The sequence below is a fragment of the Benincasa hispida genome, chromosome 9 (assembly GCF_027475165.1).
Source record: "Benincasa hispida cultivar pf3 chromosome 9, pf3_genome.v1.1, whole genome shotgun sequence".
In the NCBI taxonomy this organism is placed as follows: Eukaryota; Viridiplantae; Streptophyta; class Magnoliopsida; order Cucurbitales; family Cucurbitaceae; genus Benincasa; species Benincasa hispida.
The window spans coordinates 38,118,422-38,179,369 of NC_143486.1; the positions used below are offsets into that span (position 1 = coordinate 38,118,422).

Here is a 60,948-nt window from a genome sequence, read left to right on the forward strand (position 1 = left end):
TCTGATTCGAAAGAACAATGGAAGGATGCTGCTATGGAAGCAGAGTAATTCTCGTTGCAGAAGAATCAAACATGGTCATTGGTTCCAAAGCTTCCTAATCAGAAACTCATTCAATCAAAGTAGATTTATAAAATCAAGCCAAGTACAGGAGGTGACAGCAAGCCTAGGTATAAGGCTAGACTAGTAGCCAAGGGTTACACTCAAAAGGAGGCCAAGGGTTACACTCAAAAGGAGAGAGTTGACTTTCATGAGATTTTCTCTCCGGTGATGAGGCATTCGTCCATTCGATTAATTTTATCTATTGTTGTTCACTTTGATATGTTTGTTGAACAGATGAACGTCACTACAGCTTTCCTTTATGATGAAATGGAGGAATTGATCTACATGGCTCAACCTAAGGGCTATGAGGTGAAAAGAAAGAAAGACATGGTTTGTCGTCTTCACAAGTCCATCTATGGACTGAAGCAATCACCAAGATAGTGGTATATCAGGTTTGACACCTTTATTATGAAGTAGGGGTTTCACAGGAGCTCATATAATGCCTGCGTGTACTGGAAACTATCTCAGAAAGGTACATATACTTATCTACTTCTGTATGTAGATGATATGATTATGGTGTCTAAGGATTATTCTGAAATCTGTGATCTCAAGAAACGATTGAGTAGTGAATTTGAGATGAAAGATTTAGGTGAACTGAAAAGGATCCTAGGCATGGATGTGAAAAGAGATAGGGAGAAAGGTTCGTTAACCATTTCGCAGGAGAGTTATGTGCATAAACTGCTTGAGAAGTATAATATGTCTGATTGTAAGGTAGTTTCAACACCCTTAGCATCTCATTTTAGGCTTTCTTCGTCTCAGTGTCCCGTTACTGAACAAGAAAAGTTAGTGATAGCTAATATTCCCTATTGTAATGTTAGTGGAAATATTATGTATTTGATGATTTATACTAGGCGTGACTTGGGATATGCTATGAGTATGATAAGTAGGTTTATGTCAAATCCTGGGAAGGAGCATTGGAATGTAGTTAAATGGGTGCTTCAATATTTGAAAGGTAGTGCCAGTGTATCATTGTGTTTTAGCAGGGATTGTGATAAATCATCACTGTTGGAAGGCTTCACATATGTAGATTATATTGCAGACCTTGACAAAAGAAAGTCTCTATCAGGTCACATTTTTCGTTTGTTTGGTAATGTGGTCAGTTGGAAGGTTGCTCTACAGTCAGTTGTTGCCTGTCTACTACTGAGTCAGGGTATATTTTAGTGGGTGAAGGTGTGAGAGAGGCAGTGTGGTTGAAAAGGATAGTTGGTGAGTTCTTGTCGCAGGAGTTCATTCTTATCGTCTGTTGTGATAGCCAGAGTGTTATTCATCTTGCGAAGAATCCATCTCATCACGAACGGTCTAAGCATATCGATGTCAAATTTCATTTTATCAGAGAAGTTGTGGCCCAGAAAGATGTTGAACTGGTCAAGGTTCATACAGTTGAGAATTTGTCAGATATGTTAACCAAGGTTCTTCCAGCCCATAGGTTTAAATACCTATTAGATGGGCTAAATATTAAATTTGGATGATAGAAAGATTGGAGAATCAACTTGACAATTAAATATTCTTGTTATGAGGAGATTGGGTTTTATTGGGTTTTTGGAAAAATTAAAGGTCCAATGGCATTCTTGTAAATAATGAGCAGTGGCAAACTTGTAATTATCTCTTCTTCTCAGAAATAGGGCTGGAATTTCGTGTAACTTTTGGTTGAGATCGGAAGCAGCCGACTGTGAAGGAGATTAGCGTGAGTGCAACTGCCTGGGAGACTTCGACGTGGACGAGCCGCCTGTTGACGAGCTGCAGCCGTTTGAAGTTGACATGCCGCCTGAGCGTGGTCCTTGCAGATCACTGGGCAGCGTGGGAGTTCTCCATCTGGCGGTTTCGATCTTGGAAGTTCACGGTGTGGGCAGCGGTTCGGGCTGTTGTGGTTCGGTCTGGGAAGTTAGCCGATCTGAGTAGCTGGCGGTTCGGTTTCGCCGTGGAGGCTGCTTCTGGCAGTGAAAGATATGTGCGGGTCTGCGCGTGGTTCGCTGGTCAAAGACAGGTTGCACACTGTTTTGGGCTATTTAGCAGCGGGTTGTTCTCAGTTTTCAGAGAAAACATTGTGTGCGGATCTCTCGGTATCAGTGGATCTGAGAATTACAGATTGGTGATTTCATTGATTAACTGTAATTTGTAAAATTCCTTTATTGCTCATTAATAAATTAATTGAAGATGGTTCTCAAAGTGGATGTAGACCAAACTGGTCAAACCACTATATATCTTGGTTTTCTTTGCTGCTTTCGATTTATTTCTGTTGATTGTTTGCGTTCTGTTTGGCCATCTAAGTTAGGTTTTGAAACTCTCACAAGTGTGATAAGGATGACAACTATTTGGTATTTTACTTTTGATTTTTGGATATCAAACTCATAAATATTACTTTTATTGATAAGTTCTTTTTCTTTTAATTATCTATGTTTTATGCATGTTTTTATTTTTTAAATTTGGTATAGAATAATTTAAATATTTTCTTATAAAATATAAAAATTGTTGTAAATAAATTAAGAACAACAAACACAAAATTTAAATAAAAAAGTTAAATGGTTATTAAATAAGAAGTAATTAATACATATATTTCAAAAGTCAGACGATCTAGGCATCTCATAAGTTAGCCATACAACAGGTATCTGATCCATTTATGATGTACTAAGAAAACATGGAATTTTTCCCTTATGCATATCTTTCCTTTGAACAAATTTATTTGTTTCAGACTATTTTATTTATTTTTATACTTAAAATAAGAAAAATTATTTCAAGTGGTAAAACTATTAAAAATATTTACAAAATATAATAAAATTTTAGAATTATCAATGATAGACACTGATAGACTCCTATCAGTGATATTGATAGACATTGATAGAAGTGTATCTGTGTCTATCAGCGTCTATCATTGATAATTATAAAATTTTGTTATATCTTGTAAATATTTTGATTTATTTTTTTATATTTAAAAATAGCTCTAAAAATAATTTAAAGTAATCATATACTAATAAATGTCCCATCAATTGACAATTGCAAATATAATAATAATATTTTATTCTATATAGCATAATGCAAAAAAAAAAAAAAAATAGAATTATAGCAAATAAATTTAGATCCAACTTTTGAAGTCTATCCTTAATAGACTATATCGCTAATAGGATCTATCATCAATAGAGTATGTCATGTTTGTAATTCATTAACTATATGTTGGTATGCACTTAATTATAACTCTGAAAGTGCTACCCAATACAATTTCCCCCAACGATATTTATATTTTACATTTAAGTATAAATAAAGTTTGGTTAAATTTAATAATAGTAATAATGGTGGTGGTAGTACTCTACTAGTAGAAAGGGCTTTATTATATTATTAAGTAGTATTAGTAATAATGATTTTTCTAAAAAAAAAAAAAAAAAAGAAGATGAAGAAAAATAGTAATAGTAATTAAGAGAATGGCAAAGAGAATATTGGCTTATACTCGACCTTATTTGATTTTAAAAATCGAGTTTAAAAGTATAAATTCACTAAACATGGAATAAATTTTGAAAGGAATAAATAGTTAGTAGCATATTTGGAAGTGGTTTGAAACATGATAAAAGTAATTTGTTTAATTTTTAATCATATATTCTTACATAATTATTTAACACATAGTCTCCAAAAATGTTGAGAAATATACCTTTGCCATTTGAAAAACATGAGGGTGGTCCGAAATGTGGATAAGAACCCACATAGCAGCATGACCTGCAGTATGATTACCACCATGAAACACACAAATTAGCATATCTGTAATTGCATTGTTACTTAACAACTTTGCTCCATTCTCATCAGTAGCCTCAATCATTGCCTCCATTTGACATAGCTCTTCTCTTCCTTCATTTCTTTCCAATGCTCTTCTCTTCTCTTCTATCATTTTATTGAGCATCTTCTCTACCTCTTTCAATGCCTGAGTAAATAGTTTCAAATAATAATAATTATTAAGAGTGTTTCAAAATTTCAACTAAGATCTTTTTAATTAGTACATAAATTCTTTAATTTATTATAATAAAGGTTTTATTAGAACTCAAAAATAGAAAAAAAAAAATTAATGTTGATGTCGAAGTAAATTACCGATAGAAATATCGATAACATGTCAATATTGATGGATATTTATGGAAGAGTTATTTACTAGATGAAATTTTCTAGAATCAAAATTATTAGAAGGTTGTCTAATTGTTGTTGTTTGCAAGATGAATTAAAACATTAATTGAACCAAGAGTTCTAACAGGTGGAAAAACCAATCTTGATTGTGGAGAAAATAACATTGTAGAGGTTTGAACATAGGATCTCTTGGTCCACTCTTATATCATGTTAAATTACTGATCGATGGATTAAAGTAAATATAATATTATATCATCTAATAAAACAATCATCCAAAATATAATTAAATACAACTTAGAAACTTAGTATTTGGAATATTGCATATTTAAATTATTAAGTCAGAGACATCTAGTATCGGGAAAAAAAGGAAAGAAATTAAGGTTGTGTACCTTGAGTGCTGTGTGGAAAGCAAATCCAGGCAGATCAAAGGGGAAAATAGAGAGGAGTGCAAGAGCCATATGTATGAACAATCTCTCGAGCTGTTGTATGGAATGGGCACTTACCTTAGCCCCCAAAAAAATACGTGCAATGAATTTGAAGTAGAGACTTCTAATTTCATTCAACAACTAAATTGGTTGTGTCATGCTACTCCATTCTTCCAAGCATTTCACTACTTCCTTTTCCATATAATCTACATAATTAGATAAGGCCTCACCAGAGATGGGAGCCGCCATGAGCTTATGCACTGATTTGTGATCAGCAATCTTCATGGCACATCCACTCCCTACAAATATTTTCGACCATTTTGGATATTTGGGCACGAAGCATTCCTCGTCTAAGTATATGCGTCGGAGTATTTCTGGATCTGTTACGATGATCGATGCCTGCCCAAACAGATGACTTTTGTACATCCCTATTCTTCCATGTCTGTATCAACATACGTTTGCTTCAAAATTAATATATATATTCATCCATATATCAATGAACGAGATACTTTCTTTTTGCCCATCATATATCGAGAATGACTTCATATTTTAGATATCCTATATGAAATGTTATTAAAATATATAGGAAAAACTTTACATGTTTGATCATGAGGTTTTGGTTAGGTAGCATTTTGATCTATGAATGAGTTTTCATACTCTAAAACTTCTACCATTGATATCTGCATTTGGTAATATTTTTGGTCTCTATGTCGGTTTTTCCGTTAATTACACTAGTGGGAAGTTGATGTGACTTTTATCTTATATTGAAGAATATTTTTAAATTTTTTTAAATAAGTCTTTTAACATTTGGAAAATTACAAAATGATAAGGGGAAGATAAGAAAGGAAAGTAACCCAAAGAAAAAAGTGAAAAGTTTTATTTTTATATCAAAAGAAATATAGTAATGAAAAGAAGATTTATTACTTGTAATTAATCAAATATCTCTTGAGATTTGAAAATATTTCTCTCAAGTCAACGTGAGAGTAGCTCAACTGTCATACTGTTTGTAGTATGGACCTCGAGATTAGAGGTTCGATTTTCTACCCCATACTTTAATTATAATATATTTGCAATATATATATATATATATATATATATATATGAATCAAAATGTATAAATGAAAGCATTAATTTTGATAGAGAGATGAAGAAGGAAAAAGAAAGATACTTGGAAATAAGATGATTAACGAAAGAATCAGGGTCATGATTTGTCTTAGAAGAATTGGTAAACAACAAGGAAGAGCCGATAAGGGGCCATCCCATATCGCCCGGAGGAAGAGCTCTGTAAACCTTCCTTCCCAATTTTAGAAAACTCCATACTTCGTTGAATCTCCTTAGGAACACAAACAAAACCACATAAAGCCCTAAAACACCTCCAACAACAAACCAAATATCATTTATTTCCATGGTGTTTTTCCCTCTACTTTCTAGTTTCTATTCCATCTCCTAAAGCTGCAAGCACCATCGGTATTTATGATGTTAATTAACACCTCTTGAGCCACACTCAAGTGTATTTATGGTGTTAATTAACACCTCTTGAGCCACACTCAAGTGTATTTATGGTGTTAAGCAATGCATTTTTGTAGGGCAAGCTACAGGAAATTTCTTTTTGTTTTTCTTGATTCTTTAACATTCTTTGATTTCTTGATCGAGAGTATAGAGTTATATTTTCATTAAAAATTATTTAAAAAAAATTAACCACTTAGTGTGATGATTCTTTTCTAGAGAAGAATTTAACCCTACTACATTATTTTAACTACACATCACACTACTCAAACTTAGATTTTTGTCACGTTATGTGACAATGAGATTTACACCTTATAATTGCCTCTTCAATATTATACTAACGATCATGATGTATACAATGATAACAATTATCAATTACTTCAATTATATGAATCAATTTTTGAAATCAAAATTTAAATAAGTTCTCTGTGGAACATGTAAAGAGTAATATTTCAAGTGCAATTTATAGCATCACCCCTCTCCTGTACTTTCTTCAATCACAACAATAGAAGTCTATCACACATTATATTTCTATCGCTAATAGATAGTAGAAGAAGTCTATCACTGGTTTACTTATTTGATACTTTATTTGTTTGAGGTTTATGTTTATTCATAACACTACAAGAATATTTGTATTTCCTAATTTCCCAAACTGTTGGTGTAATCGCAAAACAATAGTCGGTGAATGATCTCCGACATCATATATATCGTCTGCCACATAGTCGCGAGATACCTGTTGGGAGAACAAGTGTCGGTGCTCTAAAGTTAACCGTCGGGAAATAATCCTAACTCTCGATGTTAGTATACGATATCCACAATTAACAAGTCTCGACGTTGTATTAGAAGCGTCAGGTATGATCCTATTGGTCGACTAGTTAGATCGGCGTCAGGAGATTTTGGCCATGTAGGATTGCACTGTTATTTATGCATATATATTTTCCTGACATTGGCGTTGGGATATCTCTTGTCGATGCTTGAAGAGCTCATCGTTGGGAGATACTATAATTACCATCGATGTTCGTCAAGAAATAAGCATACTGTCAACAATTTTTGTCGGCAAGTTGCTATGTTTCTTTTTTATTTAAATTTTAAATTCGTAATATTTGAGAATCTGATCAAAACCCAAATCGTAATAGCATAAGTACAATCAAAACAATCCATTACACATTCAAGTAAACTTCATGCAAAGTCTAGGTTTCATTCAAATCAAACAAGTTCGCAAGACATAAATTGTTTTCAGCACATAGATAAGTATTAGTATGCAAAAGATAGAAATAAAGTTTCAAAGTAGTTTCATCGTAGTGCATGCATGTTTTTATGTGCCAATCATCCAACCTCAAACAGAAAGCATAGTCTTCTTTCCTCATGCATCGACTTGGAATTATGCTCCGAGAGTAAAGACAATTCAAGGAATTCAATGATTTTCAATGATCTCATGCAATGAAAACAACCATTCTTAAATGACCCTAAAAAAAATAGCATAAATATTTACCCTCCTACATCCACCCTTACCATTAAACTAACTATTCTTGAACACAAGTAATATTCAACTTATTAGTCGAATTTGGACATAAACTTGTTAAAACTATTGTCTCACATATAGTATATATAAAATGTCTTCAACACTCGTGAAGTTTACAGGCAATGCATGTAACAAAGAATAAACAAAATACACAATAATGTAGAAGCTAATCATACATATCTCGCCCAAATCCACGATATAATAAATACAATGCCATAAACTAACTATATCTCACCCACCTCTCTCTTACAATCAAAACAATACAAATGAATGTGCAAGCTAATCATACATATCTCACCCATCCCTACAATCAAAACAATACCAATGAAGGCACAAGTCAACCATGCATATCTCACTCCTTCCCCCCTCTTGAGTATACAATCAAAACAATTCAAACAATGCCACAAGTTAACCATTTCTCACTGACCCCCTAAAATTGAATAATTGAATAAACCACGAGATTGATTTGAACTAATAGAATGAAACAAATGAATGAATAAAATAAATAAAACATTTTTGCCTGAATGTATACTTTAATTTTTCTGTACTCTGGACAATCAAGAGTTAAATTGGGCGTGTTTGATAGCCCTAAAAAAGAGCTAGTTTTCTATCCATAATTCCATCTATTTTGTATAATTCTTATGCATAAAATGTATGTTTTATAAGAAAATTCATCCTGAGGGCCAATGGAATCAGATAGAAGAAAAATACCCCAATTGGTATCAAAATGAAGCCTAAAAGCATCAAAGTCAAAGAAGTCACCAAAATGACCAAAAATGCCACCCAAGTGGAGCATCGGGCAGCAGGATCAATGTCACAACCCTAGTTTAACGCTTCAATGCAACACTTGAAGGCAGTAGCAAGAAAACACGGCAGCATCACAATACTACCCTTTCGCATTGTAATGCTACAAACATTTATAGAATAATCAAACTTCTGCACTCATGCTTCATCGCAAGCCACCATCGCACTAGAGTCGCAACACTACCCCAATGCTTGAGGTCTAAATTCGACAACAGAATTGCAACATTTTCCTCAGTGTTACAATTTTGCCACCTAAATATAAAAGCCAATTTTCAGTTTTTGCACGAGAGAAAGGCCAAATTACAGAAAATTTCAGAGCACTTAGGAAAATTATGCCCAATTTTTCATTATTCTTTTCATTCTTTTTATATTCTTCGATTCTTTCATTGTAATTTTATTTGATTGATTGAAGAATCCAACATTATGCATAGGCTAGATAAGTCTTATTTATTGGCAATTTGTCAATTAGGTTTTTTCTTGAGAATTTTTTTTATCCTTTTTATAATTTTTGCAATTTTTGGTCAATTCTTGTATGAAGTCTTTAATAGAAATTCATTTTGATAAATTGATGACTCATAACTCTTAATTTCTTGTAGCAATTTCTACTAGTCTACTTTGAATAATAGTAGATTAGGTTGCAAAAATTAGATTTTCTTGCATTGGATTAAGACTTTTTATGAGTTCTTGCATGTTTAATCTATTTTAGAATTATCCAATTAATCGGTCTTTAAGAATAGGCTTTCCATGTTCAAGAACGTCACAACATGAAACCCTAAAATCTAATGAAAACAATGAGAAAAACATGATCATTGCTTTCAAAGAAGTGTTTTTTTACTAGTTTAAGGTTAATTGGAATTCAATTTCCTAATTAACTACTTGGGCTATTGGATATTACTTGATTGATTGTGGGATTGTATTAAATTCATAACATTTTTCAATTCGATGAGAGAATTATACCTATTGACTAAACTTCCTAAGATTCTTTCCAAATAACTTACAAGTGTATTTTTTAGCTCAGTTTTTGTGTTTCAAAAAAAAAAAAAAAAAAAAAAAACATTCAATTTTTATGTCTTTTACAAACCAAAACCCCGATTTAAAAGAATTCATTTTTTAATTTGATTGTTCAATCAATTCTTTGTGGACCGATCCGTACTTTTCACTTTTACTACCTTTTTAAGTACCAGTTGAAGGAATAAAGTATTACTAATTTATTTTTTTAGGTTTGGGTTTATTGATGATGTAAATCCGGCTTACAAATTGGCACCATTGTCGGGAAACCAAGTGTTAGCCAAATTAAATTGTTGTTGAATACAACTTCTAACTAAGAAAATAATGTGTGTTCATCGAGCCTACAAGCTAGACAGTACAAGCAGTAAGTAGAAGGTCGAGTCCTAAGGGAAACTATGAACTAGCAAGGCCAATTAAAGAATTCCATTAGGGGGGGGGGGGGGGGGGTTCTTGTGAAAAAAAGATAAATTAAAATATTTCATGCAAAATACGTAAAATTGGAGACAAAAATAGAACTCAAAATTAGTTTAAAGTTATCAATAATAAGGCTCTTGAGAATAGTTCATTAAATTTGAATTCAATCATCAGATACGAAAAGTAATGCAAACTCATGAACTTCACAACCTATTAGGAAAACCTATCAGCCCCATTAGTCAAGTAAGAGTCTTAATCTAATTGACCGTAAACCAGTCATAAACACTTCCTTCTAAGTGAGATTCATGTTTAATCCTAATTTGCATTAAGAATTCGAGTTCTTTGTTGTTACACCTTATGAATTGGAAAGTCTAGATTTATAGCATGATTCAATTGCATGAAATTAAATTAGAGCATACAAGTGCAAGTTTAGAGAAATTTTTAGCTCACACAAGGACTCCTAATTTTCACAATTGATTTTACAATTATGCAAAGATATCATGTAAAATGTACAATAATCTAATAAACTCGAGTTGTCAATTCAATTTTGTCAAATTCTATTCAAGAAAAGCTCAAACTACACCTAAGAATTCATAGAGTTCAACATAAATAACCCAACATCCTGAAGAATTAAACTAAAGTATTTCCAATATATAGAGGGGTTACCTAGCCTTGTATTGTCTTGAATCAACATACAATGATTGAAAAATTGAAAAAAACTAATGAAAAGAATTGAGGGATGGAAGAAAGAATGGTGAAAAACTGATGAAGGGTTCTCAAAACCGCTCTAAATTGCTGCTCTAATTTATCTCTCTTTCTGCATGAACTGAAATTTCCTTTTTATATCATGATCGCATTGTTGCAATGTTATGAAAAGTGTAGCGACAACTTTGTTGAAAGCCAGGCCTAAAACTCAGAGTGGAGCATGGCACTGGCATGACGCCGCGTTGCGTGCACTGGGATGTTGAATGTCTGTCAATACTTGTAGCATTTTGTGCTTTGGCCAGCATTATAATGCTGTCCTATACCTGACGTTAACCTTATAGTGTTGCATGAAAGCATTGCAATGTTTCTCACATGCCACAAAAGAGGTTCTTACTGCCTTACAACATCGCATGAGGGTCAAGAGAGGGTTGCGATGCTGCCTTTCATAGTCGTTTTATAATTTTTCTGATTTCTTTCAACTCAATGCATCAAACTCCCAATTTTTGCTCGTTTTTAGCCTATTTTTCTTCTAAATGAACTCTTTGCTCCTCGGGATCAACTTACATAAGAAATAGACCTTTTATACATAAGAAATGCTAAATTATAGTGGAGTTAATGTTAGAATATTAGCTCTTCTTTAGAGCTAAAAAGTACCCCCAACTTAATTATTGATCGTCCCGAGCAAGTTTAGGACATACAACGATGCACTAAACAAGTTACTATTAACTCTATTAAACGATTCTGAACTCAAGTTTTAACAGTCTTTCGAGCTATGCAAGTAATCATCTAATAAACCGAATCCAAGCACTCATTTGAAACTCACTATAAGAGATTCTTTTGCAATGAAGATCATGTATAAATGAAATCTAAGGCCTTGAAATTTTTAAAATCAAAGCAAGCTTAGAAAAGTTTTATCCTACTCCCATTTCACATGCCCTCTACTCTTGTTTGGTTATCGGCTTGAGATATAGCAATCTTGCAAAATAGATGGCAACACCTAGCCCAGGGAGCCAAAAACTCACACACACAAAATGTAAAAAGCATTTCTTTTACCTAGAGAGCTAGCTTTCATACTCAACCGTCCAGAACCTAACCACTATTTTCTCGCAGGATCCTAACTAGACATGGCAGAGGCAACTTTTTTCACCTCTATCCATGCACACACACTTATTTATTTATTTGTTTATTTATTTTTTGCAAACAAGTTAGCATTTGCCTCATTTTTTTTCAATTAAAATTTTCAATCTCACACTAGGCCCCTTTTTTTTATTCTTCATTGTCTAGCTTTGCTCTAAGGTGCACACGAAAGGCTACTACTAAGCCAAAAGGTGGGGCTTTTGAGGTGACAACAAAAATTCGAGAAGGATAATCTGTTTCCAAGATTCTTAGGATTTTGAAAAAAAAAAAAAAAAATCAGCCAAGTTTCACTATGCATGGGATTTCAAAAAAAGTTTTTTAGAATGAGCTCAAAATCATGAAAGAATTTTTATTCTTTTTAAGACATAAAACTAAATGAATGTATCATCTACTTTCATCGAAAGGAAACGAAAAACAAAGCGGAAAAAAATCCATGCATTAAACATCAAACAATCAGTCATTTATTCAGCACAAAGATCCTTATTCTCATTCACAGCAAACAATAATTCAAAACCACCACAAAACTTGAGCTTAGATGCTCATGGGCCATTCAGATATACACAAGAATAAAAGAATCAATGAATCTATCATTATCAACAAAAAAAAAAAAAATGCAAATTGACCTTAATCTATACAAAGTATTCAACAACACAAAAAATGGAGCATATATGTAAAAGACAAATAGGCATGCATCCCCCAACTTTAAAAACATACATTGTCCTCAATGTATTACAAAGAAAGAAAATCATGCATAAAGATAAGGGAGGGAATAGAGGACTCCCCTGGATTTAGATGCGTGCATAGTTTGGAGCATGCTCATCTTCAAACAAAGAGCAAAAAATCCTGTAAAGAGAAAGAGCAGTTTCATAATTCTTTTCGTTGCTACTTTTTTTTTCAAATTAATGAAAGGACGAAAATAAAAAAAAGGAAAATAAACTGAAAAATAAAGAAAATAAAAAGAAATCTGATAAATTTATCGCTTGGGTGCCTCTAGGAAGCGCAAATTTTTATTGTCGTTTGCTCGACGTTGGGTGTGTTGGGTTTTATCCCCTCAAACTCGTAGATAGTAAATGCTATTAATTGACCGCATCTATAAACAATTATAGATGTTCAATTAATAAATGGTATTGTTTGTATTGTTGTCTGATTTGTCTTATTAACCCTAAATCCAATAAGTTAACATCCAAGGCTGTCTTCTGCGTCTTGAGTTGTATGTGAAGATATATGGGGATCAATGTTCAAGATTTAGCCTAAATGTTCTATAACATTTGGTAACACTATGGATACGATCCATATTGTATTTGATAAAAATGTAATGATCGAACGTGTTAGTATAGGTGACATGCATGTGTTGATATCCTATGCAAAAAATTTGCATAAGATTGGACTGCGAAATAATAACCACTAGATGTAACACTATTGACTAGTTTGATTTTTATTTTAATAGGATGACCTATGAGACTTGTCTCAATCGTTAGTATATTATGAACTTCTGTTCATGAGGGATTGTCCTCTGACTTGCATGGGTGATGGTAGTCAGATAGCCGATTGTAAAGTGGGACGGGTGAGATATAGTTAGTTTATAGCATTGTATTTATTATATCGTGGATGCATTGCCTATAACTTTCATGAGTATTGTTAAAGGGTAGGTATAACATTATTGTGTGCTTCGTTTATTCTTTGTTGGATGCATTGCCTATAACTTTCATGAGTATTGAAGACATTTTATATATATTGTATGTGACACAAAAGTTTGAACAAGTTTACGTATAGGTTAAACTAATAAAATGAATGTTACTTGTGTTCAAGAATGGTTAGTTTAATGGTACGGGTGGATGTTGGAGGGTAAATGATAGACTAAAAAAGCAAAATATGGAAGCTAACAGAATCATTAAGCACTCTAATTACATTAATTTGAGTAACAAGCATGCAAACTCGTAGTTTTTCATAGAATAATGTTTCAATTTACTACTTTTATAGATTTCCTCCATTTCTTTTCAAGGTCCATGAAATTGACATTCAATTTTTTCAGTAGATAACCAAGAGTATCTTCTTTACTATTCTCAGCCTTGGATTGAGTAATGGAACTCAAAATTGAAAAGGAATTCGGATGAATTAAAGAGATAGAGAGAGAAAAAAAAAACACAGTCGAGTTTTTCAAGAATTTCAATTTCTTCTGGTTAATATTCGAGTATTTAATCAACTTAAACATGCAAAATTGTTTAATTAACCATTTGACACTTCAAATAGCACTAACATAGTGGGCTTTGGTGTTCAAAATTGGATAAATCTACTATGGATTTATAACAATAAATTTCAATTTTCAATTTTAATTGAAAAATAATTTTTCAATTTCTTTATTTAATCTAATTCTAAAATATAATTAAATTAAATATAATTCAAACTCAATTTCTGAAACTGAATTTTAAAATTTAAATTGATTTATTTTATTAAATAGTTAATTAAACAAGTTTAATTAATTAAATAATAATAATTTAATATCAAATATTACATTGATAAAAATACCTAATTCATATATGAATCCCTATTCATGTAATCAATATTTAAATCATTATTTAAATATATTAAACTCTTGAAATACGTTTAATTTCAACTAATTTAAACTTAAATTATATCAAATATAAGTATCCAAACCCTCAATTGAATTTGAACATTTCAAATTCACTCAATATTCTAACGCAAGGTTTAATCTTTTACGAGCTAGTTGAGAGACCTTATGAACCTACGGACATGAACTCCAACGATTTGAGATTGATTGGATAAACTCTTTAAACCAAATTAATCAATATTCGTTAACTATTGATACATACCACTATAGCTCAGTAGCACTCTCCTCACAATAGATATATTTCTGTCCATTTGATTTAACCATAATAAGTAAGTCGATCCTTCACCGGTCGTTCGTATTTATAGTTAGGTCCAAAATATCATTTCACCTCGTAAATACATCTTGCTGCTTATGTCTCAATCCTCTATTGAACAATTTCTTTATAGTCCAACTAATAAACCAAATCCCTCTCTTTCATGAGAGGGCGGGGCCCATTTGTTCACGACCAGAAATTAGTGTTTAAGGGAACAACCTATCTACTAACTCTAAAATGGGCAGGAGTGAATTCTTTCTTGTAGGACTATGTCTCTAGCTATCTATCTGGTTTTATCCCCAAAATGGGAGGCTTATTGAGTGGTGACATTGAACCACTCTCACCTATACAGATCAAAGGATAATTTCGAAAAATAGGAGTTATAGTTAACCCGGGATTAAGATCGAGTTACCTTAGGCCTTCAATTTTAAATAATCAGTTTTAATAATAAATGGTTGTTATAAAAACTATTTCGTGGTCTAGTCTTATGCAAAAATCTTTTACATAGGATGTCTTCACTCGCATGTCTCTACATGAACGATTTCGTTATCACATTGTTTACACCAATATACAAAGAGGGCCACATCCATAGTGTCCCCAACACTTTTATTGAATGAAGTCCCAATAATATTTTTATTGTAAAAAAATAGAATTTGTTTAGTAAATATGAACTGCAAGTTTTAGGATATGGCCAACAATCTCTCACTTGGACCAGAACTCCAATGAGTTACAAATATATACTAATATACAGTGTTGAGAAAGAAAAAGAGAAAATACAATAAACTAGAACATCTATATCCCTTGAACATTCTCCTACTTGCCGTAAATTTATGAAGCTCATAGTCTCAGTCCTACTAGTGACCCTCAAACACTTTAGACATGAGTGCATTCATAAATGGACCAGTAAGATTATCTTGAGAGGCTATTTTTGTGACTATTACGTCTCCTCGATGTACTATCTCCCAGATGAGAAGGTATTTTTGCTCGATATTTTTTTCACGTTTATGGCTTCTTAGTTCCATTGAGTTGGCAACTGCTCCACTGTTATTGGAATATAGAGTGATTCACAGATGCATATTTGGAACTATTTCCAAATCTATTAGAAATTTTATGAGTCATACTGCTTCTTTAGTTGCTTCACATGCAACTATGTATTTTGCTTTCATAGTGGGTCAGTAATGCAACTCTGTTTAATGCTCCTTCACACTATAACTCCTCTTTTTAGTGTAGATACTAATCTTGAAGTAGATTTCATATAATCAACATCAGTTTAAAAATCATAATCAATGTATACCGTAATGATAAAATCATTAGGAACATACACGAGCATATAGTCCCTCGTTCTCTGAAGATACTTGAAGATGTTCTTAACAGCAGTTCAATGGTTGTGTCTAGCGTTGACTGAAACCTGCTGACTATTTCGACTGCAAAGTATATGTATAAATGTGTACACAACATAGCGTACATCAAGCTTCTGACTGCTGATGCATAAGGAATTCTTTTCATTTCCTTAACTTATTGAGGTGTCTTAGGACATTATTCCTCAAACAAATGAATTCTGTACCTAAATGGAAGCATACCCTTTTGGAATTTTGCATATTATATCTTGACAAGATTTTGTCAATATAAGATGCTTGAGATACCGCTACTATTCTGTTCTTGCAATATCAAACAATCTGGATTCCAAGAACATATTGAGCATCTCTTAAAACTTTCATTTGAAATTTTGATGCTAGCCATCTCTTTACATCAACAAGGAATCTTGTCTCATTCCTAATTAGTAGGATATCATCAATATAAAGTACCATGGAAGCTAAAAACTCATTGACTATTTTCTTATTAACACAAGGTTCGTCGACATTTTGTTCAAAGCCATAAGATTTGATCGCAGTATTAAATCTTATATTCCAGGATCGAGATGCATATTTTAACCCTTAAATGAATCTTTGAAACTCGCAAACCTTTTGGTCTTGACCTTGTTCAATGAATCCTTTGGTTCAGACATGTAAATAATTTCGTCAAGATGGTCATTCAGAAAAGCAATCTTGATTTCTATTTGTCATATTTCATAATTATAAAAAGCAGCAATGGATAAAAGTATTCTAATAAATTTAATCATTGCAATAGGAGAGAAGGCTTTTTCATAGTCTACATCTTCCTTGCCTTTTTAAAGATCAAGGGATCCTCTAAGCCATCATCAGGTATGATAACTTGAGTTTCTGTTAAAGTAGACACCAAGTTGTTGAACAACCGTCCCACTATGTCGTGGCATTCTCAATTCATGAGAAATATGTGATGGACCAACAACTGTTGTTCAATGACCATCTTGATCAACAACTTTTGTTCATTTATCTATAAAATCACTTATCTCATTTAATCTTAATTTACTGGGAGGTCGATCATTTCTTATATGATCCTCTAAGAATGTAGCATTTGTCGATACAAACACTTTATCATCCTATGGATCATAAAATATACCACCTTTTGTTTCTTTAGAATATCCTACAAATAGGCATACTTTTGAACGTCATTCCAATTTATTAGGTTTAGCACCAACACTTGTGTCGGGCATCCCCAAATTCTAAAGTGATGTAAACTACCTTTACGTCCTCTCCATAACTCATATTGTGTTTCCAAAAAACTTTTTTAGGGAACCATGCTCAGGATATATATGGAAGCCTACACTACATACCCCTAAAAGGACTGAGATATCTGGGCATAACTCATCACTGAACGAACCATACCTAATAGGGTTCGATTTCTCCTTTATGCTACACAGTTATGTTGTGGTGTACTTAGTGCAATGAGTTGGGATTAAATTCCATGTTCTACTAAATAATTCTTGAATTGTAAATCCATATACTCGCCACCCGATCTGATCGAAGTGTTTTAATTCTTTTACCTAATAGGTTCTCAACCATTGTCTTGTATTCTTTGAACTTTTCAATAGTTTCAGACTTATAATGCACTAGGTACACATAGTCATATATGAAATAATCATCAATAAAACTGATGAAATACTCAGATCCACCTCGAGCTTAAACATACATCAGACCACAAAGATCTAATTGTATAGGTTTTGGAGGTTCTTTGGCTCTAATACCTTTTCCTGAAAATGATCTTTTAATCATTTTCCCTCGAGACATTATTTACATGGAGGTAAAGATTTTACTTCTAACTGATTTAGATGTCCTTTACCAATCTCTCGATGATGTTGAACACTCCTTGAACTAATGAACACTTCAGTTGATTTTAACACATACAAGTTATATTCAAGTTTAGCAGAACCTATTTCAACACTCCTTGAACTAATGAACACTTCATTTATATCAAAAGTGACTTTATACATATGTTCCAATAAACAAGATATATAGATTAAGTTCCTTTTCATCTTAGGTACATAATATACATTTTCTAGTAACATGTAGGAATCTCTAAAATATAACTTGATGTCACCTAATGCTTTTAGTGAAATGACCTCACCTATTCCACTTTGAAAGTCATTTCGTTTTCTGACAGTTGCTTCCAAGAACTAGTTTCCTGAATGAAAGTACAAATATGATTAACGGTGCCTAAATCAAGTATGCAAGTCAAATGAGAACTTTCCATTAAACATATTTCTATTACAAGTAAATCGGATTTACATTGGTTTTCCTTTTTAGCCTTCTTTTTCACATGATATTTTGGGCAATTCCATTTCCAATGCCCATCTTCGATATAATGGAAATATTTTCCTTTTGTAACCTTGTTCTTTCTTTTCTTAGCAGGAATATTCTTCCCACTACTGTTCCTCTTCAATTGGACACTCTTATTTTTTGAAGGGCTAGACTTTTTGTTAGAAGATTTCGAACTAGATGTTGATCACTTCTGAAACTTTCCTTGGGTAACAACATTTGCTTCCCCTTCTTTATTTTTCATTAAACATTGATATGTTTGGAGTTCGTAGTTGTGAAATTGTAGTCAATCTTATTCATTATTGCATTAGTACAAAAAGTTAAGAAGCTCATCAAAAGAGACTGAAAGTCAGGTTTTTACGGCATTGTTTAATCCCAAAAGCCTAAAGATCAAAAGAAAATTTTCTAAATATCGAACTACTCCTATCACTACTAAAAAGTAGCAATAGTGGCAAGTCTGAATCGATCAGTAGGGAAGCATGATTTATTTCATTAAGCCAATTTTCTAACTATAGTGGTAAATTGAGGGTTTTGGCGTGAAAGAGATAAATGCATGAAATTGAAATACAAAGGGTAAATGTAATCTAAGATAGGGGTCTATCTAATTTTTAGAGTAAGAGAGAGAGTTTCCTATGCAATTTATATCATGAAAATCAATAAGTAAACAAACTTTCCATTCTATGCATGCACGACTACTGAATTGATTCGACTTAATTAATCTCTAAAAAGGCCGACAATCGATTAAATCAAAATCAATCAAGCGTCCTAATTATTAATTAAGGCCAGAAAGACCATATTCTAATTAAACTATATGCTATTAATTCTACTGGGTTCTTAGCGATCATATATAATTAAAAACCATATGCATTAAGAATGAGGATTCAATCGCGTCAATTAAATGTCAGGAAAAGCCATGTTAAATTCACCAAAATTTTCTTCGATTCTAGATTAAATATACATTACTAAGATTCAAGGTCAACCTGTAACTCTAAGCACTCACATCTAATCTTTTGCTATTGTGGTAAATTCAAGCATAGATGAACACAAGGAAACGTGCTCGAAATTAACTATCGGAGACATGTGATTATGATGGGGTTGTCAGTCCAATACACAAATGCAAATCTAATTACACCAAGGTTCAAAGAAGAAAATAGAATTGAAGAACATCAAATTTAATCACAAAAATTCTCAAGAAATTAAACATAAGGCTCTTGCGCAAAGAAATTAGATAGAAATGACCTTTTAATTCATAGACAAATCCAAGGTAAACATCTAACCCATTTATTATAACCAAAAATAGAACGAAAAACTAACCTAAAGATACTAAAATTTGAAGGGAAAAGAAGAAGAATGAAGATCAACCACGGTCTCCATCAATTCAGACCCAAAAGTTTAGCACCCTTTGACAAAAAGACAAAAAGACATATTTATACAATAAATCGCAGCACTGAAACGCTGCCCTGTGTTTGGGCCAATGAAGACGCATGCGTGGACGACATGGGAAGTGTTGCTCCAATCGAAGCGTTGCAATGTTGTTGGCAGCGTTGCAACGTTCCCTGCACACAAACATTCTGTCTTCTGGCGTTATGCAAGCATTGAACCTAGGCAAGGGGTGAGCGTTGCGACGTTAAAACAGGGACATTTTGGTCTTTTTGCTTATTTAAAGCCTGAATGCTCAAATCAACACCAATTTGATTCAAATTAACCCCGTTCAGCACCTTATACTCAATTTTATCACTTGATTGCTCGATACCTACAATATAGGGCAATGAACACATAAAATTAAAAAACAAGCCCGAATTAAGCTAGGAATAATAACTCTTTTTTAGAGCTATCAAACACTCCCAACTTAATTCTTGCTCGTCCTAAGCAAGGTAAAAACATACAATCAAACAATCATGAATCACATGCTTGCTCTAGTTGCAAAGTTGCTACTCCAGTCTCAACAGTCAATTACAATAAAGATTACAATCAAGAACGAAATTCAATTACAATCAATCAATGAAACAAAATTTCAAGAATGATTCTTAATCTATTTATGCATGAGTGAGCCTAAAGTCTTACTAGTTAAGTTTGCACAGCCGGAAATTTTTTTATAAGGACTTCATCTCATTTTCCCCTACTCTGGCTCAATAAAGGGAATTTATTTTGCCTAGAAGGCTAGCTTTCACACTCCACCATCGAAAACCTATCGACTCTTTTCTCACGGAGCCCTAACTAGACACGGCAGAGGTAGTTCTTTTCACTCTATCCGTGCACACACACACTATTTTTTGCAGAAAAGCTAGCTATTGTCTCATTTTTTTATTGCCTTTTTATTTTTATTTATTTATTGTAACTAATTTTCTTTTCTTTCTTTTCTTTTTTCTTTTGGTTTATACACAATAGGTTCTATTTTATCCACTTTGTCTAGTTTTGCTTTAAAATAAGTAAGGTTACTCCTAAGTCAAAGGTGAACCTTTCAGGATGATAACAGAAATATAAATCAGATAACTCAATTCTAAGAATGCAAGACTTTAATTTCATAAAACAATCATTTAAGATGAATGAGAGAAAAGAAAAAATTTAAAATTAGAATAAAAATCATGATCATGCTTTCTTAAGATTCTTTCACGGAAATTCTATTAGACGAAGAATGCATCATGAACCATCATAATAATAACAGAGTAACAGAGTAACAGAGCAAACAAAACAATAAAATCACACAAAACATAATCCGAGCACAACACTCAAGAATTCTAAGCTAAGATAAAACTACCCAACATGTACCCCACCCCCAACTTTAAAATGCTACATTGTCCCCAATGTATCTGAAGTAAAGCTAGAAAAGAAAAAAGAAAAAGGGAACAAAAAAACCTCTCCTGAAAAAATAATTATGCACGGGATGGTGGTTGGGTACCACTTTCTTTGCTTTGGGCACTTTTTGTTGAAGCTTTGGAGAGACCTACAAAAGAAAAAAAAAAGAAAAAGAAACCTACAAAACAAGAAAGTAGTTAGCACAACTAAAAGAAAGAAGAACTACGAACTATAAAATAATAAAAAAGAAAAAAGAAAATAAGGACAGGTAAAGAAAAATACTACCGAGGGCACGAGAAGGAAGGCTAGCCTCAATTGGACTCTGGTGAGTTTGGTTCTCTCTAAAGGTCACTTTAGAAACCTATGCTAGCATAGTAAAGACGGTTTTGCTCATAGATGTTGTTTACAATCCTTTCCATATGCCTTGCCCGACGAGTAGTCTCCTGACTCACCCTTAGGGACTTAGTAGCCACCCTAAGGGCCTCAGCGAACATCCTCAAAGCTTGTTCCCCAAAAGACTCCTCTGCTAATGGCACATCGTACTGATCATGGGATCAACACGGGGAAGCTCCTCTAATGTGGGAACAACCTTGTCATTCTCATCGTCCTCGTCCTCCTGATCTACACCACGCCCATAAAGACGGCTACTAACGGCCTACAAATGGGTGTTTGACGCCTCATCCTCTCCTCATCATTAGGGATCTCCACCCCGTAACTCTGGCACAGCTCGATAATCAAGTTCGGATGCCCTAAGCTACCAGTGGTGGAACAACGCCCACATCGACGGATCGAGGCCCTAATGACCCATCCTACGTAACGGACATACCCTAAACTAAATAGCATAGGAGCTTGGCTCAGTCCTTGTTGATGTCAGTGAGGCATAACACTAGCATCAATTTGAAACATAACAATGAAGGAGTTATATAACATGCGATGGAAGAATTTAGAATCAATAAGTACTCAAACTACACTTAATTTGAGTTCAAAACATTCTACTCATAACAAGTTTATAAGAAGGTTTGAGTTAAACATTACCTTTGAATAACTCTCCAGAAATTTAGGTGGATCTTCACGAGTTTGAGCTTGAATCTACAAATAGACCACCATGAAGATCTTCCCTACTAATCTCAATAAGGATTGTGTGGTGGAAACACTTGAATTGAGCTGAATTTTAGATGAACTTTGGTGGGTTTTGGGGGTTTTACGACAACAATATTTCAGGTTAAAGAACACAGCTTCTTCTACAAATTCTCAACATGCACCTCTAATTAATAATGACTGGGTCAATATGTTGCTTTACCCCCGAATTACCTCTTGCTTCTTAAGTTCCACTGATTCTTGAATGAACAATTGATTTGTGATCTAATCGTTAAACCAGATCCTCTAGGACCAATGAGAGAGTGGGGCCCCTTGTTCAAGACCTGGATTCAACATTTAAGAGAACAATCTTCCTTTTATCCCTAAATAGGGTACGTGTGGAATTCATCCTTCACCCTATGTACCCAGCTATCTACTTGGTCTTACCCTTAAAATGGGAGGTTTATTGAGCCGACATTGTTGAGCGAACCCTCATCTATGCAAATCTAAGGATAATCCCGAATAAACAAGAGTTCATATTTTGCTCATGATTAAGATCGAATTACCTAGGTCATCTAAGCGAAATAGTCAGTCTTAAACAGTAAACAACGTTATAAAGTAAAAGCGGCTTATTTCTTAGTTTGATCTTACGCAAACACATTGCATAGGATGTCCCCACTCCTCATGTCAAAACATGAACGAATCAAGATCATTTCATTTGTAGCACCTTACAACAAGTAGTAATAACTACAGAGTGGGTCGCATCTGAGAGTGTTACCAGAATAAGGCACCCAACCTTGTTTGTATATTAAAGACCGTTTTGTCTATTTACTCGAATTTGATCCATCTTTATGTCTTCACATAAAGTTAAAATATTCATATAATAGCCATGGGTATTAGTTTATTAGACTTAGTCTTTACAAGTGCAATTTATAAATTCAACAACTTTATCGAAGAAGTGTTGAATAACATCTTTATTGGTAAGAGAAAATGTTTAACTTTACAAACTGTGTGTTTTAGGACATACAGCCCAACACATGCACACCCTGACTAGTCCTAGCTTCACTCCTTCCACTTTCTTTCCTAGGAGCAATGAAATTTTGACTAAATGAAAAAGTTTACAAAATTTGGGTTCTAACTTGGGAAAAATCCAACCAACTCCTCAAAAATCAACCTATGCCACACAAAATATATAACAACTAAAATTAATTTCACCTACACACAGAAAAATCCCAACAATTATTTCAATTTCGACACAAATATCATCAACTAGATTTTCAACACAAACTCAAATTAAGTCTAGATTCCACTCAATCTAATAGATTGGACATGTGCAGCGAATGTATAAAAGAAATAAGGAATGGAAGGCTAAAAGATTTAAATCAAATGAATAAATCCCAAAGATTACCAAAGAAAAAGCCCTAGAATTTGATTTGGGTATGAAAACCACAAATTGAAGATCGAAAAGTGAAGAGAACTTTGAAGATTAGATGAAACTCAAGAAGAATTGCAAGTTTTTGGAGATTTAGGTGAAGAATCGGTAAAAGATTGGGACAGATTTGAGAGAGAGTGGCTAAAAATCGAAGGAGGGGGTGAAAAGAATAACCTTCTCACTGTAGAACTGTGTTTTAATGCAGTCATGCTTCGTAGCGTTGTGACGCTGCATTTTTTCTTAGATAGAATCTAAAACTAAACCAAACCTAACCCTAATTAAACTAAAAATAAATAAAAGAAATTAAACTAAAACTATAAAACTATTTTAAAGTACTAATCTAAAAAAACTAGAAAATAGAAAATAACAATTAAAAGAAAAATTTTTACCTGGCTGCCTCCAAGAAGCATAAATTTTTAACGTCGGTTGCTCGACATGACCTGTCCTCTATCAAGATACAAAGAAATTCTTGTATTTTTCTGATCCTTTATTAGATGAGTCGATATGGTCCGATAAGACCATAAGGGTTCCTATCTTTTGAAAAGAGCCAGACAAGTCGAATTTGGATTTTTTTATGTTTTCTTCAAAAAAAAAAAAAAAAAAGTAAAAGAACGAATCAAAAGACTCAAATGACCCAAAAGTGTCGAAATAAAGAAAAGGTTCAATAGATTCTTGAGAATAAGAAGAAAAGAAAAAAAAATATACGATATATTAGACGGAAGAATAGGGCGAAGTTTGTCAACCTCAAACTCCATCACATGGAAGTCGATGGTTTTAGGCTCAGTTTCTTCATAGTCCTAACAAATGACTCTAGACATGGCGTGCTATCCTCCAACTCAGACTCAATGTCGACATAGGTTACCTCATCATTGCACGCTTTGATATTTCCATGTGATGTGAGTAGCAAGGATTCACATCCCCTCTGAGTTGAATCAGAAGATTGAGTGACCATGTCTCTCAAACTCGGAAGATCAGTTCCAACCTTAGTATGGAAAAAAATGCTCTCTATTTGGAGGTCGTGGATCTCCTGATAAAAAACAAAATTGTTAGTAGCAAGTTGTCTAATTAAATCTTTTAGTGACATACCTAAGTTGGCGGTGTGAGCTTGCATCGACATGTCAGATGTGGCAAGGTGTGGATCATAGTGCCACAAGTCCCATTATAGGTTTCCATAGTTATAGGACTTATCCTATCTAGGCCGATGGAAATCGTCATTCATATAACTATGACACCTTCCATGGAATACTCTTGTGGCACAGGGCTCCACTATAGGTTTGGACAAGCTTGCACAGGGTGATTAATCCTACATGTTTGCACCTGCTATGGTTTACCAGCAACCAATTGACAACCAAATAAGTTAACTCAGAAGTTGACCTGGAAGGTCAAAAACTTCATCATTAGATCGAGATGCTCCACTCAATTGTCTCCATCCTTGTTGATGATATCTTGCCATGCTTGGAATATTGTCACAGAAAAGGAAAATAAATCAAAAGCAAAAGAATGCTCTAAATAAAAATTTAACTAACGAAACGAAATGGCTCCCCAGTAGTAGCGCCATTTTGTCAGTTAGGTTTTTGGGGTGGCGTTTAATCCCAAAAGCCTAAAGATCAAAAGAAAAATTTGTAAATACCGAACTACTCCTATCACTACTAAAACGTAGCAAAAGGATGATCCCGAATAAATAGGAGCTCGTAGTTATATCAGGATTAATATCGAGTTACCTTAGGCCATCAATTTGAAATAGTTAGTTTTAACGAAAAATGGTTGTTATAAAGAAAAGTGACTATTTCATGGTTCGGTCTTATGCAAACGTCTTTTGCATAGGATACCTTCACTCCCATGTCTTAACATTAACGATCTTGGGATCACATCATTTGTACCAATATACAAAGTGGGTCGTATCCATAATGTCCCATGGATGAGGTATCAAATCTCATCCATATACTTTTAGACTTTTTTGACTATATACTAAAATTTTATCTTCTTTTATGTCTCTACACAAAGTTAAGGTTTTGTTTATTAGATTTTATAGAATGAAATTTCAATAACACTTTGATTGGATGAAGTCTCAATAATATTTTTATTGCAAAAAATAGCATATGTTTAGTAAATAAGAACTGTAAGTTTTCAGACATTCCCAACAGTAAATATTTATGCTATTTTTTTTAGGGTCGTTTAAGAATGGTTGTTTTCATAGCATAAGATCATTGAAAATCATTGAATTCCTTGAATTGTCTTTACTCTCGAAGCATAATTCCAAGTCGATGCATGAGGAAAGAAGACTATGCTTTCTGTTTCAGGTTGAATGATTGGCACATAAAAACATGCATGCACTACGATGAAACTACTTTGAAACTTTATTTCTATCTTTTGCATACTAATACTTTTCTATGTGATGAAAAAAATTTATGTCTTGCGAACTTGTTTGATTTGAATGAAACCTAGACTTTGCATGAAGTTTACTTGAATGTGTAATTGATTGTTTTGATTGTACTTATGCTATTACGATTTGGGTTTTGATCAGAATCTCAAATCTTACGAATGTAAGATTTAAATAAAAAAGAAACATAGCAACTTGCCGACAAAAATTGTTGACAGTATGCTTATTTCTTGACGAACATCGATGGTAGTTATAGTATCTCCCAACGATGAGCTCTACAAGCATCGACAAGAGATATCCCAACGCCAATGTCAGGAAAATATATATGCATAAATAACAGTGCAATCCTACATGGCCAAAATCTCCTGACGCCGATCTAACTAGTCGACCAATAGGATCATACCTGACGCTTCTAATACAATGTCGAGACTTGTTAATTGTGGATATCGTATACTAACATCGAGAGTTGGGATTATTTCCCAACGGTTAACTTTAGAGCGTCGACACTTGTTCTCCCAACAGGTATCTCGCGACTATGTGGCCGACGATATATATGATGTCGGAGATCATTCACCGACTATTGTTTTGCGATTACACCAACAGTTTGCGAGGTTAGGAAATACAAATATTCTTGTAGTGTTATCAATAAACATAAACCTTAGACAAATAAAGTATCAAATAAGTAAACCAGTGATAGACTTCTTCTACTATCTATTAGCGATAGAAATATAATCTGTGATAGACTTCTATTGTTGTGATTGAAGAAAATACATGGAGAAGGGTGATGCTATAAATTGCACTTGAAATATTACTCTTTACATGTTCCACAGAGAACTTGTTTAAATTTTGATTTCAAAAATTGATTCATATAATTGAAGTAATTGATAATTGTTATCATTGTATACATCATGATCGTTAGTATAATATTGAAGAGGCAATTATAAGGTGTAAATCTCATTGTCACATAACGTGACAAAAATCTAAGTTTGAATAGTGTGATGTGTAGTTAAAATAATGTAGTAGGGTTAAATTCTTCTCTAGAAAGGAATCATCACACTAAGTGGTTAATTTTTTTTAAATAATTTTTAATGAAAATATAACTCTATACTCTCGATCAAGAAATCAAAGAATGTTAAAGAATCAAGAAAAACAAAAAGAAATTTCCTGTAGCTTGCCCTACAAAAATGCATTGCTTAACACCATAAATACACTTGAGTGTGGCTCAAGAGGTGTTAATTAACACCATAAATACACTTGAGTGTGGCTCAAGAGGTGTTAATTAACATCATAAATACCGATGGTGCTTGCAGCTTTAGGAGATGGAATAGAAACTAGAAAGTAGAGGGAAAAACACCATGGAAATAAATGATATTTGGTTTGTTGTTGGAGGTGTTTTAGGGCTTTATGTGGTTTTGTTTGTGTTCCTAAGGAGATTCAACGAAGTATGGAGTTTTCTAAAATTGGGAAGGAAGGTTTACAGAGCTCTTCCTCCGGGCGATATGGGATGGCCCCTTATCGGCTCTTCCTTGTTGTTTACCAATTCTTCTAAGACAAATCATGACCCTGATTCTTTCGTTAATCATCTTATTTCCAAGTATCTTTCTTTTTCCTTCTTCATCTCTCTATCAAAATTAATGCTTTCATTTATACATTTTGATTCATATATATATATATATATATATATATATATTGCAAATATATTATAATTAAAGTATGGGGTAGAAAATCGAACCTCTAATCTCGAGGTCCATACTACAAACAGTATGACAGTTGAGCTACTCTCACGTTGACTTGAGAGAAATATTTTCAAATCTCAAGAGATATTTGATTAATTACAAGTAATAAATCTTCTTTTCATTACTATATTTCTTTTGATATAAAAATAAAACTTTTCACTTTTTTCTTTGGGTTACTTTCCTTTCTTATCTTCCCCTTATCATTTTGTAATTTTCCAAATGTTAAAAGACTTATTTAAAAAAATTTAAAAATATTCTTCAATATAAGATAAAAGTCACATCAACTTCCCACTAGTGTAATTAACGGAAAAACCGACATAGAGACCAAAAATATTACCAAATGCAGATATCAATGGTAGAAGTTTTAGAGTATGAAAACTCATTCATAGATCAAAATGCTACCTAACCAAAACCTCATGATCAAACATGTAAAGTTTTTCCTATATATTTTAATAACATTTCATATAGGATATCTAAAATATGAAGTCATTCTCGATATATGATGGGCAAAAAGAAAGTATCTCGTTCATTGATATATGGATGAATATATATATTAATTTTGAAGCAAACGTATGTTGATACAGACATGGAAGAATAGGGATGTACAAAAGTCATCTGTTTGGGCAGGCATCGATCATCGTAACAGATCCAGAAATACTCCGACGCATATACTTAGACGAGGAATGCTTCGTGCCCAAATATCCAAAATGGTCGAAAATATTTGTAGGGAGTGGATGTGCCATGAAGATTGCTGATCACAAATCAGTGCATAAGCTCATGGCGGCTCCCATCTCTGGTGAGGCCTTATCTAATTATGTAGATTATATGGAAAAGGAAGTAGTGAAATGCTTGGAAGAATGGAGTAGCATGACACAACCAATTTAGTTGTTGAATGAAATTAGAAGTCTCTACTTCAAATTCATTGCACGTATTTTTTTGGGGGCTAAGGTAAGTGCCCATTCCATACAACAGCTCGAGAGATTGTTCATACATATGGCTCTTGCACTCCTCTCTATTTTCCCCTTTGATCTGCCTGGATTTGCTTTCCACACAGCACTCAAGGTACACAACCTTAATTTCTTTCCTTTTTTTCCCGATACTAGATGTCTCTGACTTAATAATTTAAATATGCAATATTCCAAATACTAAGTTTCTAAGTTGTATTTAATTATATTTTGGATGATTGTTTTATTAGATGATATAATATTATATTTACTTTAATCCATCGATCAGTAATTTAACATGATATAAGAGTGGACCAAGAGATCCTATGTTCAAACCTCTACAATGTTATTTTCTCCACAATCAAGATTGGTTTTTCCACCTGTTAGAACTCTTGGTTCAATTAATGTTTTAATTCATCTTGCAAACAACAACAATTAGACAACCTTCTAATAATTTTGATTCTAGAAAATTTCATCTAGTAAATAACTCTTCCATAAATATCCATCAATATTGACATGTTATCGATATTTCTATCGGTAATTTACTTCGACATCAACATTAATTTTTTTTTTTCTATTTTTGAGTTCTAATAAAACCTTTATTATAATAAATTAAAGAATTTATGTACTAATTAAAAAGATCTTAGTTGAAATTTTGAAACACTCTTAATAATTATTATTATTTGAAACTATTTACTCAGGCATTGAAAGAGGTAGAGAAGATGCTCAATAAAATGATAGAAGAGAAGAGAAGAGCATTGGAAAGAAATGAAGGAAGAGAAGAGCTATGTCAAATGGAGGCAATGATTGAGGCTACTGATGAGAATGGAGCAAAGTTGTTAAGTAACAATGCAATTACAGATATGCTAATTTGTGTGTTTCATGGTGGTAATCATACTGCAGGTCATGCTGCTATGTGGGTTCTTATCCACATTTCGGACCACCCTCATGTTTTTCAAATGGCAAAGGTATATTTCTCAACATTTTTGGAGACTATGTATTAAATAATTATGTAAGAATATAGGATTAAAAATTAAATAAATTACTTTTATCATGTTTCAAATCACTTCGAAATATGCTACTAACTTGTTATTCCTTTCAAAATTTGAATTTATATTTTTAAACTCGATTTTTAAAATCAAACCTAAGTCAATGTTGTCTTTGCCACTCTTTTAATCACTATTACTATTTTTTTTTCTTTTAAGAAAAATCATTATTACTATTACTACTTAATAATATAATAAAGCCCATTTATACTACTAATAATGATATCACCAGTTTTATGAGTAATAAAGCCCTTTCTACTAATTTTAAAAAAAACTTTAGTTTATACTTAAATGTAAAATATAAATTTTGTTAAGGGAAATTGTATTAGGTAGCATTTTTAGGATTTTTTTTTTTTCAAAAGTATTATGATTAAAGTGTGGGATGGGGGAATCGAATCTCAGTCCACAAGTTGATAGTATGAACACTATAAATCTCAGACTACGAGGTTGATAGTATTTTTAGGATTATAATTAAGTGTATAGCAACATGTAATTAACGAATTATAAATATAAAAAACCTATCAGTGATAAACTCTATTGTTGATAGATCCCTATGAGCGATATAGTCTATCAGTGATGAACTTCAACAGTTGGATCTAAATTTTTATATAATTATAAACTTTTTTGCATTGTGCTATATAGAATAAAACTTTGTTATTATATTTGTAACTGTTAGTTGATGGGACATTTATTGGTATATGATTACATTGAATTATTTCTAAATATAAAAAGAAATAAAATAGTGTTAAACAAAGAAATTTGTTTAAAGAAAAAATATGCATTGGGAAAAAATCCCATGTTTTCTTAGTACATCAATAAGTAGTATTTATAAGTTTACTTTTCAAAAATCAAAAGTAAAATATCAAATAGTTATCATCCCTATCATACTTTCTTGAAATAAGATGTTTTTTGGTTGTTCTATAGGAAGAACAAGAGTTGATTATAAAAGAAAGGCCATCTACGCAGAAAGGATTGAATTTGGCTGAAATAAAACGAATGACATATCTTATGAAGGTTTGTTCTTTATTATGTTGAAAGAAATATTATTTCCGCCAATGACATGTACTTATACCAACAATTTCGAGGTTTAAGGTTTGATCTCCATACCACATACTAATCACTCTACGTGTTCTCCATCGAGAAAAAAAGAATTGTGGTCGCCCATGTGGGAAGTAATAATGAAGTAAAGATGTACGTTAATTGTAGTATTTGTCGATATGGGCATAGATTAAGTGATACGATACTAATAATCGTTATTTTAAAAGTCGATGATTCAATCTTCCACTCGTTCTATTTTAGGTAATAAAGGAGACGTTGAGAAGAACAACCCTTATATCTCAAACCTTTCGTGAGGCTAAAGCTAACGTAAATATCAATGGTCAGTGAGATTTTCTACATCTCCATTTCTTATTTCGCACGTGTGATAGCACGTGTTTGTATGTATGGAATAAATCTTGAATTTGCCAATAATATACTTTAGAGCCTCTTCTAATTATTGCTTTTTTTCTTTCTAATTAATTTTAGGGTTCATTATACCAAAAGGATGGAGCATACCAATATGGCATAGAGTTGTTCATATGGATCCTCAAATATATAAACATCCACAAAAATTTGATCCTTCGCGATGGGAAGTATGTTTCATGATCCAATCTATTGCTTCAAATAAATATTCAACATGAATTTATTTATTTAAAATTTAAGAAATAATTCATATGAAAATTTGAATTAAAAAGTGTAAATTGTTATGTGCAGAATTATATACCAAAAGCAGGAGCATTCACTCCCTTTGGAATGGGAAAACTATATTGTCCTGGAAATGAACTTTTGAAGATTGAAACTGCCATTTTACTTCACCATTTTCTTCTTCACTACAAGTCAGTTCTTTCTTTCCTTTGATTTTTAGTTTTTCGTTCTCATTTTTATAATTTTTACGGAAAAAAAAATCAAAGTCATCTAATACGGACTATAATACATGTTTATGCACATATATTTATATTTACATATTAGATAAACAAGTTAGATTCATCAAAATGAGCATAGCTTAACTGAAATAAAACTTAAACTGACAATTTCAAAATTAGAGATTCAATTTCTTCTTTGCATAATTATTAAAAAAAAAAAATACTGATAGACTTATATTAACGTCTATCACATGGTATCAATGATAGACTTCTATCAATTTCTATCATTGATAGACTTCTATCACCATCTATTAGTCTCTATCAAAGAAAATTAAATTTTTCTATTTTGTGTAAATAGTTTCTCTTATTTTTATATTTTTCAAAATCTCCTAAAAAGAATTTGTCACATGTCAAATTATGTTAGAACAATTTGGTGGGATGCAAGCGACGTCGAGGATGCACCAAAATATCTTTTAACCATCTTTTAGAGTTTTTATATAAAATATATAAGTTACTCCTTTCATTATTAATTAAGGGCCTCTTTGGATTGACTTGAGAAAAAGTGTTTTTTAAAAAACCATTTTTATCTAAACATTTTTTATAAATATATATATATATATAATACACTTTAAAAACTGTTTTGAGTGATTGTCAAATACTCCATTTTTTCTAAAATGACTTAAATATTTTTAAATTAAATACTTAAAAATGTATTTCAAATACACCCCTACGAAATCCATATTTATATATGTATATATATTAGCTTGACTCGTGTTTTATATGTTGCAGGATGGAACGAGTAAATCCAAATTGTAAACTCACTCATATCCCGACTTCGAAGCCTATAAACAACTGCCTTTGCAAAATTACAGAGCTCCCATAGCTCATGCCCACCAAGAAACATGGTTATATTGTATAGTAGTCGTTTGAGTATCAATAACAATAATTATCATATAATATGATGAAAAAATATATAAGTGTTACAGAAAGAACCGAAGACAAGAAAATGTCTTCTTTCTGTTATGTTGTTGTAACCACCAGAGCTTCTTCCTTGACCATGAGCACATGTGTATAAAAAGGAAATGAATGTGAGAATAGCATCAGAGAGAGAGCAAAACATTCATTCTATAATAACTTTGAAGAATAAGTAATAAAAGAGACCCTCTCAATTTTCACAGTGGACGTAGGCCTTTGGCAGAACCACTTAAACTCTTGTGTTCTTTCTTTCTTACTCTACGATCGTTTAGCATTTACTTAAGTATCGTTTACCCGAGCACTTAGTTCCTATTGCATCGTGTACAATACACGGTCGTTTAGCTCCGCATCGCATCGTCTATATGATCGTCTAGCTCTTCAGCTATCGTCTATACGATCGTTTTAACTATAATCAACTGTTGTCTACACGATCGTCTAGTGCTTCATTCTATCGTTTACATAATTGAACTATCGTCTAGTTCTTTGGAGCTTCGTCTACACGATTGAGCTGCTATCAAGTAAACAATTAAAGAGTTATGAAGCCTTAAGCATACATTCTCCCCCGAGTCTTGATGTATATTTGACCGTTAATTCTGAGTAGTTTGCGATTGCAAACAAGTTGATCATAGTAATCTGGGACAACAAAAAGTATCAAAGCTTAATGAACAATTCAAGACAGATCCAAAATTTTAATTCTTGCATACTTCTATTCAGATAAGTCAATCTTGAAGTTCAAGAATGAATACAACCAGATATGAAATCGAGAAGTTTGATGGAAAGACAGACTTTGAACTATGGAAAGCGAAGATTAAAGTAGTATTGGGATAGCAGAAGGCACTACTGGCCATTACAAACCCTACAAAATACCCTGAAACACTCATCGATGCAAAAAAGAGACAGTTGTGGTAAATGCTTATGGAACCATTGTCTTGAATATCATAGATAGGGTTTTAAGACAGATTGTTGACCAGCTTACTGCTTATGCCCTTTGGAACAAAGTAAAGGAGATTTATCTCAACAATGACCTACCTAACAAAGCAGGAAAATATTTTTTACATACAAGATGGATGTTGCAACGTCCCTCACTGATAATTTGAACGAGTTCAAGAGATTGTCTTCAGAATTCACATCAATAGAAGACAATAGTGGGGAAGAAAATGAGGCTTTCATATTGCTTAACTCTCTACCATAATCATTCAAAGATGACAAGACAACCATGAAGTACGGAAGAGAAAGAATCACAACAGAAGCAATCATTTCAGCAATAAGAGTCAGAGAACTAGAGTTACAAATGAGCAAGAAAGATCAACAAGGAAGAGAAGGCTTGTTTTCAAAGAAGAAAACAAAGAACAGTAAGAAGGGGAAGCAGAATGGTGGTGACAAGTCCAAGATCAAGTGTTATTTTTTTTACCACAAAATGGGACACATGAAGAAAGATTGTTATGTCTTGAAGAGGAAGTTGAACCAACAGAAAAAATGGGAAAACAGACAGAGGCTGCTGTGGGGAGAATTCCCTTGTGTATTCAGATGCCTTGGCTGCAACTGAAGAGTGTGAAGAGCAGAATTCTATGGAGACTCAAGACTAGGTGATAGATTCTAGTTGTTCAGTCCATGACACTCTAAAGGGTGGTTTTGTACCTACAAGAAGTGGGATGGAGGGCTGATCTACATGGGAAATAATAATACCTGCAGAGCTGTTGGAATAGGGTATGTATCCTTGAAGATGCAAGATGGTTCAGTGAAGTTGATTAGGAATGTGAGGCATGTTTCTACATTGAAGAGAAATCTACTATCATTGGGGATGTTTGAGTCCATTGGCCGTGAATACAGAGGAGTTGGAGGTACTTTTGAAATTATTAAAGACCTAAAAGTAGTATTGGTGGCAACCAAAGTGAATAGCTTGTATGTCATTAAAGATGTGCAAATGGCATATTCGGCCTTGATTGCAACTAATGAAGAACCCACAGAAGATGAGCTATGGCACAAAAGGCTATCTCATATCAGTGTGAGAGGGCTGCAAGTACTCTCAAAATAGGGGATTCTTCCTAAGAATATTGGAGATGGCTTAAAATTTAGTGAACATTGCATTCTAGGCAAGGCAACAAGGCAAGGCTTCCCCAAAGTACAATACACCTCCAAAAAGATACTTGAATATGCGCATTAAGAATTATGGGGGCTAGCTCACTCTCCATCTCTAAGTGAAGCAAGGTACTTTCTTTCATTTCTGGATGATTACTCATGGAAGAGTTGGGTTTACTTTATAAAAATCAAAGATGAAGTGTTTAGTAGATTCAAGAAATGGAAGACCTTGATTGAAAAGCAAACCTCTAAACATATTAAACACTTAAGAACTGAAAATGGTTTAGTGTTTTGTGGAGAGGAATTCAACTTTTTTTGTAGGAGAATGACATTGTGAGGCATAGAACAGTGAGGTATACACCTCAACAAAATGGAGTAGCTGAAAGATTAAACAGAACAATACATAAGACCAGACCACGAAAATGGTAGGCATATTGAGTTTGCAAACTGGCCACTCTCACCTATATAAAAGGACAATCTCACGTGAACAGGAGTTCATAATATATTCAAGAGTAAGACTAACTTGCCTAGGTCATTTTATTGAAATAGAAACCTAACTAGTCAATGGAGTTACATCTAGTGGTTACTATTTCGCGGTCCGATCTTATGCAAGCTCATGCACAGGATACCCCCACTCACATGTCTCCTACACGAACGCGTTAGATCATTGCATTTGTATCAAATACAAAGTGGGTCATATTCATAGTGTTACCAGGATAAGGTACCTAACCTTATCCCTATACTATAGACCCTATATGTCTCTACATACAGTTCAAGACTCATAAGATAGCCTAGGATGTTAGTTTATTAGCTTTTAGGGTTAATGAGACAAAATTAAATAAAATATCAATAACATTTATTGATAAAAACATTAATAACTATTTATTAATGATGGTCATTTAATTACATTCACTATCTACGAGGTTTGGGGAATAAATCCCAACAGTTTGTATAGTCATAAGTTACTATTTCATATTAAGATGTTCTTGCTGGTTAGCATCTATGGAAGGGTTTATAATTGAATGAACTATATAATTGTCTATTAGGATGAGCAAGTGTAAAGGTTAAACTTGTATCATGTGGGAAGTATATGTCATAAGAGGTTTGACATTTGCTGTCTTCACATCCTTTTTCAGGTTAAAAATGTAATCTAGAAGGGGGTGTGATAGTCAAGGTAGCACTACAGCGATCTCGGTTATGTCTACTCCATTAGGTTCCAGAGTGCCCTGATGCTCTATGTATCATCACTCTCAAGAATTTGCAACGCCAAGCATCTAGAGGCATTTTCATAATTTTAACTCTTTCTTTCACGATTGATGCATTTGAGGTTAAATTTTATTTGTTTTAGCTCTATTTCAATCTTAACACTTGATTCTACCTCTTTTATGCGTAAAACCTATAATACCAGGAAACAAACACATAAAATAAAGAAATTACCTTAAATTAAGCAGAGCGAGATAACATATTTTTGGTGTTGTTGTGTTTTAATGCCTATTGGAATTTGTAGTGAAAGAGGAAGGCTTATAGCCTCACTAGGCTACATCGACTCATCTAAAAGGGGACCAGATAAATACAATAATTCTTTGTTCCTTGATAGGGAATAGGTCACGTCGAACAACCAACATTAAAAATTTACTCTTCCTAGAATGAGCCAGGTGAAAATTTTACTACTTTCTTTTGTTGCTTTCTACTTTAACTTCTTGTTTTGTAGATACCCTTAAATGAAGAGCATCATTTGAGATTGCAAGCCCTTTCACCACACTTTAAAGACCCAAGCATAAAACTGCGATCAGCAGGGTTTTCTGTTCTCTTATCTTTTTATTTTTGTTGAGCTTAGATTAAATACAAAAGGGATAATATATAGCTTCAGGTTAAGGGTGGTTGGAATGCATGATTGGTAAGTCCTTGAGCACTTGAGATCAGACTTTGGGGTTGAGCTAATTATGTGATGATTCTACTACACGTATTGTGATGATGACTATCTATGAAAGGCTTTAGATAATTTGCATTCATATTATTTAGGATACATGAACATGTATGCATGATTTTAGGCAAAAAATAATTTTTTTCTTGATTCTCTTGAATATTATAGAATAGTTATTTTGGCTTTGGTCTTTAATGCTTAGGATTGAATTGTTTTGCCTATAATCTTATTGTCACTCAGAAAGGCCTCACAAGTTGGAAAATAGTCTTTTTTGCTTGATGAAAAAAGTAATATTTTCCTACTAAAAAAGGAGGAATAATAAGAAAAGAACCTGTGAAACCAGGATTTCCATTTTTCCTACTTAAGCAGGTGATTAAGGGATTAACTAGGAGAAAGTTAAATCCTATGTTGAAGAGAAGGAAATTTTTAAGTGTTGAATAAATTTTCCTTGAGTAGCTTTTAGTTAAACTTTAATTGATAAAAATTGACTAAGTGTTGGACTAGGCATTGCTATGCATTGGCCATAAGATCTTGGAAACATTACTTGGGCAAAGGGAAAAATTTGGAAATTTGGCTAAGTATAGAATGTTGTGTGTGATGCGTTGGAAGGGACCAATGCATTGGAAGAGGTTGTGTTGATGCGTTGGGAAGATTGTTGGTGGTAGGATGCGGCTGAAGTGAAGGCATGCGTTGGAAGGTAGCCTATGTGTCAATGCCATGCGCCGAGCGCCCCTTGCCATACGTCGAGCGGCCAGCCTATGCAGCGAGCGCCCATGCGTCAAGCGCTACCGAGTGAGCCAAGCGCCCATGCATCGAGCACTGCCAAGCATTTTCGAGCACCCATGCGTTGGTGACTAGCGCCCATGCCAAGCGCCATGCATCGATGCCAAACGAGCGATGCGTTGATGCCGAGCGAGCTGTACGTCAAGGACGAGCGACCATCCTATGCGTTGGTGATGGTTAACTCTGGTGATGGCTAAGTTGGAATGCGATGGTAGTGAGATGGCTTGCACGATGGATACGTTGGACAATAGCCATATGATGAGCTAGGTTGGACGCGTTGGATGCATTGGATGATGGATGCGTTGGTGGTGGTTGGCTCTTGTGATGGTTAAGACTTGCAGTGACTAAGTGAGTTAGATTGTTATTTGTGGATATAGACTATGTGTTGATGGCCTACTATGCATTGATAGCCTAATATGCGTTGAACATCCAAGAGTTTGTGGATGAATATGAAGGATGAACTCATGGAGGATATCATCTGGACATATGTTTGTTAGAAAGAATTCTTAAGCCTTAAGTAAAAGAGGTGGCAGCATAAGAAGACATACAAATATAAGGGCCATGCATTGGTGAAAGGAGAAGAAGACACATTGGGTTGTGCTGATGTAAGATTGCATTGATGGTGTAAGGAAGAGACACTTGGTCATGCGGCCAAGTAAGAGGTGTAGGCCGTGGAGCAATCTTGGATGCCTATAAATAGAGCCAAGGACTTCAGATGAAAACTCAAATTCTCTTCAAAGGACATAAAGAAGAGTGTATGGGGAGGAAACCATGCGTTGATAGCAAGACCATATGTTGGTCAAGAGGTTCTAAGAGGGGAAATGCTGTCGGGCAGAAAAGACAGGAAGTAGCATCAACTTGGAACGAGGAGTTCTCCCAGAATACTCGTACGTTTGGAGTGATTTCAAAGCCACCTGAAAGCTCTGGAAGTCTAGTTTTCATGTGGGGCTTCCAGAGAAAAATTTCCAAGGAATCAGGCTGGAGAATGAGGAAAAGACAGAAGGGTCAGGCTGTCGGGTAAGCTGGGCCAGTCTTAACAATTTGATGATTTCGGCCAAACCACGAGGTGTTATGAGCTAAGATTTTATGGTAAGCTTTCTGAGAAATTTTAGAACATGTTTGTAGAAGAAATAATCTTAAACTAAGGTCTGGAACTATGAGTAATCTAAGCTGATAGTTGAATCTGGATTTTAGAGTTCAAAGGGGAGCTCGAGGTGACAAAGGAACTTCTAGAAAGAAAGGTTACTAAACAATCAAGGTGAGTGACTAAAATGTTTTCAATGTTTTAAGAAACCATGTTCTAAAGAAAGATCTTTCAAATAAAGACATGTTTTCTAAGTTTTATTAAAGAAAGTTATTTTATGACTAGTTTTACTTAAAACTCAATATTGGAGGACATTTGAGAAGGTATCCGAGTAGCTCAATACTGAATGACACAATTGAGAAAGTATCTGAGCAAAAGTACCCAAGTGTGGGGTAGTTCTTCTGATAAAAATCAGTTTTCAAGTCACTTACTGGGCTTTATAGCTCATATTTTCCAAATGTCTTTCTTTTTTCCAGGTAGCGAAAGGTAAGGAGTTCCAGGGTGCTGCTAAGGTCAAGGTCTATCATGTGCCACAGTTACACTTCTAGAGGGTTTTATGATTGTTTTTGTAAACTTTATTGTTAAGCCTTTGAGTTGTATAAATGTTATATTATTGTAAAATAAAATAGGTCTACTTAATCAGTTAGTTGTTGAATTCGTTCATTGATATCAGAGTTATTTCCGCAAGAGTTATTAGGCAGTAAGTGTCAACCAAAGGGTTAATAACTGTTGTAGTCACACCCTTTCCTAGACTGAGAAGGTGGTCTAGGACAGAGTGTGACAAAACCTGCTAAAAAAGTTGTGCTAAGATGAATTTCAAAAGAAAGAAGAAAAAAAATAAACTTATAATATGTATGCATGACTAGGGGTAAAAAGAATGGCCTTTTTGTTGTGATCAATTAGGAAACCCATGAACATAGAGTGGGTACGGTTTCCTACAATAGAAGTGTGAAAGCTAGTGCCTCTAGTGTAAAAGAATGCAAGTTTAGGATATCCGAGACCTTGTTTTCAGACACCATAGTCAAAATAAAACCTTCCCATACTTGTAAAGACCTAGGTAGGACAGCTGAGAACACACACATCAGAGATAAATAACTAGTTTTAAATTTGTCATTGATTGTGTGCATGCAAGTGATTCTATCTTGGTGAATATCGTGATATCTTTTTCTTTGAAAATAGAGTCACTCATTTGTAGCAAATAATTCTTTTTTATTTTACCTTGCTCAAGGACGAGCAAAGTTTAGGTTAGGTGTATTGATAGCATCTAAAATATGCAATCTTAGTGCCTCTAATCTCGCTTATTTATAAAGTTTAATATATTTATATGATTATATTTGTAGGATCTTGAGTAATTCATGCATTCAGAAGCATTTTGGGCCATTCGGGGTTAATCTATAGCTGCCAAGTGAAACCGTCGCAGTGCTTGATGGGAAGCTTCGATAGGGCATCGTTAAGACCCTATGGCCCCAACCAAACAATTTTCTCATGTCTTACTCTACAATAGGTAGTAAAGTGAAAGTACAGAGTTGAATCCATAGGGAGCCATAATGATTTCTTAACTCGAAAGCTTATAGTATTGTAACCAAAGGGGGGTTGGTTGGTTTTTTGGAATTTTTGCAATTGAAAATAAATTTGCATGAAATTAAAAATAAATAAGGAAGAGAGAGAGAGAGAGACTTTTTGAAATTCAACAATAGAAAGATGTAGCTCGGGGTTCATGTTATGTTTCCTCAATTAGATTAATTGTTCATCGAACTCTAGATCAAACATGCTTTGCTTAAGCTAGCCAAATTGATTAAAATCCTAATCAATTGTCCTAATTCCCTAATTAGCCCAATTGAATTAGATGAATTTGTACTAAACTAAATGGTCTAATCACATTAAACTTTAGATATTAAACAGATGAATAAATTAATTTCCACCATGTAATAAACTCATTCAAAACAATTTTAAGTCAAGGTTGATTAAAGCAACACTCATTGTTGGTCGACTCACAACGAGGAAGTTAAACTAACTCCTTTGCTTCTAATTGATTTATTTTCTTAATCAATAATAAATCTAAAGCTTGGAAAATGAACAATCAAGTTTTCGTTATCACTCAATAACAATAAATAGCTAATCATAATCAATGGATTTAGATTAAAACCCATAAGAAAATGATTTTGAACAATATTTGATGAAAAACAAGTCTTGCAAATAATCTAAGAAAGGGGAAACTATCAAACCCGAGTTAGAAGAGTTACCTTAACCGCTAATCATGCTCAAAACACATGAATCAAGCTCAAAGATGAAAAAAATGGCCAAAAACCAATGTTCACAGTGGAGATAAGAAGAAAATAGTATGGAAGAAGATAGATGGTGTGATCTCTCATCAAATTGGGCAAATTTTCATTTATAAAAGATGCACAACGCTGCGCCACCCTTGCCGCACGGCACAAAGGGGTGTTTCTTTGCATGTCGCGATGCTCTTGCACTGTGTATGTGCATAACTTGGCAGCCCCACGGCACCACAGAATAGCACAGTGACAATTCCCCACTTTTAAAAAATCCAAACTGTCTGGAATATACACCGTAGACGGTGTCGTTGTGCTACTGCTCGGTAGTCCTCCATGCCAGATTCGTAATTTTTTTGTCTTCTTTATAATTTGGTGCATTTAAGCTCCAATTTCGGCCGTTTTAGCACCTTTTTGCACCCATCATCTCGTTCTAGCTCTTAGACACATTAGACCTACAAAATAATCAATTCATCTCATTAAATAGACTAACAACCCGAAATAAGAAGAGGAAGATAACACATTTTTGGTGCTATCAAACACCCTAACTTAATCATTGATCATCCTCGAGCAATGTAGAATATACAATCCCACAACAATCAGCTTGCTAAGTTATCAAGTTCACTAGAATATACAATCCCACAACAATCAGCTTGCTAAGTTATCAAGTTCACTACTCCAGCCTTAACAGTCAACCAAAATCATGCTCATAATCAATTAAGGTATCCAAAAGTGTTAAATCAATTCAAAACAAAATTGGAATTTCATTTCAAATCTTTTCATGCATGAACTAGTTCCAAGCTACATATTTTAAGCACAAGCGAACCTGGAATAGAATTATAAAGCCTCAGTTCGTTTTTTCCCCACTTTAGTTTATGTAGGATTGTATCAATAGCAGCGAAAGTACAAGGTCATCTAAGCACTCAAATTCACTAATTTTGGCAAAAAATAAAGTATGCTTTTGTAGAAAAAAAGTGAGTTTCAAGACATACCTCTTGTAGAACTTCTTCAAAGCTCCTTCACCAGTTGCAATCTTCTTCAAATCTTGTTGTAAACCAGCTCAAGATATTCCCCACTATTCTCTTGGTGCTCTAGATTGAGTTGTGGGACTCAAAACAAGCTTGAATCAATGATAGAAGGAGAAAAGCTCATTGTAGCAACCTTGTTGAAGAACCATTTCTTCAAGCCGAATTTTCTCTAAAATTCTCTATTGATTGCATGTCCGATTTTCACTCCTATCTCCTCACTATATTGCAGATCAACATGAAAAGAGAAGAGTTGCATGAGTTGCAGCTCATGCTTGAAGAAGACAAGGGCAAGATATTGCAAAATGTGTGAGCTAGTTCAAAGATGGATAATGGAAAATCTTCATTTTCCAATTAAATGTTTTGTTTCCTTTTCCTTTTCAATTTTATCTAAAAATCAGAATTTGATTTTATAAAATCTATTTTGATTTTAAAAAATGAAAAAATTAATTAATTTCATAAATTAATTATTAAATAAAACTTAATTAATTTAATATAATATATTAAATTAATTTTAACACATATCCATCTTTATATATTTAAATCATATTTAAATATATAAATTATCCTATTCTGTTTAATTCTAAAATTAAACATATAATTATATCTCATATAATTACTAATTTCCTTAATTCTAATTTGAACGTTTCAAATTAACTTATCACGCTATTCTAAAGCTAGTCTGTTACGAGATCGTAGGGGGACTTCGTGGACCTACAGATCATAGGCTCCAACGATTCGAGATTAATTGGCTAAACTCATTAGACCAAATTAATCCCCATTCGTTAACTAATGGTTCACTCCACTAAAGCCCATAGTTGCACTCCCCTCACTGTAGATATATTATGTCCACATGATTTAACAATAATCAGCAAGTCGACCCTTCATAGGTTGTTCATAATAACGACTGGGTCAAATATCTATTTTACCCCCGAGATTACATCTTATTCCTCAAGTCTCTACTAATCTTGTAATGAACAACTGGTTTGTGATCCAATCACTAAACCAAACTCTATCAAATCAGTGAGAGGGTGAGACCCCTTGTTTAAGATCTTGATATAGTACTTGAGAGAACAACCTTTCTCCTATCCCTAAATCAGATAGGCGTCAACTCCGTCTTGCACCCTATGTCTTCAGCTATCTATCCGATCTTACCCCTGAAATGGGAGTCTTATTGAGGTGGTGCTGTTGAGCCAACCCTCAACTATGAAAATCTAAAGGCAATCCCAAATAAACAGGAGTTCATAGTTAGCTCAATATAAAGATTGAGTTACCTAGGTTATCTAGGTGAAATAGTCAGTCTTTAAACAGTAAATAGTGTTATAAAGTAAGAGTGACTTATTACTTGGTCCTGATCTTATGCAAACTCATTGCATAGGACGCCCTCACTCCTCATGTCATAACATGTAGGAATTAAGATCACATCGTATGTAGCACTTTATATTGTAGGGGTTGATGCCCTAAAGTCTCGTGTCCTGTAGTTTGTAAACAGTTTGTACGAACGCTTGTGTTGTTAATATATGATATTTACTTCACAACTTGTAGTTTTGCTCAGTTGCTTTTTTTATTTGCTTTATCACAAACCAATAAACATAAAATTCCCGGTTATCTGTATGTGACTCAAGCATGTATGTGGTGACATATAAGTAGATCATGTCTTGAGTGATAAACAAAATGGTCTGTAGTATATGAATATCGGAAGGAAACCTTATCCTGGTAACGCTACAAATACGACTCATTTTATGGAATGGTCACAAGTGTTGTGACTTATTACAGATGATGTGATCCTGATCATTCGTGTTGGGGACATGCGAGCGAGGGCGTCCTATACAAAGAGTTTGTATAAGACCTGACCACGTAGTGTTAACGTCTCATTATATAACATCGTTCATGACAGAGACTTCACTTCACTAGGATGACCATAAGTAACATAACCTCAATTCTAAGTGAGTTGGAAACTCCTACCATTGAGGGCGGTCTTTTGATTTGTATGGGTGCTAGTGGCCAGGTCGCCGATTCAAACCTACCATTTTGGGAATTCATCTGATTTAAGAGCTGGGAACTCATCTACACAAGATGGAATTCACTTCTTTTTCGAGGCAAGGGTAAATAGATAAATAGTTCCCTCAAAGGCTGATTTCAGGGCTCTAACGATGTGGTGCCACACACCTTCTCTTGGCTCGAGAGTTGTTTACACATAGTTGGACTATGTTATATTGTTCATTAGAGAAATCAGTGGTACTTAAGGAGTGAGATGTAACTACAGGGGCAAAACAGTAATTTGGCACAATTGTACTTATGAGCATCTGTGAAGGCTCATCGTACTCTTGATTGGTTATATCCGATGGACACAGAAATAAATCTGTGATAAGAAGAGTTCAACTGTTGATCTTTAGTGGAATGCCTGACAGTTAACGGATGGTAAATCTCGTGGCTAAAGTGTTTAGTCAACTATTCACAGACTGTTGGAGCTTCGAGCCACAGGTCTATTAGGTCCCCTAGATAGCTTGGATAAAGTCGAGGACAAGTGTTTGGGTTAATTTAAAATGTTCAAATTTCCAAGAGAAAGTTTGATTATATATAATATAATTGGACTGGTTAATTATATATGATATAGTTGGCTAAATTTATGAGATACATTATTTTGGAGGAAATTAGATATAAATATGATTTATATCAAGTAGAGGAAAAAATACTATAGTAGATATGTGATATCAAACTATAGGATAAAAATATAATATATTATATTTATTATCAACTAATTGGTTAATTATATGATAATTAAGCCAATTTATCACGTTCGAACGTGGGTTAGTGGGAATGTGTCGGTTATTGTAACCGATGAAATAGAAATAATTTTTTTTCATTTTGACTCGTTCATTCAATCAGCCATTCGAAAAGATTAGAGAGAGCGCGTTGGTGAAACCTAAACGATCGCTTAAGTAAATCGAGAGCCTATACGATAGTCATTCTCTGCCTAAACGATCGTCCACCTTGTGCCTAAACGATCACACACTAATTCCTACACGATCAGATAGCTTCCCTAAACGATCATAGTGTGTGCCGAGTTTGCTAAACAATCGTAAACCATTTCCTAAACGATCATTCAGTAAAACCTACGCGATTGTGTAGCTTTTCCTAAACGATAAGCATTTTGCTATACGATAGCGCCTTTTTCCTTCTCACTTGCTTATCGCCTACACGATTCATGCTTCCTCATTTCTTTACTAAATTAATCAAAGTCCACGTTTTGGGTTCTTACTCAGAGAATACCCGAGGCTCTTTTCTGGCGGTGTCGTCCCCATTGCATTTGTGATCTTGCAGTTGTGCGTGCTGCTACAGTCGACGCTTCTACTGGGTGTTGGTAGATCGCGTGGAGGTTTCCGCTGCATTGAGTTCCGAATTTTGAAGAACATCTTCAATTGGTATGATAACTCCCTCCCTTGTTTATTGTTGTTCAAAGCATGCCTTTAATTTACTGTTTGTTTGCATAACTGTATGTTTGAATGTATATTATGTATTTTGGTCACGGTGAGATCGGAGCAATTCAAACGCACTCATGGACCTCTTCGGTAAGAGATCCTTCACTTTACAACTCTCTGTAACAAGTATAGAGTAGGCCGCATCCAATGGTGTTACCAGAATAAGGTACCATACCTCATTCATGTACCATAAATCATTTTGACTATTTACTCGAACCCGATCCACTCTTATGTCTCCACATAAATTTCAAGTACTCATAAAATAGTCATGGGTCTTAGTTTATTGGATTTAGATTTTCATACAATTTATGAGATCAATAACAAGTATAATGATAACAGAAAATATTTATTATTTTACAAACTACGAGTTTTTAGGATATAAAATCCAATAGGTTGAGCACCAACCATCAAATATCTAAACATTCAAGATAGTAATATATCAATTGAGGTGCCTGCAATACACATGGGATCCCCAAACTTGCATTTCTTTTACCTAAGAGCACTAGCTTTCACATTTCTACTGTAGGGAACTGTATTCACTCTTTTCTCTTAGATATCCTGGCTGATCATAGCAGAAGACAGCTCTTTTTACCCCTAGTGTCATGCCTGCAAATTACAAGTTTATTTTCTTATCTTCTTTTTTTATATATTCTTTTGAGTGAATACTTTGTTTTCTTGTTAGCTGACTCTTTCCTTTTTCTTTTGGAGCATATAAATCACATATTTTCTCCCTTATTATCATATTACCACCTATAGGCATTCTCTAATTAGTGAAGCCTTTCGAAATGAAAACAAACCTATGGACTTATAATGCAATTCTAAGCAAACAAGAGTCTAGATAGATGGATAAAGAACCCAAAGATGAATGAGAGAAATGGTGCAAATTTTTCAAAAATGGACTAAAAATCATAATTGCCTTTTTCGTACAAGACTTCATGCCAACATGATTCAAAAGAGTGAATCATCGACTAGTCATTACAAAGAATACGGCAACAAAGCATGCAACAAGTAAGAATTCAACATAGTCCAAGCATAGTGCTACAGGACCCCAAACTATATAATCACAAAAAAGATATGCCAAATCGAATATCTCGTCCCCAACTTTTAAAACTCACATTTTTCTCAATTTTAAAGATGTTCAAGCAAGAGGGATCAGAAAAATTTCTTGAATCATAGGATGAAGGAAGGATTTGGCTTCCTTAATTCAAGCTCTTTTCCACCAACACACATAATAAAACAAGAATGATGAGAAATATTAGGCTCAGAGATAAAGGGAAAATTACAAAATATATATATATATATATAATCTAGTGAATGAATTTTGATGCTTGGCTGCTTTCATGAAGCACAAATTTTTAAGGTTGATTTTCTCGACCATATTTGGCTTAATCATCCATGATCAGAGTTGATGGTTGTAACTCCATCCGCCATCACTAACATTATTGGTTGACCACTGTCCTATAAAAGCAAGAGGCTAAAACAAGCACGATAAGAGATTATAAGGGTTTCAGATATTGCAAAGGGTTTCAGATATTGCAAATTTTTTAACCCACCCTTCATGTATAATAAAAAAAGGACCCTTTGTTAACATCAATGCCGACCTAATGGAATTGAGTGATTGAATGGGGAGTTTTTCCCATGCATATCAATAGTATAAAAGTCAGAAGGAAAGACAAAATTATTCACCTTGACCAAGACATCTTTTATCATTTTCAGCGGTTTAACTAGAGAGCAATCTGCGAACTGAACTAAAATACCAAAGAGATACAGGACATGCCACCGAAGCTCAGAGTACACAGATGGAGGGAAGATATTAATATCTAATCCTAAGTCTAGCATTGCATGCTTAAATTTTAATTTGATAGAAGATGGTGTTTTTCGTCGCTGGTAAACCTCTACTTATCAAATAATATTTATAAATCATCGAACCAACCACTTATACTACAAGGTAACACAAGTGAAAAGTTCGGGGTCGAACCATAGGAAGTCTAAGATAGAATCTCTCTAAGCTAAATTAGCCCTTACAAAACAGTAAAAAAGGGGAGGGGGTTGGTTGTATGGTTTGACAAGAAAACCAAATACGAAAATTTAAAGTGTGAAAAGTAAGATAAGTTAAGAAAGAGAGCGAGCAAACGCGAGATTACCTTCGCCGATTAAGAGATTATCGGGTTATCTATGGATTAATTCATTGAATAAACATGCAATTATTAGTAGATTATCTACTTATAAACCCTAATTGAATGTATTAAAATCCGGAAAACTCCCTATGGAAAACCCACATGATATTGATTCGTAAATTAACTAAGTAATGTCACGTAAGATACTAAGCTAATCGCATCCAGGTCTTGGATTGATTAGGACATTAAGTTAAATTGGCAAAATCTAACCTAACGTATTTTTATTTATTAGGTTTCATTATCTTTCGCTACTGATGATCCTATAATCCTAGCAATCAAACCATAGCTATAACTAAAACCTATTGCTACTTGAACTAAGCATACTTTGGATGCAATTATGGACACCTAAAACATATATAGCATTGGCGAACGAACATAAAAGTATTAATGATCAAGTAAGTGATTTAATTGCTCATACATTCAATCTAGATATTCAAATGAGGAAAGGAAAACAAGAAGAAGTAGATAACCCATAAAAATACATCAAAATCTCATAGATCCATCGAAAATGTCCAACATACCTCAAAATCGACATTTAAGCCTTCAATCGTTCATCGAATCCAAATCTCGATGCCAAAATATACAAATGACTGTCAAAATATAAGGAAATCTCATGGATTGCGTAATAGTGGTGGCACTAAGCACAACACTTAGAGCGCCGCGGCGCCACAAGGCAGTAACGTGGCGCTGTGCATTGCGTCTCCATGACTATTTTCGTCATTTCTTATTTTTAGAAACTCAGTTGCTCTTTTAAGCTCTTAATTGCTTCAAATTAACCCGAACAACACATAACAGTCGATTCTACCTTCTAGATGCTCATTACCTATAAAATCACTAAACAAACAAATTAAAAATACGAATGACCTTTAGTGTCCTGTGCCGCGCTATTGGCTCGATGTTATTTAAGATATTCATTACTTTTAGGTATTTTTATCTTCTAATTAGCTTCCAACAAATTTTCTTTCCCTCTTCTCTCTTCCACTTGCATTTTCTTTCTTTTTCTCATGTAATCTAATGGAACGATGTCAGGTTTCGTCTTCTGCATCATCAATGGAAGGTAATATCTAAGTTTTCTACTTTAGGGGATTTAGAACCTTTATAATTTTTGATGTATTATCTTAATGTAATTCATATTTCTTAAATTGCTTTATGATTGTGTTTTGTGGTTGTTTAATGAATGTTGGGCTTGAGAATAGAAATATGGGCTAAAAAATACACACTGCACTTGATCTTTTGGGCTTTTACAATACTCAGGCCCTATACGAAGACTAGATACCACCTTTTTTATTCACACAAACATAAAATAATGTGCTAAAAGCACAATTCGTATGATGAGAAATCACGACCTACACCTTGATGGCTGAGATTAGAACTTGGCAGTACTGCTGATTGTAGAACTCTAATGTCTATACTTTCTTTCCTTTGTTGCAGAGAAAATAAAGAGAAAAGAAAAGAGAGAACTGAAGAGAGATGTTGCCGGAAATTGCCTGGACGATGAGACTGTAGTCGTTTAGCCGATTAGAGTTAAAGCAGGAAGTCGTCTAGGAAATAAGAGAAGAATCGTCTAGACGATGGGCTAAAAGCTAAACGATCGATGGCTCGAAGGTACATGATAGAACAAGACGATCGAAGAAGAAGATGAACACGATGGTTTAAGTGGTTCGGCCAAGGATAGCGTACATCCACAGAGAAGCCGATGGGAGTTTTTATTATGGAATTTTACAAGATTGCTACAAGATAAGTCTCAAGCTTTCTTAATCACTCTGTACAAATTTTTCTCTCTTATGTTTACAATTAGTTACATAGTGTATTTAAAGATGGCTTGAATGTAACAAATTTGTAACTACTTTGATGTTGTTTTCACCTTTCTGTATTAACAATCTTCACCTTGAAATAAACTTCAAGTTTTCTTCAGCTTCTCTGATCTGACTGTCTTCTTCTTTAACCTTTGTCCCTCAGCTCATACCCTATAATATCAAGGAACTTCTGAAATTTGAGCTGAGTGACTGTCTTTGTCAACATGCCGAAGGCATTTTTTGAGATATGAACTTTCAGAACTTCAATCTTTTTTGCTTCTATCTGTTCTCGAAGGAAATGATATTTAACATCGATATGTTTAGTCCTGTTATTGTACTGGGGATGCTTAGATAAATGTATGGTGCTCTGATTGTCACAAAATATCTTCACTGTATTCTGTTTAATTCCGAAGTCACATAGGAGACCCTTTATCCATAGGCCTTCCTTTACTACTTTTGAAAGGGTAATAAACTCTGCTTCAGTAGTAGAAAGGGCTACTACTGATTGTAAAGTAGCATTCCAACTTAGGACACACCTTCGATATAGGAAGATATACCCTGATAATGACCTTCTCTTGTTTAGATCTCTGGCACAATCTGAGTCAACATACTTAATCAGCTTTGGTTCACTGTCTAGAAGCTGTTGTTACATTAGTTTAGCATTAGAAGTACACTCATTATCCACTTTGTTTCCTCCCAGTGCCTCTTACCCAGATTAGCCATATATCTACTCACCAGGCTAGTAACATAGGCAATGTCAGGTCTTATAGACACCATTAGATACATTAAGCTTCCCATAACTTGGGAATAGGGGACTGTTGACATTTTCTTCCGATGTTCAATATCTAATTCTCTGGGTGAATTTTCTGCTGGGAGTTTGAAATAGTTAGCTATAGGAGTAGAAACTGATTTGGCCTCTGTCATTTGATACTTCTTTAACAATTTACTACAATATTGTGACTGATCAATGCTTAGAATACTAGTTTTTCTGTTTCTAATAATGTCAATGCCTAGTATTCTTGTTACATTTCTCATGTCTTTCATTTCGAACTCTTACTTGAATAAATCTTTTACTTTATTTAGTTCTTTCATAGTTGCTTCTGATAAAAGCATGCCATCCACATATAGTAACAAGTAGATAGGATGAATGTAGGAATCTGTGTTTATGTAAACACTACTGTCATAGAAGCTTTTATAAAAACCATTATTTTGTACAAAATCACTAAACCTTCTGTTCCAGCATCTAGGGGACTGTTTGGGGCCGTAGATAGACTTTTTAAGTAAGCATACATAGTCTTCTTTCCCTCTGACCTCATACCCCTTTGGTTGGCTCATATAGATAACTTCCTCTAAGAAGCCATGTAGAAAAGCTGTTTTAACATCTAGTTGCTCCAGCTCTAGGTTATTTTGAGCCACAATAGACAACAACAATCTGATAGAAGTCTGCTTAACCACTGGAGAAAAAATCTCATTAAAATCAACACTTAGCCTCTATGTAAAACCCTTAGCAACCAACCTAGCTTTAAATTTAGGTCATTGGTCATTAGGAAAACCCTCATTCAATTTGTACACCCATTTGGACGCAATTGGCATGCATCCTTTTGGCAAAGGTGTCAACTCCCAAGTGTTGTTTCTCACTAGTGAATCAATCTCTTCATTCATAGCTTCTATCCACATCTTAGCTTTAGAAAAACTCACTTCTTCTTCAAAGGTTGAGGGTTCTGATTCATTAAATTAATCAGAAGCATTCAAAGCTAAGTAGTCTTCATACATTGAAGGTGGCACAATAGTTCTTCTCTGCCTATCTCTAGCTAGGCTGTACCTTCTCAAATCTTGTTCTTCTTGCTCAAGATCAATAGTGGCATCTTCTACTTCTTTTTCTAGATGAGGTAGTTGATCAAAAAATGATTCAGAGCTTGAAGGATTAGAAGTATGGATTAGAACTTGCTCCACCTCAATTTTATCATTCCTCACTTGAGGTGCTGAAGCATTAGAATTAGATCTTTGCATATACATTTCATCTTCTCTGAAAACATCTCTACTGGTGATGTATCTTTTCTAAGTAGGGTGCCACATTCTAAACCCTTTAACACCTTCTGTGAAGCCAAAAAACATACACCTCACATCCCTGGTAGCTAATTTCCCTTTACTCTGATGAGCAAAACCAGTGCAACCAAATACCCTTAGGTTATTCAGGTTAGGAGGCTGTTTGGTCCATATTTCTTCAGGGGTTAGAAGGTTAATAGATGCATGAGGGCATCTGTTCAGTATATAGACAGTGTATGAGGCTGCTTCTGCCCAAAAATTTTTAGGAAGTATAGCATCAGACAATAGGCTTCTTACTCTTTCCATTATTGTTCTGTTCAATCTCTCTACCACTCCATTTTGCTGAGATATATACCTAACTGTCTTGTGTCTAGTTATACCATGCTCTCTACAAAAAACATTAAACTTCTCTACACAGTACTCAAGCCCATTATCAGTTCTTAGACACTTAATTTGATAGTTAGAAAAATTTTCAACCATGATCTTCCATTCTTTAAACTTTTCAAAAACTAAATCCTTAGATTTAAGGAAATAGATCCAACTTTTTCTAGAATAGCCATCAACAAAGGTTAAGAAATACTTGGCTTCACTCAAGGACTGAAAAGTTGAAGGACCCCATAGGTTTGAATGCACATAGTCAAGAATGACCTTGGTTGTGTACTGAGCCTTCACAAAACTCTACCTAGTAGCCTTCCCTATCACACAATGTTCACAAAAGGATAGGCTCTGATGAACTACCTTAGGTAGAATTCCTTGGTTGGCAAAAGCTTCTAGACCTTTGCCACTAATATGTGAGAGTCTTTTGTGCCAAAGATCTCTTTCAGTAGGCTGCTTCTGAGTCACAATTAAAGCTGAGTGAACTTTATGAACTCCTTGAACAACATACACTCCATTAATCTTCAACCCTCTAAGGATAGGCTTACTGTTCTTCAAGACTTCACAGTAACCTTCCTTGCCTCTATATTCACAGCTAGTAGAATCAAGCATGCCTAGTGAAATTAGATTTCTCTTCAGCTTAGGCACATGTCTGACATTTCTCAATAGCTTGACTATTCCATCTTCTAGTTTTAGTGAGACTGAGCCAATCCCAACCACTGGACATAAGTTATTGTTTCCCATGTAGACAGATCCTCCCTCCAACTCTCTGTAGGTACTAAACCAATCTTTATTGGGTGTCATGTGGAAAGAACACCTTGAATCTAGAACCCAATCTAGGTTCTTATTAGCTTCTTCTTCTGCCTTACAATTGAAGGTAGCCAAAGTATCTGATTAAAAGTAAGAGTCCTTACAAACCGAGGCTTCACCTAACTGATTAGGTTGGACTTTTGGTTATGGTCGTGATTGCTTGTTTTTCTGCTCATTCTTCCACTTCAAAGTTCTGCAATCTTTGATTAAACGTCCCAGTCTTTTACAATATTTACATCTAACCTTGGACTTTTCTTTCCCTTCTTTATTTGAGCTCTAGTTTCCTTTTTCCTTATTATTCTGTTTTGACTTGCCCTTTACAAATAAGCCTCTGCACTAGGCTTATCTTCCTTGCTAGTAATAAGCTCCATTTCTCTGATTTTGAGAGCATAAATTACGATGTCAGTAGTTAGGAAATATCTCCCATATTTTAGGGCAGTCTTCACATCTTTATAGGAATCCGGCATGAGTTGAGAAGCACAAAAGCTTTATTATCTACCCCAATCTCTTCTCCTTGAGTCTTGAGTTCAGTAGTTATCCTCTTAAAATCATCTAGATTCTCTGTTAAGGATTTAGAAGCACTCATCTTGAAAGTAAAGAACCTTTCCCTTAGGAAAAGTTTGTTGGGCAGATTTGTCTCATATAGCTCATTCAATTTGCTCCACATCTTAAAAGCTATCTCTTGATCGATCACTTGCCTTAGGACACTGTCAAACAAGTTTAAAACCAGTGTTTCATGAGCAATTAACTCCATGTTTTTTTTTCTTCTTCTGTTGCAGTGCTTGGCAGCTTGGCTGGGTCCTCTAGGCCCTTTTGTGCCTTTTGTTGTCCCAAGATAGCCTTAATTTCGGCTTTTCACAAACCAAAATCACCTTTCCCATCAATTTTCTCAATGTCATATCTTGCTATTGCCATATTTGTTTCAAATTTCAACTGAAAAGCTCCAAGATTTTGCTTTTTTAGAATCTTGACCAATCTTGAAGCTTTTTTGCAGGCTCTGATACCATGGGCTAAAGAATACACAATACACTTGATCTTTTGGGCTTAAAAATACTCAGGCCCTATACGAATACCGGATACCACCTTTCTTATTCACACAAACACAAAACAATGTGCTAACAGCACAATCTATGTGATGAGAAATCTCGACCCTACACCTTGATTGCTGAGATTAGAACTTGGCACTACTGCTGTTGTAGAACTCTAATGTCTATACTTTTCTTTCCTTTGTTGTAGAGAAAATAGAGAGAAAAAAAAAAGAGAGAACATGTCACACCCCGTCCCAGACTACTCTCTGAGCCTAGGAAAGGATATGACTGCAGCAGTTATCAACCCTTTTGTTTTCACTTACTGCCTAATAACTTTTGCAGAAATAACTCTGATACCAATGTAAAAACTAATATACAGTGGATGCCTCTATGGCCAAAATTTATTAATTCAAAAGAACAATATATTAGAGTAATTACATCATTAGATTCACATGTCCCGATACCGAAAACCCTAGTCCCTATATGAACAACTGTAACATGTGTACAATATTTACAGTAACCACCTAACAAACGAGTTACAATATCTTTGTCCTTTAGTGGCAGAGCAGATGCATAGCTATCTCTTGAGGATTTGACCGCTACCTGGGGGAAAGGAAAATATTTGAAAACAGGTGAGCTTGCTAGCCTAGTGAGTGACTTACGAAAGATAATTGATTCTCATGCAATAGTCTCAATAAAGAGATTAAACTGAAATATAAACTTCTAAAGTAATCTTGTACTGCAGTATAAACATTTTCCAAGCATAAAACATATAAAGCTCAGAAAACATTAACATTGTTTCTTAGTTGAGAATAACCCTTTTGCGGTTAAATCCCAACACCAACTGCTAGTTATGAGAGAACCATTTTGCTCAATCTTTGACTTTAACTACCTACGTGCATTTGGTCATACTAAGTACCATCATACCTTAGATACTTTTAATCAGATAACTTCTCTAAACTTGTCCTTCAGTATCGAGCTACTCAGATACCTTCTCAAATGTCCTTCGGTATCAAGTTGGTCGGATACCTTCTCAAATGTCCTTCAGTATCGCGTTTCAAGTAAAACTAGTCTTTACTGAAAGCTTTACTGAAGATCGCCTAGACGATGAGGTTCAAGACGACGAGCGTCTACACGATAGGGGTGCCGAGGTAAACAATCATTGGCTAAAAGCTAAACGATCGTTGGCTAAATGCTACAGGATCGATGACTTGATGGTACACGATAGAACAAGATGATCGGAGAAGAAGATGAACTTGATGGTTTACGTGGTTCGACCAAGGATAGCCTACATCCATGGAGAAGTTGATAAGAGTTTTTATTAGGGAATATTACAAGATTGCTACAAGATAAGTCTCAAGCTTTCATGATCACTCTATACAAATTTTTCTCTCTTCCGTTTACAATTAGTTACACAATATATTTAAAGGTAGCTTGAATGTAACAGATTTGTAACTACTTTGAGGTTCTTTTCACCTTTGTGTATTAACAATGAACTACTCGAATCACACATCATTTAGGTACCCAATAAATAAAGTTGTATTATTTAATAGCTATGTGATCACTATAATATAGAGCTGACATAAAAGAAAATAGGTCCTTACTTCAAAGAATTTTGGTCTTTTATCCATCAAAATAGCTTTGTTAGCACCCCAAACGTATCACTTCACCTAATCTCTTGTCCTTAACTTAACATCCTTAAATCTTATTCACTCGTCAAATACTAATTTGAAAATTTACTCGAGCATATTGTTCTTAGATAATAACATTGGAATGAAGAAGTAGAAACACAAATGGATGTGCAACTAAAAATATGTAAAGAAAAGAGAAAAAAAAACTATGAGACAATGTATAGATAAACAATTTTCTTAGTAGAATAACAATAATTTTTTTCGGTGTATATTAAACTTTTCAATTCCACCAAAAATCAATTCCAAACCAAGCTTTTTTTTTTTCAATTTCATCGAGAGAAGGATGATATTATATAAGATTTAACCTTCTTACTTCAAGAAAATAAAATTACATGCCAATTATTTCTAAATTATATTTGCTCATGTTTGGCTGATGTGACTACTTAAACAAAAAAGAAAGAAAGAAAAAGAAAGATGTGGGTATGAAAAACTTTATATCAATCAAACCCTTATATTAATCCAAAACACCCATATATCATAATGAAGTAGGTGTTTTTGGTGAGGAATTATTCCCACTTATGAATCAAAATATCTCTTTGAGCTGTGTTGTCTTTCAGATAAATTCCATCATCTTTAGCTGTCCATATGCAATTAGAATCGTAGCACATATTATAAAGCCAAACTGATCTACTCTCAATCCAAAATGCTTCAAATGACGAATGTTGTGCATTTGGTTTCTGCAAGTAACACCAAAACAAAGTCGTATTCCAAAAGTTTACCCTAAAACTCCAATTGAATTCTGTTCCAACGCTAAGCTTGTGTTCTCCTAAATCATCGTCTTTGGATTTACAATGAACGGACAAGATTTGGCCACTGCTTAGTCCATTCACAACGTGGATCTGCCATTTTGCAAGCTCTGCAGCCTTGGTTTCCTCAAATATAACCAAAAACAACGCAAATAACAACACAACGCATTGCTTTTTCGTACGTCCCATCTCCATTTGCTTCTTCATATTGCAGTCGGAAAACCACTTTGTGATTTGTTTTTAAATAGAGATGTGACATGACCAAATGCAATGGATTTTTATACAGCCCCATTTGGAAAGAAATCCATATAAACCAATAATATTAATGGCAGTTGGTTGTAAAATAACAACTTACTTTTTAAATAGGCGAATACCAAAAAAGAAGAAAAAACATAAACACAAGGGGGCTGATTTTCATTTAATTTTCATACGTTGTAATGACACTATTTCTACATGAATGGAAGTTTCAAAACAATTAATTTTATAAAAATAGTTAATTATTTATTTTTCATTAGTTAATTTTGCACCTTCTCTCCATAAAACATTCAAAACTGAATTCCTTTCTGTTTTTCTTTTCTCATACAAACTTATCTTGTGTTCTTCATTTCTCTTTGTTATTGGGACATTGACAACCTTAAGTTTGGGGTGAGCAGTTTGTACTGTAATGTTATACTATGTTGTATATCATGTATGGTTACCGAGATTTAATGCAAAGAAAAATAGAAAAGAAAAAACACTCTTAGGGACCATTTGGTTTAAATTTTTATAGATGTCTAAGAATAAAAATTACCTCGGAATAGGATGTATAAGAATAAAATGTCTAGGAATCAAAGATGACTGTGTTTTATCATGTATGGGAATGAGAATAGAATGTTTGGGAAAAACATTATATTTTTCTATGCAATTATAAGTATAAAATTCATAAAAATTAATTTTTATTTCTTAATTTATTTTTATTACATTAAGTTATTAAATAAATTTTATGTCATTAAAATTTAATTAAATTTATCCAAACACCATCAAATTTAATATTTTTGTTATCAATTAAATTTTTTATATTGCATATATATATTATTTAGGGTTTGCTTGCCAATGGTTTATTTCCACGTGAGAAATCTGAAAGTTGAGTAAACTACCCATAGTTTGAGACCTCTCTTGATAGATGTTTTTTCTCTAAACTTGTTTAGATTACATTCCACTAACTTTCGTGTTGATCTTTGATTTTTTATTTTTTGAAAAAAATCTAAAATTGGTTGTGGATGATCAATAACTTAACTTTAGGCGTGCAATAGCTTTCATTATTTACGGTTATTTAGGCTCTTTATTTAAGCTTATTTTGGAAAAATCAAGTGCTTTGTGATACATGCAATTCATACCTAAGTGCAAAGACTTGTTTCTTATTGAAAGATATCGAAACAAAGTTAGATAAGATTTAATCCTCGTTTTATATTGAGATACTTTGTATGTATCTATTTTTATTTATTCAATTAAGCAATTTTCTTTCTAATCTTATGTATTATTTTCTTTCTTTGTGAACTAAATGTCTCTTTTAGGCTTTTAAGCAAGTGGAAACTTAATTAAGTGGTTTGACTCTTCTTAGGTCCCAAGTTTGAGTTACCTGAGAATTTTTTTATCAAGTAGGTATTTCATATCATATTTAAATTCAACATCGAAAAAGTTGAATGAAAAAAGTTTTCACAAAGGAAGTGTAAGTAAAGTATCTAGAAATAGAACTTGCTTCTGCCTTCAACATTGGGTAATGACCTACAAAATCATTTTTCAAGTACATGTTTGATTATCTAGGTTTCAAGGATACCATAGACAAATGTGTTGGTTAATTTTCTTAGCCTTCTTCTAATCTTTGGAAAAAGGTGAAAGATTGTTAGGTTGACTCATCACTCAAATTACGGATGTTAAACGTATTGGGTTTTATATCATAAAACTCGTGGTTTATAAACAATAAACTTATTATATTATCAATAAAGATGTTATTAGGTTTTATTCAATAAAGTTGTTATTGAATGTATGAATTCTTATTTCGTTTTAGAAAAAAGAATAAAACCAATAAACTAAAGATCCAAGGCTATTATATGAATACTTAAACTTTGTGTGGAGACATAAGAGTGGATCAAGTTCAATAAATAGCTAAAATGATCTATAGTATACGAATATGACTAGGTATCTTATTCTAATAACACTATCAGATGCGGTACATTCTGTAGTTGTTGCAATTTATTGTAAAGTGCTACAAACGAAGTGATCCTAATTTGTTTATGTATTGACATGAAGAGCGGGGGCATCCTATGCAGTGGGTTTGCATAAGATTGGACAAAGAAATAATTCGCTCTTACTTTATAACGTTGTTTACTATTTAAGACAGACTGTTTTAAAGCGATGACCTAGGTAGCTTAACCATAATCCTGAGTTAACTATGAACTCTTGCATATTCGGGATTATCCTTTGATTTGTATGTGTGAGGGTTTGCTCAACAGCACCGGCTCAATAAGCCTCCCATTGCAGGGGTAAGACTTGGTAGATAGCTGGGAACATAGAGTGCAAGACAGAATACACTTCTACTCCCTTTAGGGGATAGTAGAGAGGTTGTCCCCTTAGGTACTGACTCCAGATCTTGAACAAGGAGCCCCACCCTCTCATTCGCCTCAGAGGGACTCGGTATAGTGATTGGATCACAAACCAATTGTTCATTAGAGGATCAATGGGACATAAGAAGCAAGATGTAATCTTGGGGGTAAAACACCTTTTGACCTAGCCATTATTACGAATAACTTGTGAAGGATTATCTTGCAAATCATGGTTATATCGAGTGGACATAATATATCTATAGTGAAAGAAGTGCAACTACTGGGCTTTAATGGAGCAACCTGGTAGTTAACGAATCGTGGTTAATTATGTTAGAGAGTTTAGCCGGTTAATCTCGGATCGTTGGAGCCCATGATTTGTAGGTCTATGAGGTCCCCCTACTAACTCATACGGACTAAACCTTAGAACAATGTGACGAACGAATTTGAAGTGTTGAAATTCGATTTTTGGAGCAAAGCGTTAAATATATACGATATATTTAACCTAATGTTTAATTCTAAATTAAACATGAAAAGAGAGAAAATATGAGATATTTAAATAAGATTTAAATATCAAGATTATGAATAGGGATTCATATTCATTGCGATTATTATTGGATTTAATATTAAATCAATTTAATTAAATTGTTTCATTAATTATTTAATATTACTTTCATTTTAAAATTAATTATTTGAATTAATTTTGAATTTGAAAGAAATTGGTCAAAATTCCAAATATCAAAATTGTCGACTGTCAACATTATAATGAAAGTCAAAATGTTTACTTTTGACTTTAAAAATCAAAAGGTCAAATTTATTGACTTTTGGACTTTGAGAGTCAAACTTTGACCTTGTACCGAGTTAGTGGAAAAGATCCAACAAATGTGAGTGGAAAATGTCATCTTTTGCATTGCTAAGTGTTGTCTTCAATTGAAGACACTTGTTGTAAGAGTATCAGCAAGCAGCAGGAGCAACAAGGATCATAGTTAGCTTAAGATGAAGGTCAAGTTACCTAGATCATCACTTTGAAATAGTCAGTCTTATACGGTAAACAACGTTATAAAGTAAGAGTGACTGATTTTATGGTTCAATCTTGTACAAACTCATTGCACAGGACGCTCCCACTCCTCGTGTCACGACATGTACGAATTAGGATCACGTCATCTGTAGCACTTTACAATTCTTTGTAACAACTACAGAGTAGGCCACATCCAAGAGTGTTAGTAGAATAAGGCACCCAACCTCATTCATATACTATATGTCATTTTGACTATTTACTCGAACATGATCCACTTTTATGTCTCCACATGATGTTCAAGTACTCATGTAATAGTCATGGGTTTTTTAGTTTATTGGATTTCTAAAATGAAATAAGCTATACATATATTCAATAACAACTTACTGAATTTTTCAGAATAAGTTTTATGTTTACAAACCACGAGTTTTAGGATATAAAACCTAATACTTGCACCACTAATCCCACTTTGAGTTAGTGACTTTTTTACTGTCAAATTCTCATCAAACTCAAAGTTGCATGTTTTGCATGAAATAGTCTTCAAAATGAAAGAGTTTAATGGGTTTTTTTCTTGGCCAAGAGGAAATTTATGAGATTATTTGATAATCTCATTATTATTTTCTCTCAAAGACTTAACATTTTTATCTCTAAATTAGTCACTCATCGGATCTCACCTTCTCGTTCTAAGGCTGGAGAATAATCAAGAAGACTCTCGTGGTGGTCTACAAACCGTTTGTGAGGATATTGAAGCTAATTTGGAGAAGATTAAAGTCTACAAATGTTGGATTTTTTCTATCATTTTATATTTGTTTTAACTGCATGCTCATTCTTTGAAATTAACCTAATTAAAGTACTTTAGATCCGTTTTTCCTTCCGATGCACTTGTGTTCGTTCCATCAATTGGTATCAGAACATGCTTAAAGTACTCATTTTTGGTTAATTTTTTTCATGTGGTTAGTATTGATTCATGTGATGAATGTTTGTGTGCTAAAGCAGATAATTTCGGTTTTTGCCATCTTTTTTTACTCTTGGGTCGTAATAATTATTGTAATTGTCCGGAGTTTTATGAACTTTAATGTGTCGGGAAGGGTCGTTAATTTTGTTAGAGTCATTAGAGTCATTTTTATGCTGTAATTGCTCGGTTACGGAAAATGGACAACTTCAACCGGTTCACGACCCATATCCCGACCCGGAGTGATGATCCAACCTGCTAGGTCGTGGCTGACGCGTATGGCTATCCCAGACCTGGCAACCCACTTCAACCCGACCCGGTTGACACCCCAAGCCCGTGCGGCCCGTCCAATTCGTCGGTCTCGACCCAAATCTACTTAGTCGATGGCCCAACCTATGTTCGGCCTAGTGCCTCAGCCTAGCTCGTCTGCGCCAGCCCAGTTCGCCCCGCTTCAGCATCCGTGCCTAGCTCAGTCGACCCGCGTCTTCAGCCACTTCAGTCGAAGCACACCTCCGCTGTCCG

General features: G+C 34.0%; 2 protein-coding genes and 2 pseudogenes across 2 annotated transcripts in view; 2 read left to right on the forward strand and 2 right to left on the reverse strand.

Annotated features, from left to right (window-relative positions):
- LOC120085133 (7,8-epoxymelianol synthase CYP88A108-like) overlaps positions 1–6,029 on the reverse strand; it is an 11,364-nt gene extending 5,335 nt beyond the window's left edge. Inside the window, exons 1-4 of the mRNA XM_090317073.1 lie at positions 5,791–6,029; positions 4,787–5,064; positions 4,587–4,594; positions 3,737–4,003 (exon numbers count right to left, since the gene is read on the reverse strand). Coding sequence (XP_090173199.1) covers positions 3,737–4,003; positions 4,587–4,594; positions 4,787–5,064; positions 5,791–6,029 — 792 coding nt within the window. The remainder of the gene's footprint in view (positions 1–3,736; positions 4,004–4,586; positions 4,595–4,786; positions 5,065–5,790) is intronic.
- A 21,285-nt stretch (positions 6,030–27,314) lies between these two features.
- On the forward strand, positions 27,315–28,580 carry LOC150033794 (7,8-epoxymelianol synthase CYP88A108 pseudogene; annotated as a pseudogene).
- Positions 28,581–28,688: 108 nt separating this feature from the next.
- LOC120087126 ((1S)-1-hydroxy-luvungin A synthase CYP88A37-like) lies at positions 28,689–31,581 on the forward strand. The gene is made up of 4 exons (XM_090317074.1): positions 28,689–28,757; positions 29,341–29,607; positions 30,610–30,699; positions 31,438–31,581. Exons 1-4 carry the CDS (start codon positions 28,689–28,691, stop codon positions 31,579–31,581), a joined length of 570 nt encoding a protein of 189 aa, XP_090173200.1.
- Positions 31,582–55,640: 24,059 nt separating this feature from the next.
- Positions 55,641–56,087, reverse strand: LOC120084688 (S-protein homolog 1 pseudogene; annotated as a pseudogene).
- Positions 56,088–60,948: the final 4,861 nt, after the last annotated feature.

What these genes read in the sequence shown, in the direction of transcription:
- LOC120087126 (XM_090317074.1), top strand. Translation starts at nt 28,689, where the DNA reads ATGGCTCTTGCACTCCTCTCTATTTTCCCCTTTGATCTGCCTGGATTT. An exon ending in CTTTCCACACAGCACTCAAG is followed by an intron (nt 28,758 to 29,340) that starts GTACACAACCTT and finishes CTATTTACTCAG; the next exon opens with GCATTGAAAGAGGTAGAGAA. An exon ending in GAATGACATATCTTATGAAG is followed by an intron (nt 30,700 to 31,437) that starts GTTTGTTCTTTA and finishes TGTTATGTGCAG; the next exon opens with AATTATATACCAAAAGCAGG.